A 60948-nucleotide genomic window follows, 5' to 3' on the forward strand; every position below is an offset into this window, starting at 1 on the left:
ATCAGCTTGCCACTCTGACGTCTGTCTGACGTAAAACAAAAAAAAAGCAACACTTTTCTTTCCATTGCTATAACTCTCGAACGTTCTATCTGTTTTTAATTCCGTCTGTATCCGTGTATTCTACGTGACGAGCCGAGCAAAATTAGACCCCGATTGCATATGCTTTCGATAAATTTTATTTTAAGAGCAATTCATACGGTGCTAGAAGATTTACCAAATGAGTTACTACCATATAACACTAAAGTTGCTACACAAAAAATATACCAAAGTTTTTATATAGTATGTTCATCGATTGTTATCATGTGAATATAATAAAATTGTTATAGGTTATTTACATAAAGGTACTAGCCCTATATTATATTATTTTAAGAGCAAATTACATGGATCGAGTTGATAGTGACACTTTATTTGAGCTTATATATTGCAAATTATTACAACAAGCATTGCATAAGCTGCCAACTGGGGATCAAATTATTATATATTGCAAAAGCTGAGAAATATGACCAGCCGCCGATCAGTGGCATTTATTAAAATATAGTAGCGACCAAAATGAGATAAGCTACAATTTAGGGGAGGGAAAATTGTTAGAGCAAGCATTGCATAAGATACCAACTAAGGAGAAGTTATTATACTGCCCATTGCAGGAGCTGAGAAAATCACTAGTTGCCAAGTGAGGGTGTTTAATAAAAAAAAAGAGTAGCGGCCCAAAACAAGACAAGCTACAACCTGGGAGGTAAATTATTAAAACAAGTATTGCATAAGCTGCCAACTAAGGGGCAAGTTATTATACAACACATTACAAAAGCCAGGATACATGACTTGCTGCCAACATGATTAGCAAGCTGCATGACCATCACAGCAAACTTCTGAGGGTCCAAAATACAGGTGGGACAGCAACATAAAAAGCTTTGTTTTGGATTGAAAAAGTAGGAAAGACCATAAGTGTTTGAACTACATGATAGATTTTGCTTGTCTTCATAGTCCCATGTTGCTTTTGGTAAATACATACGAACAAACAAGAGTCAATACTGCCAACATCCTTCACATACACAAAGGTATGACAAAAGAAACTTAAACATTATCAATGATAAGTTGCTACAATATCACACACGGATGCACATGTAGCTGGTCCAGTAGATTCTTAGGCAGTTGATATTTTCACTTCGATCTTTTCCATCACAAAGGGACTATGGACAAATGATCGGTGAAGAGATGAAGCCATTGCAAGTTTTTTTTTGCCTGGTACAAATAAATGGAAAAAAGAAACTGAAAACTAAAGTACATAAAATGAAAAACAAATAACTAAAACATAAAACTAAAACTAAAATTGACAACCAGAACATTGAACTGAAATTGACATGCTCAGAGATCCTTGTAATCAGGAGAGTTTTCTAGTACAGCTACTCACGGGACATCAATCTTTCTTGTACGACTAATGCGGTGCAAGCAAAGGCTATGGCAGACATCCCTGTCGTGTGTGATTTTCTAGATATTTTTCCCGATGATTTGCCCGGATTGCCCCCGGATCGAGACATGGAGTTCAAGATAGAGTTGCTACCCGGTACAGCGCCCATCTCTAGAAGGCCTTATAGGATGCCTCCCAATGAACTAGCTGAACTTAAGACTCAGTTAAATGAACTTCTAAAGAAAGGCCTTATCCGTCCTAGTTCGTCTCCGTGGGGGGTGTCCCAGCTATCTTTGTGAAGAAGAAGGATCAATCACTACGCATGTGTGTAGATTATAGGCCTTTGAATGCAGTCACAATCAAGAATAAGTACCCTCTGCCACTGCATAGATATCTTATTTGATTAGTTGTCTAAGGCAAAAGTCTTTTCCAAGATTGATTTGATATCTGGTTATCATCAAATCAAAATTCGGCCTGAGGATGTTCCAAAAACTGCATTCTCTACAAGATACGGTATGTATGAGTATCTTGTTATGTCTTTTGGATTGACCAGTGCCCCCGCACACTTCATGTATTTGATGAATTCGGTGTTTATGCCTGAGTTGGATAAATTTGTGGTGGTATTTATAGATGATATCTTGGTCTATTCTGAGAATGAAGAAGATCATGTTGAACATTTACGAGTGGTTCTCACTAGATTGCAGGGAACACAAGCTTTATGCAAAGTTCAGCAAGTGTGAATTTTAGGCTTCGTGAGGTACCTTTTCTCGAACACGTGTTGTCCGATGGTGGAATTATGGTGGATTCCCACCAAAGTGCAAGAAGTGTTGGACTAGGAAGGCTCCCATCTTGATGCACGAGGTTCGGAAGTTTTCTGTGATTGGCTAGCTATTATCGTCGCTTCATCCCAGGATTTCTCTAAAATAGCCAAGCCTATGACTCAGTTGCTGCAAAAAGACATAAGGTTTGTCTGGACTTCCGAGTGTGATGCTGGCTTTTCACACTCTGTGAACTCTTCTAACCTCGGCTCCAGTTTTGGCAGCAACCGGATATCGAGAAACCTTTTGATGTGTTCTGCGATGCATCAGGTACCGGTTTAGGAGGTGTTCTTATGTATGAGGGAAGAGTCATTGCTTATACCTCTCGCCTAACTTCGGAAGCATGAGGTGAACTATCCGACGCATGACTTAGAACTCGCTGTAGTTGTTCATGCTTTGAAGGCCTAGAGACATTATTTGCTTGGCAATGTGTGCAACATCTACACTGATCATAAAAGTCTTAAGTACATCTTCACTCAACCTGAGTTGAATATGCGTCAGAGAAGATGGCTCGAGTTGATCAAGGATTATAACCTCCAAGTGCACTAACATCCCTGGCAAGGCAAATGTCGTTGCAGATGCCTTAAGTAGGAAATCTCATTGCCACTCTTTGATTGAAAGTGGACTTCCATTTGTCAAACTCCTACATCCTACAGTCCTTCACAAGATCACTATCAGTTGTACTCTACAGAGTCGAATTATCGAGCTACAGAAGATGGATTCAGGTGTGTTCCACATCAAGCGCAAGATGAAAGAGCAAGAAAACAAGCATTTTCGGGTAGATGAGAATGACGTGTTATGGTTTAAGGATAGGTTAGTGGTTCCTAAAAGATAGAGAGCTTAGAAATCAAATCCTATCCGAAGCACATTCCTCGAAATTGTCTATTCATCCTGGTAGTAGCAAAATATATCATGATTTGAAGCCTCGCTTTTGGTGGACCAAAATGAAGAAAGAGATAGCCGCTTATGTGGCTAGGTGTGACACTTGTTGTCGAGTCAAAGCGGTGCACATAAAGCTAGATTGCTTCAGCCACTCTCTATTCTAGGTTGGAAATGGGAGGAGATAAGTATGGATTTTATTGTTGGACTCCCTACTACACAGAGGAATTTTAACTCCATTTGGGTGATTGTAGACCGTCTAACCAAGTCTGCACACTTCATTCCTAGTTCGCATAGATTTTCGTTCAACTGACTATGTGGAGTTGTACTTTAATCAGATAGTCCGACTTCATGGGATACCGCGCACTATTGTCTCTGATAGAGGACCATAGTTCACTACTCGCTTTTGGGAGCACTTACATGGATTATTAGGAACTAAGTTAGTAAGAAGCTCTGCCTATCATCCGCAAACCAATGGGCAAACTGAACGAGTGAATCAAATCTTAGAAGATATATTGAGAGTATGTGTCATCTCGACTAAGGGTTCATGGGAAAAGTGGTTGCCCCTAGCTGAATTCTCTTATAATAATAGTTATCAAGAGAGTATCAAGATGGACACCGTTTGAAGCTTTGTACTGGCCGGAAGTGTAGAACCCCGATGAATTGGGTTGAAGCCGATGAAAGGAGATATTATGGAATTGATTTTGTTCAAGAAGCTGAAGAACAAGTTCGTACTATCCAAACCCATATGGCCAGTAGCTCAAGCTAGGCAGAAAAGTTATGCTGATCGCCGTAGAAAACCTATTGAGTTCGAAGTTGGAGACTTCGTTTATCTGAAAGTCTCACCCATGAAGAGTGTCCAATGCTTTGGTGTGAAGCGAAAGCTTGCGCCGAGATATATCGGTCCGTTTGAAATCATTGGACAGAGTGGTAAAGTAGCATACAAGATCCAATTACCTCCTGAGATGAGTGCTATCTTCAATGTCTTTCACGTATCTCAATTGAAGAAATGTCTTCGCATCCCTGAAGAGAGAGTTCCACTGGGGATATTGAGTTAAAATCTGATTTGACCTTTGAAGAAAAGCCAGGTCCGAGTAATTGACACTCGTGAGCTGAGTGACTCAGAGTCGGGTGGTCAAGTTTTACAAGGTCATGTGGAGTAATCAGGGTAGTGAACTGCGATGCAACTGTGGAAAAGAGAAGATTATTTGAGGGACGGTTATAAGGAATTCTATCAACAATGGTACGCTTGTCAAATCTCAGGGACGAGATTTTTTTAAGGGGAGGAAGGCTGTAACACCTCAATGTGTTTCGCTTCCACATTTGCACTTGCATTTCATAAATATGAGCATCATTCATCCATTCATGAGTTTGGAATTGTCTGAAACATGCTTTTGAAACATTGCAACATATTGTTACATTCTATGTGTGCATTGTTTTAGGAAATGCATAGTGTGTAACACTCAAGTGCAACATGTGCAACACACTTTAGGGAAACATGGTTAGCTAGTACAATGCCACCAACTCCTGAAACACATGAAACATGGTTTTGAAACAGAAGTCACAAAGTCACTTGTTTGTCCTTGTTTCAGTATATGTGATGCTTGATTTTGGTGTGACCAATGTATGGTGTGGCTAATTATCCTCTTAAGCAACTTAGTTATACTTAGAATGTCATTAGGAACAATGTTCATGTTGATCATTTTGCCTAATTAGGTTTCCAAGTCATGGTTTGACTATTATGGACCCCTAGAGCTCATGAGTTTGACTATTTAAAAAGTGTAGCTTAGAGTGTTTGCATGTCTGAGCAACCTAAAGCAAAGTTGTAGCAAATTTTATAAGGAATAAACTTTGTTTAGGAGCCAAGTCATGAAAATATGCAGAACATGTTCAAATTGGGCCCACAAGCCAGAAATCGGTGTTGTTTCAACACTAGAAATTTTCTAAGTGTTGGAGCTGTTTTTCAGTTTCATGAAGGCGACTTTGAGCTTTGTAGATTGAAATCCATGGCGATTTAGCTCGAGCTCATGTTGAGTTAATTGGAGTACTCACTTAGCTCTATCATGTAGTTGAACTGGATTAGCATTTGGCCGAGCCGATTAGAAGTTATGCATCATTGAAAATCGCCTGTCAGTCGGCACAATTGGTAACTGAATCGGATTGTTGAATCGGCACAGTGGCCGACCGGACACAGACCGCTGCCGCCGCATGGCCGTGACTAGCCTAGCGTCGCTGGCTGTGGTCGATAGCAAGGAGGCCATGTCCGTCTGCCCTTCCGCTCACTCTCAGTCGCTCTCTCCCTCTCGCACGCGTCCGAGGCACTGAGAAAGCAACGCCGCCGTCGTCGCCATTGCTCCACCGAGCTCGTGCGCCACCGTAGCCCCGCCATTGCCTGAGCCTACATGCCAGAAGCTCCACCTTGCTTAGCTCCACCATCTCCGCCAACTTGCAGCGTCAAATGACCTTAGGTGAGGGCCTTCGGCCATTTCCGTCGCCGTCCGCCATGACCGGGTCTCGCCGGAGTCGGAGCTCACTGTGGCCGACCACCACCGGAGCCCTCTCACGTCCCTTTCTTCCTTCCCTTAGCTTCCTCGTGAGCCCTAGAAGCTTGTACCAAGCTTAGCTATGCCCTACATGGCCAAACCTCGCCGGAGCACCGTCGGATTCCGCCGCCGTCCACCATGCACGCCGCCGTCCTTGCTAGAGTTCGGTAGAGGTTGAGGGAAGAGCAGGGTTAGGTGCGATTCGTCGAGCAAGCGTGGGTCAACCGCCGCTCCCCGCCGGTGAGCAAGCGTGGGTCAACCGCCGCTCCCCTGCTCTACGGTCTCTGACCGGTGGGTACCGTTGACCCCGCGGGTCCCTGCGCATCAGTGAACCATGTTTAGGTTTTATTAATTTAAATGCAGATTTGAGGCTATTTTGTAAAATTTGTATCTAGAGTTTGGTAGCTCCAAATTGGGTGGTTCTAATTTTGTTAGGATCATAGTGAAGTGTAGTATTTAGGAAAAATATAACATGAACACTTGTAGTGGAATTTTTGGATGAATTAAATAGGAACTTGAAATGTGTTTTTAAATGCATGCAAACTTGTTTAAATTATATCTTGAGTTCCTGTGCTCCAAAAATTATGCAATTTCGTTGGTGAGCTATTCTTGCTTAGTAGAAGCTCTGGTAAAAATTTGAGAGTCATCGCATGTATGGTTTTGAGTTATAGATTTTCCTTTTATCATTGAATGATCCTTGTGTGAATTTTTGTAATTTATCTATGAATCCAATGACCATGAAATTTTGTGGGAAATGTCCTAGTACCTTAAGGATGCTAGGAAAAATATAAAATCTATTGCTTGACACTTTTCACTAGGGTTTCCTAATTATATCATTTTAAGCTTTTATGGCTTGTCATTTTTATGTAGGATGTTATACTTGCTCAAATGATGTGAAATTTTTATAGTAGTCTACTTGGGACATGTGGTACCTACTTAATTTTTGTAGATTAAATGGTGTAGTTCTCATATATGTTTATCATTTCTCTTAATTAATTAAATTAATTAAGAAAGGCGTTAAAAGAAATGAATCGGTGGTGAACACTTTACTTTCTGGTGTTCTTGTGATATGTGTGATAAGTAAGTAGAGTTGGTTTTGTCCAATTATTTGTTTGCAACATAAGTTAATAAATATTTCGTGGCATTATGTCTTTCTAGATAGTTCTCGGGACTTTACTAAGTTCCCCATGATACTTTGGTTTGCTGGGAATGTGGTGAATACAAAAGTTGTAGATAACTTATGTATCTAGCTCCTATCAAAATTTGGTGGCAATTGGCCTGGTAGTTTAGGAGCTACAGCTATTCAAAGTTAGATCACAGTTTTGCTTGCTCTCTGTCTTGTTGGACCTGATTATGTGGTTCTGTAAATTCAACCAGGTAAAAATTTGAATTATGCCTTGAGGTATGAAAATGAATTGTAGGAAATTTCATAATCTTTCCAAATTGTCTTGTTTCCTGTCATTTCGATTTATAGATCTCCAGTTTTGGTCAGTTTACTATACCGCTATATAAGTTCCTGTTTTTCTAAAATACGAATCATTGTGTGTGATCAGTTGTGATGTTCTTGTTGATTGTTTAGGTGCTAGCCTAACTTGAGAACATGCTTAGGTTCAGGTGCTAGGTCCTTAACTGAAGATGAGCAATTGTACATTAGATTGTATAAACTTGGTAAGTTAAAGTGATTTGAATAGAGCTTAAGTCGGAAAATGCGGACTGCGGTAAGCATGTGCATTCCCTGAGCATTTCTAACTTCGTTCATGTGCATCCATGATATTTATCTTGCACATACATGCAATAGGTGTGCCGGAGGGAGTGACACTGCTAGAATTCAAGGGAGCGAGCCAGGAGGAGGAGCCCAAGGTGTAGGAAATCGACGAAGCAGCCACCGAGGAGGAGTTGCCCGAGTGCCCTGACCACCAACCATCCGCTTTCCTGAAAGGCAAGTGTCGGTGTTTCGTACAAGCACCGGCAAGTAAATTTGTAGTAATGCGTGTTAGGCTCGGATGGTGCGCTAAAGGACATAAGATTTATACTGGTTCGGGCTGAATATCCCTACGTCCAGTTTGTTGCTGCTCGTGTTATTAGCACCGTGAATGGTTTGTAGTAGGGGATACAAATGATCGAGAGAGGGACAGGTCCCAAGTCTCTGATGGAAGGGTCGAAAGAAGGCCAAGAGCTTGGTAGCAACTTGACTGTATGTGTGTCTCGTGTTGTTTTTTCCGTCCTCCTATTTCGAGGAAGCACATCTCCTTTTATAGATGAAGGGGCTAGCTTTACAAGGGTGAGGGATTAGAATGCGTACTCTACCTAGTCTTGTGGCTCATGTCTACCTAGCCTAGTTTCTCATTCTGATGAGTGCGAAGGATGATAAGCGCCTACAACACTGTTGACGCCCCTGTAGAATGTCAGGATGTTTGCAGAATACTGCCCTACGTAGGAATGAGCTGCAGTACAGTGGTTTTGACTTATGAACCTTGCCCAGCCTTGCTCCGCACGCCTTCTAGCTCCTATGAGTCTCTGTTGGAGGGACACGAGGTTGGGATCCGAAGTAGCGCTGTGGGCAAGGTCCTTTGATTTGGTGGACCCGAGGGGTCAGGAAGCGGGCGCTGCTCCCTTGGCTCCACAACATGGTGATGGCAAGTCCGTCCTTCATGGAGATCGCAAACCTTTTTCTAGAGTGTTGTGGTTGTCATATATCTTCATCGGGTTCCGTGTCCCAGAGCTAAAGGCGGCGCCTACAACTCTACAGGGCGAGGAGCACGCTCTTGCAATACCTTTTGGGGTCTACGGCGCCAAGAAGGGTCTAAAGCACCCGTCTAGTCGTTCCCTGGCAGTACCTTTCCTATCGGGGCGCAGGGTATGGTCCTTGAAGCCACAGTTGACCCGAACATCTTATCTTGCTCTATGCCCATGATCATGAGGGAACGAAGGAGAAGTTATCAGGTAAGACAAAACCAGTCTTTGGATATCGAACAGGGCGAGGTTCGTCCTCGGTCGTTGGGCGAGACAGAGTCCAGTCCTTATCCCTTAGGTGTGACCGAGCCCACCCCCTGGGGGTCGGGTGAGGCAGAGTCTATCCCTCAACCATCAGGCGAGGCAGAGCTGTCCTAAAGGCATCGGGCGGATCAGAGGCCAGCCCTTAGCCCTCAGGCGAGGCAAGGCTGACCCAAAGGCATTGGGCGGAGGCAGAAACTAGCCCTTAGCCCTCGAGTGGGGTGGGGCTAGCCTAAAGGCGTCGGGCAAGACGGAACCAAACTTCTGTCATTCGGGCAAGGAACGTAGCGGTGCCCTTGTCTATCCTAAAGTTTTTAATGTTCGATGGTTATTGGTTCCACCTCCTGGGGTACCCTAGTATTAGGTCCCCGACAGTAGCCCCTGAGCCTCCAGGTGATTTGGATAGAATCACCAGGGGGGTGTTCTCAATTTCATCAGAGTTACTTTGCCGAAAGGTGCGTGTGAGTGCACCCGATGGGTGTAGCCCCCGAGCCCTCGGGTGATTCGAGTAGGGTCGCCCGAGGGGTTGTATCGGACCCTTTGCGAGTAAGGCTGAAGGACTTAGTTTTTCATCAACTGGATATTTTTTCATGGGGGTCGTGGTATCCCGTTCACGGGGATCTCATTCAGGGCTGACCTAACTGGGGCTTGACCGTGGACCGAGATCCCGGTAATACTTGCGTCCTTGATTTCAGATCATTCGCGGACCCATCCTCAGTTGGGTCAGCCGCCGAGCTTCTGGGCCCTAGGTGGGCCAAAGAGGAAAAAGTCTTCGTGCCCTATGTTTCCCAGGTGGGTAGAGAGTCCAGATTTGCCTAGGGAAGGCGAACCGTCCATCATGATTTTTGGTGGGAGAGGATAGGGACTGCGGGCGCGTGTCCTGCGACGTGACATGGCGGTGCGCGTGGCAGGCCCGGAGATTGAGGCGGACGGTTGCCATTCTCGCATCTATCGCCCCTATAAAACCACAGGGTTCACCCCCAAGGTTCCGTATTTCGCTCCCTTGCCTTTGTGTCTGAAACATCCGCCGCCAATCGCCCTAGCCTCCTGCGCCCGCACCGCCACCGTTGACCGGCGTGCGTCCGTGTTGTGGCCGCCATCACACTTGCGCCTGCCCTGTAGCCACCATCGAGCTCACGCCCACCTTCTCCCCAATCGCTTTAATGGAGTTGTGGGGCAGATCTAGCATCACCTCTCGGCGTTTGGAGGGCCTCGTCTACTGTGGCCTTCTCCGTCCATTGTCCGCCATCTAGGAGTGGCCGCTACCTAGTGACGAGGGTGAGCCAGCGCTGCTCGAAGGGTATGTCATATCTTTCGCCATCTTCCTTGAGCGGGGATTTGCGGTACCCACGTATAGATTCCTTCGGGGGCTGCTAGATTATTATGAGGTGGAGCTGCAGCATCTAACTCCCAACGAGGTTCAACATATGGCGGCATTTGTTGCCCTATGCGAGGGTTTCCTGGGGATCGATCCTCATTTTGATCTGTGGTGGTATTTCTTTACTGTTAGTTTGTCGAAGAGGAAGATTGGGGGGAAGGATGTGAGCGTACCGATGGGATGTGCCAGCATTCATCTGCACCATACCCGGTCGGGGTGCTACCCATTCATGCATCTAGCAACCTCTAATAAGGGATGGCACTCATAGTGGTTTTATGTCAGGGATGATGTGAGTGCCACCCTGCCGAGGTACACCGGGCGCCTTATTGAAGAGGCTCCGAAGTCGTGGGCTTGGGGCGTCCAGTTCAAAGACAAGAAACACCTTTCTGACCTTCTCTCTGCCCTCCAAGTCCTGAAGGAACGGGGCATAAAGGGGGCAGGGATTATCGGTGCCTATCATGCGAGGAGGGTGGCTCCGCTGATGGCGCACGCGCTTCCCTTGCATCGGATGATGCCCGGGATGTCGTTCGAGGGGACAGTGCTTGTTGATGAGGCGCTCCCTTTCTCAGAAGTGGCGTAGCGCATTAAGGAGGCAACGGAGCTGACAAAGGTTTCCATAGGCGACGTCCTCAACATTGTGTATCCGATGCCCGGACATCCCCTAATGCAGCCAGAGCCTGGGTTCTTCGAATTCGTAAGCCTTCTTCTCCCGTGCTCTTTCTTTTTCCTGAATTTCTATTTTTTTTATACTCACTTTTGTGACGTTGGAACCAGCCGAGGGGGCTAGTCTTCAAAGATAGTCTAGTTCCGCTGCTAAAGGACAAGGTTGTGGCGGCGGCAAATCGACTCATGGTCGAGCGGGACAAGAATGCAAGGGAGCAGATGAAGAAGAAGAAATGACTGAAGCAGGAAGCACGGGATCGGGGAGAGGACGTGAGCAGTGATGATGATGATGATGACGACGAGGTAGCCATCGATGTGGATTGGGGCATTCTAGAGGATAAGGACACGCTGACAAGTGCCCACCCATCCGTGCAGGGACCCTTCCCGTTCCATGCGGAGGGAAGTGAGTCGGTGAGGTTGGTGGAGGCCAGAGAGTCCATCGCTTTGCATGGCGTTCCGGTCGAGGATCGGTGGATGGGGGAAGGTGGGCCTACTACCGCCGACCCTGAGGTGATGGTGGAGGAGAGTGGCACTGGTGCCACGCCCCATGAGATGGTGGAGGGGAGCGGCTCTGGTGCCGCACCCCATGAGGTAAGGGAGATGAGTCCCCCTGCCGCAGAGCAGGGGGTAGGCTCGAAACGGTCCTGTCCAGACAAGTCGGGGTAGGGATCTGGGGATCGGTCCCCAAAATGCTTCCGCTGGCTGAAGGCGTTAGTGTAAGCCACTGGTTCCCCTGTTTCCATCCTTTTTCCCTTTCTATTTTGATCTAATGGCTTTTACCTTTGTGTAGGTTCTTGCGGACAGGCCACTCCCTAGGGCTAGCACCCAAGAAGAGCCTCACCATTCAGGTGGGACGAATGGCGCTACCCGGTGTCGCCCCTGTTTCGGGCAGGAGTGGTGCCAATGTTGGAGCCATGTTGGCCGATCCGACAGCGCCTATGGTGGCGCCTGCGCCCTCGGTGGTTGCTGAGAAGGCAGCATCTTCCGTGGCGGGTGTGGTACAGCCAGCCAAGGGTCTGGTATTGCCGATGGAGGTGGTACCTAAGGGCGTAGTGCAGTCCGTGCCGCCGGAGACCCGAGTGGAAGTGGTCGTGGCCGCACCAAGCCCGGCGGGGCTGAATGTTGCTGTGATGGCGTCCGAGGGGGTGGCGCAGTCGATGCCATCGGTGACCCAGGCCGTGGCAGACAAGGTGGGCCGGATGGAGGCGAACATGGCCGGAGGGTCATCGGGCGTGGTGGTGGTGCCGCATAGGATCAGGAGGGAGCCACCCTCGGCCCCTTTGTCGGGAGGCAGCCGCTCCCCCGTGCGGGGGGAGCCACCGCTCCAGTGGATGGCCGCCTAGGATCCGACGTCGGCTCTTTTCTTGCTCGATGGTCATGCCAAGAGCATGGAGCGGGAGGGTCTTGACGTTGGGATCTCGACCATGCTGGATGCCCTAGACCAGGCCAGAGGAGCCCTGCGTGAGATCGTTATTCCTACTACATAGGTATTCGCTTGGTTTTCTTCTTTCTTCGCTTGTTTTTGTGTTTCTGATACCAGTCTTCTTCTTCTTCAGATTCTCGTTGCTCATAGTCGAAATAAATCCCAATTCCTCCGTGAGCGGAAGGCGGAGTGGGATCGCCTTTCCGAGGAGGCCCGGCTGTGAGCAGATATGGCCATGCAGCTTGCTATTGCCTAGGAGCAGGAGACCGAGGCGCGTCGGGACACGGAGGAAATCCATGGGATGTTCGTAGACCTATCGGCGAGGGTAAAGCTGGAAGAGGAAGAGGCCGCCAGGATTCTAAAGGAGCAGGACGAGCTACTCGAGAAGGATGCCCAGGCCAGTAAGCGGGCTATCGAGGTCCTAAAGGAGCTAGAGATGGAGCAGGATCTCAGGCAGAAGGCCGAAAGTAGGGCCGCGGACCTTCTGCAGAAGGTGGATGAGGATGTCGAGGTGGTCCGCACCCTCTAGGCGGATCTTGGTGATGCAGTGAGCTGAAGGTTGAGCGCTGAGAACATCTCTCTCAAGCTGGAAAGGAGCTTGCCCATGTGCGAAGAACCCTTCAGGCTGAGAGCGACGAGCATGATCTTCTACAAGCTGCGGTTGGGGTGGTCCTTGATGCCCTGAAGGTGGTGGAACCGGTGGAGACCAGCCCACTCACGGCTCATGCCGCAGGTATCATGGCGTGGGTGGGCCAACTTAAGGAAGATGCCTTTCGTGCCACGATCACCCAAGCCTTTGCTATTGCCCATTCTCATTATGATCGGGAGATCAATTTGAAGGTGATGAGTCAAGGCTTTGCGCCTGTTTATGAAGATCCTGAGCTGGACGAGATGGAGAAGGCGGTGGCACCTCTTGCGTGGGACCTGGCAGACAGATTGAAAGAAGTTGTTCTCCCTTCATAGAAGTAGTTAGTCGAATGAACAAGATTTATATGTAATATGTGAACAAGTGTTAGTACTTTTGAGTCTAGAAGCAATTTCATGATTTTGCTTCGTAATTTTGTTTTGTTAGATTTGACCTTCTGCTCGTGGCCGTCTGGTCATTTGGTTTTTGCGGTCTTATCAATCTGTTCCCCGAATCTTACCGTTGGTCTTGATGCGAGGAGGGAATCTGATGTAATGATTGTTTTGAAAAGAGGAAGGGAGGTAGCCATACCTTTACCAGGCCCCGAGTGAGATCCGACCCCTTAGGGTTGCTGGGGTCGGGTGTTACTGCAGACCGGAGGGATGGTGTGCCCGATGAGCTTGCCAACGGGGATGTTGAGACAGAATCTTGCTCTGTGGTTTTGTGACGGGGTTGGCAAAGTCCTTGGATGGCGTTCCACCATTCCCCGCCCTGCCTTCCAATAGAATTCCCTAAATGGGGACTCTATGGGCTCGGCAAAGGGGGCCTTTGAACCTCTGTCCCTGAATCGAACGGCTTGAGCCCTTGAGCCCTCTTAGGGTCTGATAGGGGTCGGCCATGTTTCGTGTGTTACCCTATCCTTGATTTTTGTAATCAGAGGGGCTGAGTAGATGACACTTGCCTCGATGGCTCAAGTATCGCACTCAATGAGCTCGCTAACGGGTACGTTCATGTGGAATCTAGGTCCATCATTTGCTGATGGGGTCGGTAGAGCCCTCTGGTGGCATTCCACAACTTCTTAACCCGCCTCCCGGCAGATGCCCGAGCCGTTTGATAGGCTTAGGCGGCCCAATGGCCTCTCCTCGATGAAGATTCTATGGGTTTAGCTCAGGGTTAGAATCGAACGAGAAAAGGTTGAGACGTCCCTGTCCGCTTCTGAGCGGGGTCGGGCAGGGCCGCTGGGGCTTGTTTCAGTTATTTCTCCCTGGCTCTGTTCGGCACGAGGCGGCCTTGAGCCCTTCATGGGCCAGCCTTTGAACCTTGGCCTGCTGTCACCTATATCGAATGAGGCGACGGCCGTTTCGTGACGCGACACGAAGCGTTGGGATGCAATGTTTTGCATATGTAATGTTTGAATGTGTAATTTAATCGAAATAAAGGCAGGGTCGGTAATGTTACCTTGGTGGCATGAGTGACAGAAAAGATCCTACCAGATGTGTTCGTGCAGGGTTCGGGCCCTGATGTTTGCGACGAGGTTGGAGTAACCTGCATAAGAATCGCTATTCTTTATTTTTTGTATCTCGGTGGCGGTCCGAGCCGTTCGATTGACTTGGGTGACCTGACAGCTTCTCCTTTTAGGGGAAATTCTATAGGTAGGCCCCTCTGAACCCTTCTTGAGAAGGCAGATGTCGAAGCTGGAGATGCGGGGGGCGTTGAGTATGATTATTCTAGTGAACAGAAACACTGTAGCTATCGAGGCATAGGGTCTGCTAGTTCGTCCAGTTTTACTCAAAGTTCTATGCCCATATTCCGTGCCCCTGGTTTCAAGCGTATGGAGGGGTCGGGTGAGGAGGATGTCTAGACTAGTAGACACCCTTGGTAGCCCCCTAGTGATGTTCGTGTCCCCACCGTTTAACGAGGTCGGAAGCTCGGTAATGAATTTTAACGTGTAAAGTAGAAGGCAGAGATGCTTATCTTTCTTTGGACGTTCGTTCATCGTTTCTCCTAGGCCACATGGTCGACCCAGGAGATTCATTGGGCTCCCCTTCATAGAAGTCCTATCGTCGGATCGTTTTGTGGTCCTGCATGGGGAGGCGAAGGGTTGTCTGCCCATGTGGGCGCCTTAATTGCCGTGTCCGGAGCGGGTCAGTGGCGGGCCATACCCAGGCAGTGTCCCATTTGACCGAGGGATGCCTCGTCGACCGGGGCGCATCCCCTCAGGTGTCTATCAGCATTGATTTTGTATTTAAGGAGGGGAAGGGAGAGAGTTTTTTGTCCAACCTTTCGCCTTTCCTTAGCTACAACGCCTCCTCTTTAAATAGGGAGGGGGAGGGGAGTTCTCATCCCACCTCTTCTTCTACCTCAGAGCCGCTACCTCTCGTTCTTCTTCCTTTCCGCCGAATGTGTCTGTGCGTCGTGACGGTTCCTGAGTGAGGAAGGGTAATGCCAGAGAGAGAGAAAACTCACAAATCCGCTTGTGAATCTAGAGCGTGATGTTGAGCTAGAGTTCATCCAACGTAGATGAGATGGTGCGTGCCGCCCTTGCTGAGGAGTCGCTGCTGCCGAAGGAGAAGGAGCGCTGGTGGGCGCCGTACGTCGTCGAGTTTGCCATCGTTTGCTGTGTTCCTCCTTTGGCGAGAAGGGCTTCCTGCCCTGACGCCATGGTTAGGGTTGTGGTTGACGACGATGGCGTAGTCCCTAGACGCCCCGGTGGAGGCGTCACTGTCGGGGTTGTGGCCGACGATGATGGTGTAGTCCCCAGTGGAGGGGCACCACCGTCAGTGGTGTGGTGCTCGACGTTGCAGATGACGGCGCCTTCGAGGATCCCGCGAAGTGGTGAGACATTGCCGATGGAGAGCGTGGCGCGGCGGTCATAGTAGATGAACTGGCTCGTGTACATGCCCCGGGCGTTGCCGATGGAGAGCGTGGCGCGACAACCGCATCAGTTCTTGTAGTAAAGCTAGGCAGAGACTGTAATTGAATAATTTTGTGGGGAAGCCCCCAAGTAAACAGTCCTCTGAATTTACAAGTATATTAGTCCTTTTTGTAATGAAATCACTTTGTAAGTGGCAAATTTGTGCAAAAAATGAACAAATTTTCATCTTTTGCTTATGGCAAGCAGTTTTTTTAACTTTCTCTTTTTTGTAGAAGCGGTTTTAGTGCCCTCCGACCCTTATCACGGTCTAAGTCGTAAGAAACTAGGAACGCGGGTGAACTAATTATGATTGCGCTGGTGAGCAAAGAGGTTGCAGCCGCTAGGGCATGGGTCTCCCGTAGTCCTACCAGTTGTATTCAGAATTTGTTCCCGAAATCTTAGCCCTTAGGACTTGTTTATGAAAAGAATGGAAAACTTAGAAAATGTTTGCAAATATAACACAGGAAGTTTTTTGCAAGCGCACTTGTATCATTCATGTCACTTGTATCATTCATGTCAGCCCCCGAGTGAGGTCTGACCCCTTGCGATTTGCAAGGGTCGGAAGACACTAAGGATCGAGGTTTTGTAATGACAAAAATTGATAAGGAAGAGTATGCGCTTATTTAAGGGTAAAAATGACGTAGCTGCTCAATGTTCCAGGCGTTGGTGAAGACCTCGCCGTTGATGGTTTTCAACCTGTAGGTGCCCGGGCGAAGTACTTCTGCGACGACGTAGGGCCCCTCCTAGGGCGGTGAGAGTTTGTGGCGATCCTTGTTGCTCTACACAAGGCGAATGACGAGGTCCTTGATGTTGAAGGCTCAACCTCATACCTGTCGGCTATGGTACCATCGCAACGCCTGCTGGTACTTAGCTGAATGGAGGAGGGCGATGTCGCAGGCTTCATCTAGTTGGTCCATGGCGTCTTGGTGAGATGCCTTGGCCCCTTGTTCATTGTATGCTCTGATTCTTGGTGCTCCATAGTCGAGGTCTGTTGGGAGAACGGCCTCGAAACCATAGACCATGAAGAAAGGTGTGTAGCTGGTGGCCCAGCTAGGAGTTGTCCTTAGGCTCTAGAGCATGGCCAGGAGCTCAGTGAGCCAGCGCACGCTGAACTTGTTCAACAGGTTGAAAATTCTAGGCTTGAGGCCTTGAAGGAGCATGCCGTTTGCGTGCTTGACCTGCCCGTTCATCCGGGGGTGTGCGATGGCTGCCTAATCGATCCGGATGTGTTGTTCATCGTAGAATCGAACAAATTTCCTATCGGTGAACTGCATGCCGTTGTCTGTGATGATGGAGTTTGGTACTCCAAAGCGATGGATGATGTCGAGGAAGAATAGTACAGCTTGCTCAGATTTGATCGTGGAGATTGGTCGAGCTTCAATCCATTTTATAAACTTGTCTATCATGACAAGTAGGTGGGTGAAGCCCCCGGGCGCCTTTTTGAGTGGCCCAACCAGGTCGAGCCCCTAGACCACGAAGGACCACATGATGGGGATCATCTGGAGTGCCTGGGCTGGGAGGTGAGTCTACCGAGCATAGTACTGATACCCTTCGCAGGTGCGTACAATTTGCTCGGCATTGGATACTGCTGTGGGCCAGTAGAAGCCTTGTCAGAATGCATTCCCAACTAAGGTCCTTGGTGCGGCATGATGACCGCAGACTCCACCGTGGATATCGCTTAGCAGAAGTTTTCCCTGTTCGCTAGGGATACAAAGTTGCAGAATCCCGATGTGACTCTATTTGTAGAGTTTGCCCTCTACAAGAACGAAGGACTTGGCGCGTCGTGCTAGCCGTCGGGCTTCCGTCTTGTCTGCTGGTAGTATGTTGTGGAGGAGGTAGTCGAGGTAAAGCATTCTCTAGTCGTCGGGAGGGTCGAACTCTGCTTTTGGGGCCTCTTCAAGCTCCATAACCTTGGGGTCGAGTGGAGAAGTTGGCGGATCAGCCCCTAGGGTCGGACTAGATGGGCCATCGTCAGCTTGTTCCGACCCCACATAGCGTACCAAGGGTTTGTGTTGATCGCTGGAAAAGATGCCTGCCAGGACTGGCTCTTGGCCGGACGCTGCTTTCGCGAGCGTGTCGGCTGCTTCGTTGAGGCGCCTTGGGATGTGATTGAGTTCGAGGCCGTCGAATCTATCCTCCAGCCATCGGACTTCTTAATAGTATGCCTCCATCTTGGCGTCGTGGTAGCATGACTCCTTCATGACCTGGTTGATGACCAGCTAGGAGTCGCCCCTGACATCGAGGCATCAGATGCCCAGCTCGATGGTGATTCGTAGGCCGTTGATGAGCGCTTCGTATTCTGCAGTATTGTTTGATGAGGGGAAATGGAGCCAAACCATGTACCTCATGTGGACCCCAAGGAGAGATACAAAAACTAGTCCTGCTCCGGTGCCCTTCTTCATCAGCGATCCATTGAAGTACAATGTCTAGTACTCTTGATCGACGACTACTGGTGGCATCTGGACCTTGGTCCACTCCGTGATGAAGTCAGCCAGTACCTGAGATTTGATCGCTGTTCGGGGGGGGGGGGGGCATAAGAAATGCCCTAATCCATCAGCTCAAGTGCCCACTTTGCGGTTCTTCCCGTAGCGTCATGGCTATGGACGACCTCACCGAGGGGGAACGATGTCACTATTGTCACAGGGTGTGACTCGAAGTAGTGGCGTAGCTTCCTCTTGGTGATGAGGACGGTGTAGAGGAGTTTTTGGATTTAGGAGTAGCGGGCTTTAGAGTCGGATAACACCTCACTGATGAAATATATAGGGCGCTACACCCTAAAGGTGTGCCCCTCTTCCTCTCGCTCTACCACTAAGGCAGAGCTGACCACTTGGGTGGTGGCCGATATATACAGTAGGAGGGATTCTCCGTTGCATGGAGGAACTAGGACTAGAGGTTTAGTTAAAAATTGCTTAACCATGTCAAGCGCCTCCTGAGCCTCGGCTGTCCACTCCAAGTGGTCAGATTTCTTTAGGAGTCAATAAAGGGGGAGTCCTTGTTCACCGAGGCGTGAAATGAATCGGCTGAGGGCAGCAAGGCACCATATGATCTGCTGAACCCCCTTTATGTTTTGGATCGGGCCCATCCTTGTGATGGCTGATATCTTCTCTGGGTTGGCTTCGATGCCGTGCTTGGAGACGATGAAGCCAAGCAGCATGCCCCTCGGGACCCCGAAAATGCATTTTTCAGGATTGAGTTTGATGCCATTTGCCCGGAGTTTCACAAAGGTTTGTTCAAGGTCGGTGACAAGGTGGTCAACTCGCTTGGACTTGACTACGATGTCATCGACATAGGCCTCAATGGTTCGCCTGATGAGGTCTCCGAAGCAATTGAGCATACAGCACTGGTAAGTTGCCCTAGCATTCTTCAGACCAAATGGCATTGAAATGTAGCAAAATGATCCGAAGGGGGTGATAAAAGATGTCATGAGCTGGTCGGACTCTTTCATTGCAATTTGGTGGTAGCCAGAGTATGCGTCAAGGAAGCAAAGGGTTTCGCACCCTGAGGTGGAATCAACTATTTGGTCTATTCGTGGCAGAGGAAACGAATCCTTTGGACACGCCTTGTTGAGGCCTGTGTAATCGACACACATTCTCCATTTCCCGCTCTTTTTTCGCACAAGAATGGGATTTGCTAACCACTCTGGGTGGTATACTTTCTTAATGAATCCTACAGCCAACAGTTTGGCTAGCTCCTCACCGATGGCCTTGCGTTTCTCCTCGTCGAAGCGGCGCAAGCGTTGCTTCACCAGCTTGGAGCCCGGGTGAATTTTTAAGGTATGCTCGGCGACCTCCCTCGGGATGCCCAGCATATCCGAGGGTTTCCACGCAAAGATGTCTTTATTATCGCGGAGGAAGTCGACGAGTGCACTTTCCTATTCGGAGGAGAGCGCGGTCCTGATATAGACTTTTTTGCCCTTGGAGTTGCTGGGGTCCAAGAGGACCTCCTTGGGCCCTTCCACCGATTCGAACAACCCGGACGACCTCTTCGCGCCAGGTGCCTCTTCAACGACCTTCTCCCTGAGGGTGGCGAGCTCTTCGGAGGCGATGACTACGGATGCATGCTGGAAGGAGGTGCCGATGGTGATGACCTCGCGGGGGCCCGACATCTTCAGCTTAAGGTACATATAATTGGGGACGGCCATGAACTTCGCGTAGCATGGTCATCCTAGGATGGCGTGGAAAGTCCTGAGAACCCCACTACATTGAAGGTGAGGGTCTCAGTCCAATAATTGGACCGATCCTCAAAAGTGATGGGCAGATCGATCTACCCTAGTGGCACGGCTTGCCTACCAGGCATGACGCCATGGAAAGGCGCTCGGATGGGATGGAGGTTCATTCGGTCGATGCCCATCTTGTCGAGCGTCTTGGCATACATGATGTTGAGGCCGCTGCCTCCGTCCATCAGTACTTTCGTGAGCCACTTTGGACCGACGATCGGATCGACGATAAGCGGGTACCTTCCTAGGTGTGGGACAGCATCTGGATGGTCGGTCCGGTTGAAGGTTATGGCGGATTCCTACCACCAGAGGAAGGCAGGCATGGTCGGTCCAGCTATATAGACTTCGCGGTGCGCGACCTTCTGGTGGCGCTTGGAGTCATAGGCCGTTGATCCTTCGAAGATCATGAGGGCGTCGGTCGGTGTTGGGAAGGCGTCATCCTTCTCCTCTGTGTCGTCTATGGTGGGAACAGGTTCCTTCCCCTGCTCCCCTTTGTTAAGGCCCCCGGACAAGTATTTGCGTATGAGGCCGCAATCCTTGTATAGATGCTTGGCCAGAAGGTGTGGTTTGGGCATGGCCCCTCGAGCATTTTCTCGAAGTGGTTTGGACAGCCCTCCGTGGGCTTCTGGCCACCTTTGTGGTCGGCAGCGGCCACGAGCGAGTTGTCGCGCCGTTGCTTCTTATTTTTCCTTTTGGCGGGACGGTTGGAGGCGCCTTTGCCGGCGTCCTCGTCCCGCCTCGTCTTTCCGTCGAAGCGATCAAAGATGGCTCCGACCACCTCCTCTCTAGAGGCGTGACTAGTGGCGATGTCTAGGAGTTCCTTGGTAGTTCGTAGGCCCCTACGCCCTAGCTTGTGGACTAGGGATTCGCAGGTTGTCCCAGATAGGAAGGCTCCTATCACGTCGGCATCGACGACGTTAGGGAGCTCGTTGCACTGTCGAGAGAAGCACCGGATGTACCCACGGAGGGTTTCATCGGCCTTCTGGCGGCAGTTCTTGAGGTCCCATGGGTTTCTAGGGCATTTGTATGTGCCCTAGAAGTTGCCCACGAAGATCTCCGTCAGATTCGCCCAACTTTGAATGGCGTTGGACGGTAGGTGCTCCAGCCATGCTCGCATCGAATCGGCCAAGAACAGCGGGAGATTGTGAATAATGAAATCGTCATCACTCGCACCACTAGCCTGACATGCAAGCCGATAGTCTTCGAGCCAAAGCTCGTGATTTGTTTCGCCTGAATATTTAGGGATGTTGGTAGGCGGTCGATACCTTAGGGGGAACGCAGTGTTGAGGATGTGTCGGCCGAAGGCCTAAGGACCTAGCAGGCCGGGGCTCGGGCTTCGGTCCTTGTTGCTGTCATAGCGTCCGCCACGTCGAGGATGGTAGCCGCGGCGTGCTGCTTCTCCATCATCGCCGTGGACGCATTTCCGAGCATCGATGATGTTGCGTACGTCGCGGTCATGGCTAAGGCGTTGATGCACTGGGACGGCAGAGGGCTACCTACCGCCTGGTGGTGTTTGGTGAATGGACGCGTCCTTGGTGGGATGCATTGAGGACGTGTGCTGGCAGGTGTCGGGTTCGCGTCGTTGAGACAACGAACTTTCCGCCTGTTGCGCCACTGCACGCTCGAGCAACATGCGAATTTCTTAGCAGGCGCGGCGATCCTCGGACGTCGCGGCCTCCAGAAGGCCATGCAGTAAGGCGGTTGCTGTGGCGATGTTTTGGCTTGCTTGGGCAAAGTGAGGAAGGGTCCCATCATCGGTGAGGATCCTTTGGTGTACGGTGCGGGCCATGGTGCGCGCGCGCCCCCCGTCTCTGCGACGTTCAATCTCGCGATTGATGTCCACGTACTCCCAAACGAGCCCTTGCCTGGCCTCATCAATCTCTTGCTGACAGGCCCTCAGCTGCTCCATCCTTAGGCGAGATGGGGTTATCGTCTCTTCCCCAGATCTGCCATCAAGGTTGTTTATCAAGGTAACCTCTTCCCCGAAGACACTTTCGACGTGCCCCTCGGGGGTCTGCGCCATGAAGCATTCCCAGGAAGGGTGGTGGCTCCCCCTACTAGAGTCAGAGCTGGAGAACGATCCTGGCTCCTCATTGAGGAGCCCGTAGAGAGTCTTCATATCATGCTCAATCGCCCCCACGAACTCGATGTCCATGGTGACTGAACCATACATAGTGCCAGAAGGTGGCCAGCGGTCGCCGCAGTGTTGCGGAGACCAAATGGAAACGCTATCGAGGTGCTCTGTATGGGGCGTTCCGGAAATAGGGCGACGTTGCACGAGGCCTCCCTGGATGACTGGGGTCCAAGGGAGTTGCCCGGTGGGCCCTCAAGCCTCAGATGGCTGAGGTTGATGGAAGGGAGAGACTGGGCGGCCATGTGAGTCAGCGCCAGTTCTCCTCCTAGTGTGACGATGAAATCTAGGTCGCCAAAACACACATGTGCGCCCGGGGCCCAGCTGATTGCGTGGGTGGCCATCCGAGGCCTGATTTGGAACACGCAAGCCCCTACCTGGCGCGCCAACTGTCGGTGTTTTATATAAGCACCGGCAAGTAAATTTGTAGTAATGCGCATTAGGCTTGGATGGTGCGCTAAAGGACACAAGATTTATACTGGTTTGGGCTGAATATCCCTACGTCCAGTTTGTTGCTACTTGTGTTATTAGCACCGTGAATGGTTCGTAGTAGGGGATACAAACGATCGAGAGAGGGACATGTCCCAAGTCTCTGATGGAAGAGTCGAAAGGAGGCCAAGAGCTTGGTAGCAACTTGACTGTATGTGTGTCTCGTGTTGTTGTTTTTTCGTCCTCCTATTTGGAGGAAGCACATCCCCTTTTATAGATGAAGGGGCTGGCTTTACAAGGGTGAGGGCTTAGAATGCGTACTCTACCTAGTCTTGTGGCTCACGTCTACCTAGCCTGGTTTCTCATTCTGATGAGTGCGAAGGATGATAAGCGCCTACAACACTGTTGACGCCCCTGTAGAATGTCAGGATGTTTGCAGAATACTGCCCTGCATAGGATATGGGCTGTAGTACAGTGGTTTTGACTTATGAACCTTGCCCAGCCTTGCTCCGCACGCCTTCTGGCTCCTATGAGTCTCTGTTGGAGGGACGTGGGGTCGGGGTCCGTAGTAGCGCTGTGGGCAAGGTCCTTTGATTTGGTGGACCCGAGGGGTTGGGAAGCAGGCGCCGCTCCCTTGGGTCCATAACGTGGTGACAGCAAGTCCGTCCTTCATGGAGATCGCAAACCTTTTTCTGGAGTGTTGTGGTTGTCGTATATCTTCGTCGGGTTCCGTGTCCTAGAGCTAAAGGCGGCGCCTACAACACTACAGGGCGAGGAGCACGCTTCTGCAATACCTTTTGGGCTCTACAGCGCCTGGAAGGGTCTAAAGCACCCATCTAGTCATTCCATGGTAGTACCTTTCCTGCCGGGGCGTAGGGTTTGGTTCTTGAAGCCACGGTTGACCCGAACATCTTGTCTTGCTCTATGCCCATGATCATGAGGGAATGAAGAAGTTATCAGGTAAGACGAAACCAGTCTTTGGATATCGAACGGGGCAAGGTTCGTCCTTGGTCGTTGGGCGAGACAGAGTCCAGTCCTTATCCCTTGGGCGTGACTGAGCCTACCCCCTGGTGGTCGGGCGAGGCGGAGTCTATCCCTCAACCCTCGGGCAAGGCGGAGCTGTCCCGAAGGCATTGGGTGGATCGGAGGCCAGCCCTTAGCCCTCAGGTGAGGCAAGGCTGACCCAAAGGCGTCGGGCGAAGGCGAAGACTAGCCCTTAGCCCTCGGGTGGGGCAGGGCTAGCCTAAAGGTGTCGGGCGAGATGGAACCAAACTTCTGTCATTCGGGCAAGGAACGTAGCGGTGCCCTTGTCCATCCTGAAGTTTTTAACGTTTGATGGTTATTGGTTCCACCTCCTAGGGTACCCTAGTATTAGGTCCCCGATAGCAAGCCCCGGAGCATATTAAGTCTCCTATGTTTTTACAAACCTCTTGAGTATCTCTTATTGTTGATGATGCATTAAGTATAGGAATTGGTTGGAACCAATTGTTGTATTATATATTCATCCTTGTCCAGATATCGTACTTGAATCCTATTTAAGTTCAGGAATGGGTTAAATGCTTAGCCATGCTTAGTGCGGTAGAAGTCAGGTGATTTCTTGTCACCTGCGAGCTTTAGGATGAGGTGGATCACGATTGGCTATATTTGCTATCGTGGAAAAGAACTATGTTAATAATGAATTAAGACCGGGCGGAGTCTTGTGTAGGTTTGGACATAGTGATTCTGTCTGTGTTGTTTAAGGACTGATACGCTGTATGTCCTTATGTTATGTTGAACGTAGCCTAACATTTAGCTGGCCGAATAACTCGTTCCGATCGTGAAGCCTAGTAGCTCGATTCAGGCCGGAGGGGTCGCAATCTGGATGGAAGTAAGGATATACGGAGAGCCATTAGCGTAAGCCCAAGGGCGAGTTAAGTCACCGAGCACTCATGGTAGAGTGGTTCTCTGATTTTGTGGCACTGATCGGACTCACGACTCCTAAATTGTACTAAAGGTGACTTATTTGTGACCCTGACGGGGGGAAGCAAGGTTTGTGTTAGGAATACCCCTCTAGCTGGATAGGAATCGATTTGAATCACCGTCTCTCTCGGATAGTGAGAACTTGACTGAGCAGCGGCAACATAGATTTAATTAATTTAACGATATGGTTAAATGGATGATGATGATAATGTTGCCACAATTTATACCTGCTATGGTTATTAATGTTTGCATCTTAATCAAATGATTGCTTAGTATAGGTGCTAATATAGATGACAGGTTAATGGCTAAAAGTCACTGTTAGTTCAGGTTAAGAGGTGATCATTATTACTTATGCTGTTCCGCAAAAAGAAAGTGTCAGCTAGATCCACAAAATTAAGCTATGCATGATTCTTGGTGTCGTTTGTTTTGGTTTCCGATGGGTAAGTCTAGCTGAGTACATTCTCGTACTCAGAGTTTATTCTCTCTTGTTGCAGATGACCTATATCAGGGCTTCTGTAAGTATTGTCTCCACCCGGCGGGTGACAAAGACTAGATCATGGGCATGATCTCTGTTTCTCTTATTCGAATGCTTTTGCGGGTTGTGATCAGCAAACCAGTATTTGTATTTGAACTCGGGTGTGTAAGTTAAACTATTTGCTTCCGCGTACTTTACAACACTTGTTTTGTAATAACATGACTCTGAGGTGATGTAATCTATTTGCAAACCGTCTGTGAAATATTGTAACGTATGATATGTTATGTTGAATTACTGTGATCTTGGTTCTATGTAAGTTGGTTTGAAATCCTTCGAGGTTTTAGTTGACTACCGGGTTTATATGGGCTCAAGTGCGAGAATTTGATCATTTAGGCGATTGTTTTTGTACTTGTGCTCTTATAAATTGGTCGGTTCTATGACAGCAACATCGGAGGTGGAGCAGCACGGACGAAGGCAGAGCGCCGGCATGGCCGCGGTGCGCGGACCATGAAGGAGGCGCTCGGAAGAGGCAACGCCGTGACTTGCGCGCGCGGGGGGTGCGCCTAGGGAGGCGGCGAGGGCGCCGACACGTGGGCACGGGAGGAGTAGCGCAGCAGCGAGGGAGTGGGGTGGAAAATAGGAGGCGGACCATGGCTCCAGTGCGAGACCAAGGAGCTTGCGCGCGGGGAGTAGGCCAAGGCGACGCAGGTGTCGTGGAGCTGCGGCGTGCGGACTAGCGCCCGGCCACGGGCACACACGCTCCTGCAGGACGCCGGGCAATGGCGCAGCAGGTGCGATGTAAAGCGGCGTGGTGCTACGGCCGAGAAAAAGGCAGAGGCAAGGGGACAGAGCGAGCAGTGACTCGACAAATCACCATTAAGGTGCTCCCGGACAAGGTCGTGAGAAAGCAGACGAACGTGGCCTACTACGCGTCCAGTATAGCAGCAGTATCCAGCAGAGACAGACAACAGCTCAGCCTTGGCGTGCACAAGAAGGAGCGTAGGGAGAGGGAGCAGTGAGGCATGGACACGGCAGAGCCACGTGCTCTCATAAAATTTTGGACACGATATACGCGAGGGAGAGAAGACAGGGGCGCAGACAAACGGACGCGTCGGGGTGCAGAGCCACGACGAAAGACGAGATGATGCATAATTGCAAAGCAAGGCGAGTACGCTGAAGCCGCGCCAGGAAAGAGTAAATGAAGACTGCTAAGCTGCTGCGCTATCTCAGGTCTGTAACGTGTTTTACACCAACCACGTAAATTTATGGAGCGGCCAGACGGACAGTTGTTGCGGGTATGTTACCAACTTATCGTAGGGACTAAAACGAGTCTATACTTAAAAACATGTCACTAGACCGAGGCTATAAATATATATATATCGTCCTATTTATTAATGGATTTTATTTCATTTATAAAAGTTGATTTTCCTACTTAATCTAATAGAACAAACCGTTCGCTATCTATCGGCTAGAATTATCATTCAACATTCCTGAATATCTTTACGCTCTGAGTAATTTGACTTGGACGTTCATTTGAGTCCATAAAACTAAGTCACACATGATTCACTTATCACGTCAAGTACGTTTTAAATCAAAAATCTAAGAAACTCGTTTCAAAAATTTTACTTAGGTCTAAATTGCGGTGCTAAACAAGATCGTAACACCAGAGGTGTTACATCTTCGAGGAGGCACGGTTGCGCGGAGAGGTGATGGCATAGATCGCCGCCGCCCAGCAGAGGTGGCCGAGCTGACTCCCCTCGTCGAGGAGGCGGCCAATCTTCGATCACGGGTGGCCGAGGCCTGCCAGGACGCTGACCAGGCCGAGCAGGCGTTCGAGGCCCTGGTGGCAAGGTCATGGAGGGACGATGAAGAAGCCGCCAGGGTGAGGAAGGAGCGGGATGAGCTGCTTCAAAAGGATGCCGAGACCCGCCAACGGATCCTCGACCTCTTGGGCAAGGTTGAAAGGGAGAGGGAGCTGAAGCTAGGGGCCAAGGAGAAACTCACGACCTTGGTGGAGAAGGCGAGCCTGGATGCCGCAACGATCGAGCGGCTGCACAAGGAGTGGGACGAGCTAATCCAGACCACAGAGAGGCTCCGCTCGTAGCGCGACGCGGCTCATGAGGAGCACGATCAAGCTTTCCGAGAGCGCGACCAAGCCTGTCAAGAGCACGACGATGCGTAGTAGAAGGTCAGCTCCCTCTAGTCCGAGCTCAAAAGGGAGACGAAGCGGAAGCTGGAGGCCAAGAGCGTCTCTGCCGGGCTAGCGGTGGATCTCGCCGAGGTGAGAAGAAACCTTCAGGCGGAGAGTGACGAGCTCGGTATCCTGAGCACTGCCCTTGGAGTGGTCTGCGATGACCTTCAAGTGGTGCAGTCAGAGGGGACCAGCTCGCTCGCCGCCCGTGCTGTTGAGATCACGGCTTGGGTGCACCAGCTCGAGAGAGACGTCCCTTCACGTCGGCGTCAATCAGTCCTTCGTGATTGCTCGTCCCATTATGGAGACAACATCGATATGGAGATAATGAGCCACGGCTATGCGCCCGGCTATGAGGCCCGCGAGCTGGAGGAGATGGAATAGACGGTGGCTCCCCTTTCGCAGAACCTGGTGGGCAAGATTGAAGACATAGTACTCCCCTAGAGGGGCTAGTTAGTTAGATGAATTCGGCCCGTGGAGCCAATAGTTTTGTAATGAACAATTATTTTTTGTCGTTCTTAAACATTTGTCCTTTTCCAGCGGTGAAAAAGGAGTATGATGCGAACTTGTGAAGAACAAGTTTTTATTTCGTATGTAAAACGAGTAGGCGTAACCTAACCCCTTCCGTCGTTGATTCTGTTCAGCTCGAGCCGGTGAAAAAACTTTGATTACACTAGAGAGCTAAAGCGCCGTAGCCGCTGGGCTATAGGTCTTTTAGCAGTCCGCCCAGTTTTACTCATAGTTCGTTTCCACGACTCTTACCTTTCAGGCCTTAACGTAGGAAGAGGTCGGATGCGAGTTTCTGAGTGAGTGAGGCCCGACCCCTTGTCGTTTGCAAGGGTCGGGTGTCACTAAGAAACGAGGAAGCGGATTTTAAAACTAATAAGGAAGAGTACTTTTTATTTTAGAAACATGATTTCGCTGGTCTGAAACTTGGCTGAAACTGACTGAAAACACTGTTCCGACTGAATTGTTGTGAGAGAAAAATACTGTTTCGGCTAAAAAAAGAAACCGAACAAACCGAATATGGGATAAGCCAAACATGGCGTCATAAACTTGGAAAAGAGCTAAGGGTAAAAGTGGACTCCACACAACTCTTTCTAAACTTATTTTCAAAAATGATTTTTTTGGTCCAATCTCTTGTAAATTATTTTTAGATGAAAACTAGAGCAGGTGACTCCCCGCTGTTTTGATTAAAAACAATTTCCAGTTTTTAATACATATACATATACATATATTTTATATGACCATTAAAATATGTTACTAAAAAGGAGCATATATTGTTGATTTTTATAAATATATGATAAAATTCATGGCAATTAAACGGTTATGGTATCAATAAACCAGCCATGGTAATACAATAATAATAATGCAAAGGAGTTTGAAACTAGGGCGTTAAGATGTTATAGATCCAACAAGTTACATCAACTAATTGGATGTCAATCTAACCAGGTTCTCTTGTAACATGGAGTCTACTGACTGATATTACTGAGGAAGATCAGCACTACACCAGGAGGTATCATGCTAAGCATAATCAGTTTTTTGTTTTCAACTAAACAGCCAGCGACTTCTACACAGCTAGGGGAGGCCTATTAAAGGATTTCTTCATCCTCGGTGTGACTCAGTAGTCAGTACACAGGGCCTCCCGGTTGTCACCTTGACCACATAACATGGGCTGATGGATTTGGTAGCGACGATGGGGTCATACAATGTTGCCACTGGCCAAGGTTCTCGCCATTGAAACCCCCGGAAATTGCTTCGGGTGTTTCCTCGACATCCATAGAAGTTACTTCAGTCTCATCAGCCTCCATAGGTACTTCAAAAATCTGTGAGCTTTCTGGCTCAGCAGCAACCCAGTCAGATCTTATAGACACTTGTGGTGGTGTCCATGGAACTAAAGCCAAGCTGTTCCTACGCTCAGGGGATTCACTGTCCATCTCATGATAGTTCGCTTGATTGAAAGCATGGTCTGAAAAGTGAAAACAGCGAAGAAACTCATGAGTTGTTAAAATCCATAACACATATAATTGGAAAAATAGAAGCCAATGAAAAAGCTCAATAAAAAGATAGCAGAACCAAAGAAAATAAAAGGAACAAGATAATCGTTGGCAAGTAAATCATGTTAAAAATCATGACATGGGTCATATTCTGCACAGCAAAGAATGCAGCACAACTACAGCACTAAACAAAGGACACACCAAGCTATCACCCACGCAAATCACAATGTAAGTAGGTGATGTCATGGCTAAAACGTATCACCTCATGCCCCTAGGCCAACAGGCATTTATGCTTCCTGTTATATTCACCAACTAGCTGCATGTCACAACTAAATAGTAGAATCTTTGCTTCGCATATAACTTGCTTAAACTATCAAGAGATAGGTTTGGACATGTCATAGATATAGAAGTTAACAAAAAAATCTAAATAGGTTAGTTTATATTTGCACAAAGGGACACCCAAATACTTAGGTAATGACAAATACCTGTACCCATACAAGTTCTGGATATACAGTAGACACTTAGAAATCTAACGAAATGCAGGATCAAAATAGTAGAGTTTCATAGGAATAGTGAATTTAAATATAAATGACGACTAAAGAAGGTTGGTCACGATGTACTTACTCTTTAGACCACGTATCAAGTCTGAACTCACTATGAATGAAGAGCTTGAGATGCCAGGACCAAATGGTACGGGGTTATCTACTGGTTTGTATAAAACAAGTGCCAAGTCCTCACTAGGCACATGATGTGTTGTTAGACCTTCCATCATGTCTTCCACACTGGGTATGTCAACACCACTATTGATTTTCTCTCCCAGCATCTGGAATGACATGGAAGGAGCAGGTGGTGGTTCTTCCATAATTGGTGGGAGCCCGGGGTCCTATAAATAATAAGCAACATTTCGTTCAGAGAGGCATTACAGATGCAATAAGTATTCTGAATAAAGACTTCCAAGGAAAGTAAAACAACAAAATGACAGAATGCTTACTTATGCACAACAAGAAATGCAGTGCACCATGCATGATGAACCTTGCTTATCTATATGCAGTGGAAAATTGTGACATGTATATGGTTTTTCCTTCTTCACTTGAAGTGATCAAACAGAAAGCAGGGTGCTACTTTGCTAGACAACAGGGCTGTCACAGCAAATGCATAGAAACATATGGAGATGATGCCATAAGAACACCCTGCATATCATCATCGGATAAACCTCGCTACATTTCTACACCAAAGAAGAACTCCAATGGAAGCAACAACAACAAAATCTGGCAATAACAGCATGTAAACAAAACACGCATTCTCATAAACTAGGCTGACCTACGAAAGGGCTACTGATTTGCTGATTGCATACGCTCTTTGGAGAAAGACGTTTTCATTAACTTATTCAGTAGGAAGCTCCTGACAGAGCTGATACTGCTGAGTAAACTAATGGTAGTTAATCAGAAATAGGAAAACGGTACAGAAACTGGACACAGATCTGACAAAACATCTATTGAATCTATTATGCTGAATTGCGTGAAGACGCTTTAATCAAATAGCCACTTATAAAGGCAGGTCATGGACATGACAGCAAGTATAGATAATATCAAGTGCAAGATAATACTTGAAGCAATATCTTCCATTTTTTTTCTTAAAAAAAGAATTTTACTGTATTTGCTAACATGTAACCGCTCCCAAATCCCAATAATCAACCACCCTAGTCAGGCGTCCACCAATCATCACTAATTAAAGGATGAATTCGCAGGCATAGTAGCAGCACAAGATTAGGGCAAAATATTGCGCCAGCAAACCAGATAGGAGCCCCAAATTAATAGAAGCCTAAAAAAAGCCCAAACAGCTCACCAACTCACCAATCTGCGGCTCTTGGCAGCGGGGCCGGAGAGGGAGAAGTCGGAGAGGCCATCCACCACCTGCTCCAGTTCCTTCCTCTTCCCCGCGAACCCCACCATCTTCTCGCCCGAAACGAGAAGGCCCCACCCCCGCGCCGCCAAATCCGGCCACGAACTCTGCAGATTCGGAGATTCCCACAGAACCCCGCTCCGGTCGAGCGAGTGCTGGCTGCTGCTTCCGCTGTCCCCGCCGCGGCTCGCGAGGGCGGCCGGTCGGGGGGTTTGATTCCTTCGCGCGCCGCGGCAGGGGATACTCCTTGGGCGGGGAGGGTTTTCGCGCTTCCGAGTTCGCACGCGCTCCGCTTGTGTTGTGTGTTCGGTGCGGCCGTGCGGGGGGTTCTGCTTCTGCTTGTTTGGTAAAGCTTGCTTGCGCTGGAAGGAAGATGGTTCCAGAAAGGCAAAATTAGGTCATGGACACTTAAAAAAAAAAAGATAGATTTTGCTGTAACGCATAAAAAAAAAACTTGTCTTTGTTCGAGCACATTGAAACTCTTTGATAACTGAGTCACGGACACTACACCTCTTATTATAATCGTTTTTAATAGAAAGGTACGCCTGCCTATTCTCTTGTTTCCTGCTGCCCCGCCCTGCTCCCTCTGTGACTTCCTCGCTGCGCCGCTCCTGCTGCTGCCCCGCCCTGCTCCCTCCGTGACTTCCTCGCTGCGCCGCTCCTGCTGCTGCCCCGCCCTGCTCCCTCCGTGCGGCCGTCTCCTGCTCCCTCCGTCCGGCCGTTTCCTGCTGCTGCCCCGCCCTGCTCCAGGCGCACGGCCGCGTCCTTCGCCAGTGCCCCGAGGCCGGGCCTGTTCCTTCCTGGGCGGCGGTCACGGCGGCGGCGCCCGCTCGTGGCAGGAGATGGAGGAACCTCCTCCATGATTCTTCAACGACATTTTCCCAAAGAACCACGTCGATCTATCATGGGTTCCCGACAGGTAAGATTCTTACGATTTTCCCCTAGGGTTAGGCTAACTGTAGGCTCGATTTTGCAAAGTAAATCGTACCCTTGTTCATCCCATTTATCTTTGTGCCCCTGTATATGTAGGATGGATCCTGTCGATACGGGACCCATGGGGTTTCCCACGGAGAAGAGAGAAGAAGACCTAGTCCAACTAGGATTCTCTACATGTAATCCTACTAGAACTAGTTGGATTAAATCCTACTAGGATCTCTATTTTGTAACCGACTAGGACTCCCGCCTCTCCTAGACTATATAAAGGAGGGCAGGGGACCCTAGATCAGGAGCGACAGACATAACCACAACATACCTCGCAACACAACAAATAGCGCAGGGCGCAATATACTATCCACACCAGACTGGACGTAGGGCGCCGTGACTTTCCGGCGTGCCGAACCAGTATAAATCGTTGTCTCCCTGCGTTTACCATCGAGTTCCTGCAAACGCCGATACCCCTCCGAACAAATCACCGTCCCGGGTACCCCATGACGGGTTGCCGGTGGTAAAACATCGACAGCTGACGCGCCAGGTAGGGGACCTCGGCGCTTTGCGTTCGAGAGCTCAGTGGACCTCAAAATCAAGATTCGTTGCAGCACTCGTCGGCCCTGGTCGACAACTCGCCGTTCTCACGGTCATCATCAGCGTTGTTCGTGGTAATTCGGATTATCACAACAACGATAATCTCCTAGGGAACGCGATGTCTCGTCACGTCTCTCGACTAGCAACAGGACGCCAGAAGTCATGCGGGATGACGACGACCCTATCCTGCTCGAGTTCTAGGCCTCAGCGGCAGTACCGAACAGTATCCGTGCAACCGTCGCCTCCGCGGGTCCAGAGTCTCTGCACAGCACGCCGCAGTCCATCCGAGTCCAATGCATCTCTTAGAAAGCTAGATTTGGATCGGCCAGCATCAACTACGGCAAGAAGTCCTGGCGCTATCCACTTGGATACGAACTCTACTCGGATACGACATGCAAGATAATTCCAAAAATCAACGTATTCATGAAGCTCGAGTGCATGCATATGGGCATCAGGCATACACATACCATTAAGGCATGTCAGATGACGCAAACAAGCTAGCAATCGAAGCTATTTGCATGCACATATGCACCGGATCGTACAAGCAACTGTCTCACACCGCCGAGTTCAACTATTGGATGGTGCCTGACTCTAATAACCGACTAGTTGGCTGCGGTGACCGACTACTCCGCTACTCCGACTACTCTGCTGCGCCGACTACCCCTGTTCCACTACGGCTCCGCATACCTGTTCGATTGCATCAAGCCGTCCAAGCTGTCCGTCTGCTGTTCAGGCTATCCGGCTACTTTAAGATTGTCCGACTACATCGGCGACTACATCAACTCCGTCCGAGTGCACGAGGTTTCGGGTACTCGATGATGGCTTCTGGGTACTTGACGACGGCTTTCCGGGTACTCAGCGATACGTTTCGGATGCTCGACGAGCCAATCAGCTGGCTGATTTACTTCACCAACATCGGCTACTACGACGCGCCGATCACAACTCGGCCATGAACCAAGCTAAGTGACGCTTTTAATTTTTAAAATACATTTCGGATATTATTCGTATGCCTCTGTGGCCATATCACCTCCCCTTAACGGCTGTTAATTTACTCGGATAGTAAGCCTTAATTCGTGAAGCTTGTTTTCTCGATTGGATGGTCACGTTAATGAACCTCTGAACCATACGGATGGTCACGTCAAAGAACCTCTGAACCATACGGGTGGTCACGTCAATGAACCTCTGAACCATACGCGAGATTCAAGTGCTTAAACGTAACAGGCTACTACCCAGAAAATTAACCGACCTAGCAAGGGAAGACACAAAAAATCATCATGCGAGCAAACATAGTGCTCTAGGTCTTCTCTTAACGGTCGCCGAATTCCTTAGGTAGAACACGTCTTAATCCGTGAAGCTTGTCTACTCGCATGGACGGTCACGAACCAAGTGCCTGGCTCACATGGTCACGTCATGAACCTCTGAACCATACGCCAGAGATTCAAGTGCTTAAACGTAACAGGACACTACCTGAGGAATTTGCATGGCCTAGCAAGAGCAAGACGCAAAAAGTTTATATGCATTTCATAATGCAGGGGCTCGCCCCTGATTGATTATTCAAATATGGGACATGCTCCCCACTTCATATCCGGAATGTCATTTACAACATATTTTTATGTTTAACATGCAGGGGAGCTACATCGGTACCATGAGATTAGGAAAACACGCTCCTGAGAGCTAGTCCAGAAACAACCCAGATTGATCAGAAAACAACCCGGATGAGGTACATACAAATTCAGAAAGAACCTAGACGAAGCGCAAACAACCCCGAAGAGGTGCTGCAAGTACCAAGACAAATTCAGAAAGAACCCGGATTGATCAGAAAACAACCCGGATGAGGTACATACAAGTTCAGAAAGAACCTGGACGAAGCGCAAACAACCCCGAAGAGGTGCTGCAAGTACCAAGACAAATTCAGAAAGAACCCGGATTGATCAGAAAACAACCCGGATGAGGTACATACAAGTTTAAAAAGGACCTGGACGAAGTGCAAACAACCTGGAAGAGGTGCGGCAAGAACCAAGACAAGATCAGAAAGAACCCGGATGAATCAAAAATAACCTGGAAGAACATTTCAGAAAGAACCCGGATTGATAAAAAAAACAACCCGGATGAGGTACATACAAATTCAGAAAGAACCTGGACGAAGTGCAAACAACCTGGAAGTGGGACATCAAGAACCAGAGAAGTCTAGAAACGACCTCGTTGAATAAAAAACAACTCGAAAGAGCATCACGGCTTAGTCAAAACACTAAGCTCGGGGGCTCGGCATTCGCTTCAACTACGCTCAGGGGCTCGAATTCAAGGATGAAAGACCAAGAATACAAGTACTCAAGACTACAACAAAAACAACACATCAAGACCCTTCATCCGATTTCTATTCTAAAGAAAAGTACTCGGAGAAGGCTCGGGGGCTGCGGGATACATAACCCCAAAAATTTTTTTGAAGACAAGAATCTGGACCCTCCAACTTTTGCAAGCAAAAGCAAGAGGCTCGGGGGCTACACTCAGTGAGTGCAATTTTTACGAAAAATTGCACCCACCGAAAAAGAACTCGGAGCAACCAAAAAGACTAAAGGGACCCTCTGGCTTCTTGTCCCAACAAGAGGCTCGGAGGCTATACTCACTGAGTGCACTTTTATCCAAAAGTGCACATCAGCCGAAGAAAAGACAAAGAAGACCATCTCAAGGTTTCACTTCAAGAAGAACCTCGAACGGATTTACAACAACTCAACGAAGACCAAGAAGAACAAGAAGGCTTCCGAAGCTCATCCATGAGATGCTCGGGGGCTTGTCGATACGGGACCCATGGGGTTTCCCACGGAGAAGAGAGAAGAAGACCTAGTCCAACTAGGATTCCCTACATGTAATCCTACTAGAACTAGTTGGATTAAATCCTACTAAGATCTCTACTTTGTAACCGACTAGGACTCCTGCCTCTTCTAGACTATATAAAGGAGGATAGGGGACCCTAGATCAGGAGCGACAGACATAACCACAACATACCTCGCAACACAACAAATAGTGCAGGGCGCAATATACTATCCACACCAGACTGGACGTAGAGCGCCGTGACTTTCCGGCGTGCCGAACCAGTATAAATCGTTGTCTCCCTGCATTTACCATCGAGTTCCTACAAACGTCGATACCCCTCTGAACAAATCACCGTCCCGGGTACCCCGTGACGGGTTGCCGGTGGTAAAACATCGACAGATCCCAATTCGTCCTACAGGCTTACTGTTCGAGTAGGCGCTTATGTCAAATTAACTGATGATGATGGTTGCAAATATTGCAAGGCATGTAACATTCCAAAGATTTTAGACAGGGATAGCACAAACTGGAATGATTTGCTTCTTGAATTTGCTACAGAAATTAAGCTAGGCTCAAAACAAAAACTGCGTGTCACCTATTGGGATAATATGAGTCGTAGCTATAGAGAAATTGATTCTAACCAGAAATTGCTTCATGCAATTGACATGTATTGGGATATAAGGAGGCTTTCCGTGCAAGTGCGTGTTATAAGAAAAGACGACGAGGATCACATACATGATATTGGCCGGCTGGAGAGCATGCCTTGTGTTTTGCAGGGAAGCACTGATGCCCCAGCCAACCAAACTATTGCACAACCTTCACTTGAAACTGACTCATCTCTTGTAGAGCCACCAATTCAGCAAATTACTGAAGTGGCTTGGGTGGATGTTGACGTAGAGTACGTTGGTCTGAATGATGAGGATCCAATTTCTGATTTATTAGAGCCTGAACCAGATAGTGATGTAGACTATGCTGGTTTGGAGGATGAATTAGTTGTTGAGGATGCATGGGGTTGTAAGTCAATTATCCATGCAACTGACTTGGAGAATCCAAAAATAGAAGTTGGTGTAACTTTTGGGGATGGTGATACTTTCAAGAAAGCTATTAGGCAATATGCAATAAAAGGTGAATATGAAATTGTAGCTCCCTATTCTGAGGCAACAAGGTATAGAGGCTATTGCAAAGCTGAACGGTGCAGGTGGCGTATACATGCTTCACAATTGCAGGATGGAAGGACTTGGGAGGTACTTGTTCTTTTTCCAGATTTTTTATACTAATTTTTTTACTGTATGTTTGTATTGAATTTAATTTTTGCTTGTTTCAGATAAAGAAGATGCCTTATGAACACACTTGTCAAAGCACAGGAAAAGTTGAGAAGAACTGCATGGCAACAAATCAGTGGGTCAAGGATCGGGTTCTGGATTGGCTTGCAAAGGACAATAAAATTGGGCCTAAAGAATTAAAGAAAAGGCTAGAGGAGCAGTATCATCTGAAGTTGTCATACTAGGTAGTTTGGGATGAAAGAAATAAGGCTTTGGAGCAACTCAAAGGGAAGTGGGATGATAGTTTTGAGTGTATTTTCAGTTTCAAGGCAGAGGTGGAGAAGACCAATCCTGGCAGTTTGGTAGACATTGAATATGAGAAAGTTGGGAAGAAGATGAGGTTCACTAGAATGTTTGTTGCATTGAAGTCTTGTGTGGATGGATTTCTAAATGGCTGCAGGCCTTTTCTTGGTGTGGACTCCACTCATTTGACTGGGAAATGGAAGGGTCAACTTGCATCTGCTACTGCTATTGATGGAAACAATTGGATGTTTCCAGTGTGTCATGGTGTGTTTGGATCAGAGACAACTGACAATTGGGAATGGTTTTTAGCAGACTTCATCAAGCTATTGGATCACCTCTAGGGCTAGTGATATCAACTGACGCAGGCAAAGGAATTGATTCAGCTGTTACTAAAGTCTTCAAGAATTGGGTTGAGCATAGAGAGTGCATGAGACACTTAGTTGCAAACTTCCAAAAGCGATTTTAGGGTGAAGTCTTTGAGAAGCACTTGTGGCCAGCATGTAGAGCTTATCAAAGACACAGGTTTGAAGAGCACTACAATCTAATGTATGAAGCATGTCCTGAAGCCATGAAGTGGATACATAATACTCATAAGCACCTTTGGACACGACACTTGTTCTCTGAAGCAAGCAAGTGTGACTATGTCACAAATAACATTGCTGAAACATTCAACAGCTGGGTTACAGATGAGAAATCCCTTCATGTAGTTGATCTTATGGATAGGATAAGACAGATGGAAATGGACAAAATGTTCTTGAGAAGAAAAATTGCAAGAAAGCTTGAAGGCAAGATCCTACCTAAAGTCATGAAGGTACTCAATACAAGAAGCAGGGGGCTCAAATATGTGTGGAGGTATTCACACAAAGATGGTGGTACTGAGACTGAAATTTTAGGTGAAGTTGAAGGTGTTATAAGGGATCTAGTTCATTGGAGGCATACTGTTGATCTTAAAGAGAGGACATGCACATGTAGGCTCTGGCAAGTTACTGGTCTACCATGTTCACACGCCCTCTGTATTATCACCTCATTTCGAGGTTATAATATAGAAGACTATGTTCATGAGTACTATTCTGTGGCAAAGTTCAAGAAAGCCTATGAAAAGTCTGTGAAGCCAATGACAAATAGGAAACAATGGCCTAAGATGGACCCTAGATTCAAATTGTGGCCTCCAATTCTGAAAAGGGCAGCCGGTAGACCAAGGGAGAGAAGGTACAAATCAGTTGCAGAAGGTGGCACTGGAAAGAGATCCACAAGATGCAAAAGGTGCAGACAGCTTAGCCACATGGAAAAAACATGCAATGAATATGTTTATGAATCTGATGCACCACCACCTGCCCCTCCAAAGCCAAAAAGAAAGAGAGCCAAGAAAAATGTCACAGTAGTGCCATCTAGTAGTGCTACTAATCCAATACAGGAACAACCATCACTTGATGAACCATTGTAAGCTTTCAACTCAAACTTGAAACATATCTTACATAGCAGACCACTAACATGCATATCTAAACAATTTACAGTGCTACACCACCAAGAACTATCACTTCTGTTTCTACACCAAGCCCTATGACAAGAAGGTACAAATGCAACTTCCAAAATTTTACCATATTGTATTACTTCTTACTGGATTTGACTTTTTCTCTCCATTTAGTATGTAAGGAGGTTGCTGCAGCAAAATCCATCTACACCAACTAGAGCTATCACTCCTGTGCAAACACCTAGCCCTATGACAAGGAGGTATAAGTCCTCCAATTATGTTTTCCTGGTTGTTATCTTTCTTTAAAATAATTGTTGATATGCTTCTATATCCATTTCAACCGAAAAAGGTTGCTGGAATTTGAAGGCTCCATAGAGCCTGTTGCATGTGAAGCACTATCTCCAGTAGCCTTCATGGAGAAGGGAAAGGCAAAGAAGTTGAAGGTTGTCAGGTCTAAGAAAGAGTAGGGAGTGCCGGATCAGTAGCATGTATGGTTTTGGTAGCATCAAGATAGCCAAATGTGGCTCGAATCTATGATTTTCTTTTGCTAAACCTGCTAAATCATTCCCCTTTGTTAAACCATGTCATTAGGGTCTATACTGTAGCCAAATGTGTCTGAACCTGCTATTTGTATTCGTGTACTGCTTGCTGAATGGTGAAGAACATACTATCATCATGTCCTTTTATCTATCAGAAATGTTCATTTGAAGGAGCAGGGGTATACTTGTCTTTTATAAATGTATTGATAACAGTTTGATGAGGATATGTTATAATATGTGTTATAGTGTCTAGCACCCAATTGTCATAGAGTTTTAGTGTGTTTGGGCAAAGACATGTTTTTTTAGTGTGTTGTGGCAAAGACCACCTTTTCTTAGTGTCCAACACCTAATTATGCCTTCCAGAAAAACGCGGTGGCCTTGGCCCTTGAGCCCTTGGTCGCTTGCAGGTGGGGTCGGATTTGCCTCCCTGTTTTGAGGGATGGCTCGGTGGCAAAATCACGGAGTAGTGCAGTACTGACGTTTCACCGTACACAAATTGACAACTTTGATTGATCTGATCTGACTTTGCTGCCTGATCGGTCCGGGTGGCTGCGTAGATTATTTACTGCTAACTAATTTAATATGAAAAAAAATATTATTTTAATTTATAATCCACGACGAACAAGCAAACATACTTTAAAATTTAGTTATTTTAATTGAAAACATTAAAATTGTGATTCCTTAAAAACGTCATCTAAAGATGGCTCAATTTAGTTATTTATCATAGAATTTATTTGGCGGAAGGTTATTTTTTCTGTTTTTTTATCAAACACATACGTATTCGTGAAATGTCAACTTTGCCTTTCTAATGAAAACTATAGAATTCTAAAGTCAAACTGAGCGGCCTTTGCAGGGAGCAACTTTGTTTAGTACCAGGAGAAAGCAACAGCATGTTTGTTTGGCTGTGGCTTGTCGTAAACGATCGTAAATTTTCAGCTAGAATAATATTTTTCTCTCACACAAACCAGCCAACAGTACTTCTTCACGAATCAGCAACGATACAAACCAGCCAACCGAACAGACCTAATATAAGGTACAAGAAGAAAATGAGCGCATCAACATATTTCCGTACCTACTCGTGTTGCTAATAGCTAGCAACTGCTCTCTTCAATTCAGATTATAATATATTTTGTCTTTTTTCTCGTAGATATATATTGTGTCTAAATACATATTAAACAATATATCTAGAAAAAATAACAACCTGACAAATAATTTGAAACGGAGGGGCAGGAATTAGTAAGACTGTCTGCTACAAGAAACCTATATAGGTACCTAAATTCAAAATAGGTAGCAAGAGATCTAAAATCAGTCTCCAACGTAGTACCTATGCGGGAGATCTATTTTAGGTTGTCTGAAAGGCACAACCCAAATATGAGCATCCTCTCTCCTGAAAACCCATTTACAGAAAGGATTTGTTTTTTGGTCTTGTTATTGGTGAAGATGACGAATATATATTGAACCTTCTGCCTGGAGCGCTATCTAAAGGACGAATATGTCTTATATTTTGGATGTTATTATTGGAGATAGCCTAAGGGTGAATAAAAAATGCCACCTGACACTAGGTGTACTACGCTCTGTACACCTGGTTGGAGGTCACTAGGAGATGCTAATCTAGGCCTGGTTTAGTTCGGCGGAATTGGCGCGGCTAAAATCACTGTAGACTACTGTAGCGCGTTGTAGCATTTCGTTTGTATTCGGTAATAATTGTCCGATCGTTGACTAACTAGGCTCAAAATGTTCGTCTCACAAAGTACAACCAAACTGTGCAATTAATTTTTGATTTCGTCAACATTTAGTACTCCATGTATGTACCGCAAATTTGATGTGATGAAGAATCTTCTTTTTACGTAGTGTCGAAGTTGGAAATTTGGAATGAACTAAACACACCCCTGGACTAGCAATGCTAGTTTTAAGGATGCAGGCCATAAGGTTCTATAACGAGGAAAAATTATTCGGATGGCATGTCAGTGTCTACTTTTTTTCCAAATAGCATGATAGGATTATCATTTAAATAACTAATTTCATGTATATTAGTACATGCAATATTAGTGTACTTTGGTTTTTTTTACTGTAAGGCCTACTTTCCACACCAATGAACTAATGATGATCTTCGGCCTGTTCGTTTGGCTGTGGCTTATCATAAACGATCGTAAATTTTCAGCCGGAACAGTATTTTTCTCTCACACAAACCAACCAGCAGTACTTCTTCACGAACCAGCAACGATACGAACCAGCCAACCAAACAGGCTGCTTATAGATATTACAATATTGAATTGTATGTTCTACCCAACCTAACTCAATTACTAAGAGCATCTCCAGTAATACAACCCAAATCACACTGCCTACGTGTTTATTTGATAGCCACCCATTTTCATACAAATTTCGCTTCCAACTCCAGCGTAAAACAGACTACCCAAACTAATCCTAGCAGAGAATGACACGCGGGTCCCATACGTCGTCCTCTTGTTCTTCTTCTCGCCATGGATGGAGCTGGAGGTGGCTGGAGATGTGACAGGGCAGGCCGCCCACGCCGTCGGGGCAGGCCACGGCGCCACTGGGGAGGGCCACGCTGTGCTGCAGCCGCCAGGAGACGGAGGAGAGCCGCTCCGCGGAGATCCGGTCGGGAATTGTCGGGAGGAGGAGGGGCGTCCGCCGGGGAGGTCCGCCGCATCCTCGCCGCTGCGGCGGAGGGTAGCCGCTGCCTGCGCTGGGAGCCGTGGCGGAGGCGAGCCACACCAGCACTAGGAGCCGCGACAGGGAAGGGGCGTCCGCCAGAGGTCGCACCGGGGGAGGGCCGTTCGCCGGAGGTCGCGCCGGGGGGAGGGGCGTCCCAGGCGGCCTTGGGCGGGGCGGCGAGGTCGTGGAAGGCCGCCGTCGGGGTGTTCTCGCGAGCGGCGTCGGACAGGCAGCGGCGTCAGTCACAGCTGCAGGGGTAGAAAAGAGAGCGAGAAAATTTTGGGTAGCCACCTTGGCCCAACAGGAATGGGTAGTGGAGAGGGGAATTTGCGGGGGTCTAGTAGGTAGTCTGCTGGAGTGAATTTTTTATCATCCACTACCCAAACTGGAGATAGGTAGTAGGATAGGTAGTGTTCTGGACATCTCCTTGTGTCTTTTGATAAATATCGGTAAGGGATTTTCAAGCGAGCAATCCAATTGTTTAAGTTAATGTTTTCTGGTAGGAGTCACTTCATTTGATTTAGTTGCCTAGTTCTCAGGTTCTGTGAAACAAATAGTTCAGACTTGAGAACTGAGGCAGCACCATATATTAGTTGATGCTATGGGATCAAAGGTATGTAACTCTTAGGGTCACCTTATTTAAGATAAAAAAATTGCAGGAGTGTTTTAGTTTATCTTTAGAGGGGGTGGGGTGCGGATCCATAACTCAAGAAGGATGGAGCCCTGAAAGGCTTGAAAATATATAGTAAGAATAAAACTCTTGGATGTGTATACTTGCTACATTGTGTATTTCCTTTTTAATATTGCTTTTTTTTTGTTATAAACTTATAATTGGGCTACCTGTTGGCGCTTTCTCTGGTATTAACTTGACAAATACTTTGGAAAACAGGGCTGCGTCCGGGTATGAAGCTCCAAAGGCTTTGCAGAACTTTTCATTGGAAACAGGGTTTCAAGTTTCTGGTGACGTCATTCTCCTAGCTTTACTTGTTCTATATTGCATTTAATTTATATTCTTACAATCTTACTGTTTGCCTTTTTTTTCCCAGGGGAATCTAGATCTATTTCTTTGTGGAGACTTAACTACTATGAGTGGGCAATGCAAATTTTTGAGCAACACTCCATGAGCGAGGGGGCGTGCCAATTTGCTCTTGCTGCTCTTGAACTAGTTGAAATCATTGACGGGTTAGATAATGGAATTGAAGCTGAGGGCCTTCCAGAGACCGCAGCAATGATTAAAGGACGATTATGGGCTAATGTATTCAAATACAGCTTGGATCTGAAACACTTTCGAGATGCATATTGCGCGATCGTCTCAAACCCGGATGATGATAGCAAATACATTTGTTTGAGGCGTTTCATCATAGTTCTTTGTGATCTTGGGGAGACAAAGGTTTGTCATATTAAGTTGCTTATTTGCATTATTCTTTACATCTTTTTTCCCCCGATTTGTCCATGGGCATCTTTAGTGTTTTGAGGTGGACCATAGTGCCTAGGCAGCAATAAGTTGATTGGCAGGCACGTGATTTTGTAAGTATTATAGCTAGTGATCATGACACATGTTTACAGCCATACATAGGTACCATAAGACTTCTATCTTGGTCGTTGACATGATCTACCACATTTTATTTTATTCTACTTTTTTGGTATTCTTACATTGGGGAAAAGGGGGTTCATGCAGTGTGGGATGTTGTCCAACGGGTTTCTGCTAAATTTTGTTAGAGAAAATCTACAAGTGTGCAATGTGTTAGCTATTTGATTATTTTCTTTTCGATTGTATAAGCAAGGTATGTTAACAGATCAAACTGGCTCCTCTAACTACTATTATTACCAAAAAATCATTACTTGGATGCTTTTGTTGTGTTTGAGCCTTTTTTTTTCTTGTCTTCCTTTTATTGTATGAAAGGCATGTTGGCCAGTCTAGCAGCCTTTCCCCTAAACATTGTTAGTTAAAATCGTTTTCTGTATGCAGGACATATTGACCAATCTAGCAGGCTTTCCTCTAAACATCATTAATTAGAAGTCATATAAATCAAATTTTGTCTGTGTTTGTGTTATCCAGTTGTTTTCCTCATCATTTTATGCAAGGGATACTCACTATTAGATTGGAGCTTAAATTTGCCTCTTATTCACGGAAATAGGTTCTTTGCAATGGAGAGATTCCATTCACTAACTTGGTAGAGAAAGTGGAGCAAGAGCTCTTCTGGAAGGTTCGCCATTTTCAGCATAGTCCAATCTTTGTGTCTTCCTTTCTTCCATGCCGATCTTATTTTTGTTTTTGCAGGCTGAACGCTCGGATCTGTCGTCTAGACCAAATCTCTATAAGGTTCTTTATTCATTTGAAGCACATAGGAACAAATGGAGGAAAGCAGCTGCATACATGTACAGGTACTATATTAGATTGAATAGAGAAGGTAATGCAGGTGGCAGCCACCAACTTCCTCACGTGTTGCAAGAGAGGTTGCACGCTTATCTGCTGCTATCAACGCATTGTAGCTTGTTGATCCCTCATTTGCATGGCTCAACTCTATTTGTGAAGCTGATGATCAAATTTCTCCAAGTAAAAGACCTCGGAATCTTTTGATGGAGAACTGTATGTTTTGTCAGACTTTCAATTGCTGTTTGATTTGTCTCATTGCACAGCAACATGCTTGGTTTAACTTTTGTTCTCTATTCCAGCGGCTTTTGGCACAGATTCTGAGCTTTCTAGATTGCAATTTTGTGTTGACATTGAAATCCTTGAAAAAGAATACATATTAACAGAAGCACAGTATATGCTCAGCACTCTGAAATCAATATTTGATTTTTCAGGTATCTCCAAAACTAATCATAGGACTTTATTGCTTGAATTTATGGAGATCAATATCTTAATTAACAATCTTTAATATTAAACACTGAAATCCGTTTTTGTGTGACTGCAGAAAGCCAATCAATTGAGTCCCTGATGGATATTCTTATAAATGAGAAATTGTATGACTTGGCCTTCACAATTGTGCTCAAATTTTGGAAGGAGTCAGGAATGAAAAAGTACTTTGCATTTACTTGTTTCTTTTCCTTTTTTTGCCTGTAGCGCTGTCTTAATGGATTGCTGTTTGTCATGTTCTCTTCTGTGTCTATGATTCAATCTGACTATCTATTGTTTCAATTGTTCTGTTGTAGGCAATTGGAGTGTGTCTTTTCAGTCATTGCTCAGCAATGCTGCCCGAACAGAGCAGACAACAAATCAAGGTATGTTGACTGGCCCCTCTAATTGCACATATGGGCAGATTATTGTGCTGACAAATAATAGTGTTAACTAATGACGTGAGATGTAACCTAATTACAGGAGAAGTTTGACTGACAGTCAACAAGTGCCACTCCTGCCTTCTTCTGAGAATGATGCATGGGAGATCAACAATAAGAGTATTCCTGTGACCCAACAACTGCAGGGGAGCAACCACTGGGAAACCCTTGAACTATATTTGGTATGTCTTTATTTGAATGGTCTTCTTTTATTACTTTTCTCTAAGTTGGGGATCTCTATCCCCGGAGTACTGTGTTGAACTATATTCCCTCCTTTTCTTTTTGTAAGGCTTGATTTGACCTGGTGCTGTCTCCAAAGTCACACTTCGACCGTTAATATCTCATATATTATAATGTTCATAACTATGGATTTGATGTCATATGGAAGTGTTTTCAAATATGAATCCAATAATACCAAATCTGTGTGGTATCATTTGCAAATTCTTAGATTAAGTGTCCGTAAAAAATTAACAAGTTCAAATCTTGGGTTGCGCTAAGGAGTTGTTTTGTTGGCATTTGGCTGGGGCCAGAGGCGTATCCTTCCTCTTTGCTCTTGGCCCTCCCATGGGTGAGATCCTTTTTAGTTTTCCCGTGTGTGGGTGTTTGTATTTGGGCTTTTGCTCCTTTCTTCTTAATATAATGATACACAGCTCTTCTCTGTGTTCGAGAAAAAAAATCTTGGGTTGCGTGTGCCCCTTGCAAAAAGAAAAGGAGCGAGTACTTTGTTACTGTTGACCTCATGGGTCAGTCAGTCAGTAGCAGCATATACATATGAAAATTTACTATTCTTTTATGGTGCTGCATCTATAGGAACCAGTGCTAACCTTTTAGGTCCTTCCTAAGGGTGAGATCCTTTTTAGTTTTCTGTTCTTGGGGTGTGTTGGTGTTTGTATTTGGGCTTTTGCCCCTCCTTTCCTCTTAATATAATGATACACAGCTCACCTCCGTGTTCAAGAAAAAAAAACCCGGGTTGCGTGTCCCCTTGCAAAAAGAAAAGGAGCGAGTACTTTGCTACTGTTGACCTCGTGGGACAGTCAGTGAGCAGTGGCATATACATATGAAAATTGACTATTCTTTTATTGTACTGCTTCTATAGGAACCAGTGCTAACCTTTTGGGTCCTTCCAACTATCTGTAGTGTTTTGCAATCAACAAATTTTTTCCATCTTTATCTGATTAGTGGTCTAGCTCGCTCTCGCCCATTCCTCGACGCCGGCCAACAGGACGGCGTCCCAGCCTCGTTGCCCATTCCTCCCACTTCCCACGATTACTTCCTGCGCAACCTTAGCAACTCCAACAGGTGGGGTTGGGGTGGGGCGGGGGGGGGGGGGGGGGGGATTTCATATATATATATTAGTCAAGGTACAACTTGGAGTACAAGTTGCATGTTGTACATGTGCTAGACTTTAGTTATGCCTTTTCTGCGCCTTATGGCCTGTTTGGATTTTAGAGTTTTGAGACAAATACCATGGTTTCTAAAAACACCATAGTATCAAAACTTTGAGGCCCTGTTTGGATACAAAGTTTTTCTAGAGTTTTAGATTAATACCATGGTTTTTTAAAATACCTAGGTATCTAAAAGAAAGAAGGTGTTTGGATGTAATTAATTTGGAGTTTTAGAAACTACGGTATTGATAAAACCATAGTTTTTTTGGAGTCTAAAAAACTCAGTCCCAACCCTCTTTATTTTTGACAGAGCTTGGCATGCGCGACGCGCGTCCACCCTCCGCGGCGTTTGGACATTGCTTTCTATTCTATATATAGATATTCAGATAGAGTTGTGATAGTTTGCATGCGAGGTTTTGTACGTAGAGATACATGCTATTTTTTAGCAGCAAAGACAACCAACTAGTCTCAAAAGCAACGTATTGTTGTGTAGCCAAACACGTCATGGCTTTTTTTAAACAGAGAAACACTGGTTTCTAAATATTATGGTATTACAAGCCTACGTTTTTTAAAACTGTGGTTTCGCAATGCTACAGTTTTAGGAAACAACAAAACCCAAACGGAGCCTGAAGTGCTTGGATACCACAAACTATGACGTTTTCTAAACTGTAGTTTCTTAGATACCATGGTATTTTTGGACTTTTTAAACATCCACTTTTTTTAAAACAGAGCTATGTCTGGCGTGCTCTCCATGCTCTTGCTGCAGAAGTGAGGTGCTTGACAAGCTAATTACACAGCTATCAACTCAAGCCGAGTCTTTAGGAAAAAAGATCAAACAGCTACATGACTTTTATTAAAAAAAATAAAGAATAGAGCAAACAAAAAAAAATACATGTTTAATCTCCCATACATAAAGTATTATAACTTCTACAGTTCTACACATCTCAATGTTGTATGTAGTGTTACATGTAAAAGCTAAGTACAATAGAAATGTAAGCATATATATATGTGGGTTCTGGTTTATTAATTATATGGTACATTCTACTTAGCTTGATAAATATACGATTAAAACGCGAAGCACTGCGCTACATACTGCAATAGCCAAACAAATTGTGGTTCCTAAAAAACTGTAGAAAACCATGGTTTTGACAAACTGTGTTTTCACACAAAACTGTAGTTGTAGGATACTTTAATATCCAAACAAGCACTTAATGTACTGTGTGTTTGATATTTTCTGTGTTCCCAACAACGAAACAGTATCTGTATTTTGCGTTGTCAATACTTTTATTCCTGTTTTTGCAGGATAAATACAAAGATCTGCATCCTAGGTTGCCAGTCATTGTTGCTGAGACGCTTCTTTATACTGATCCCGAGATTGAGCTACCACTTTGGTTGGTTCAGATGTTCAAGGTGGGTTTATGATAAATAGTGTCTGTGGCTAATTATATATTTTTGTATAATAGTGCTGATCGACCTCTGGTTTGGCTGCTACCCTTTGCTTTTTTTGAGACTAACAATGCAGGGAACAAGATCTCGTGGGGCATGTCTGGGAAAGAGGCAGATCCTGCCGCCTTATTCAGACTATACATAAACTACGGACGCCATGCAGAAGCCACCAACTTGCTGGTGGAGTATTTAGAGCCGTTCGCATCATCGGTAATGGATCGACAGACTGAAATATCCAAATGCAAGATCTTTACAATCTTAACATATAAATCCCTGGGAACCATTTGCAGAGGCCAGCGGACCTTCTCCACCGCAAGAAGATGTCCGCCGCTTGGTTCCCGTACACGGCAGTGGAGAGGCTGTGGTGCCAACTGGGTGACATGCAACGCGCCGGCCACAGCGTGGATCAGTGCGACCGGCTCAAGAAGCTGCTGCATGGAGCCCTGATGAGCCACCTGCAGCAGGTTGGTAGTGCCATATATGAATGCAAACTCCACTATGTTGCACGTGTCGGTGCTGATTGCGTTCTTCTTGTTCTACGTTTGCAGGTCGTGGTCGACTCGGGGGACGTGCTGTCGTCAGTTGGAGATGGGCAGGGGATGGAGGGCCTGAGCAACTGAAGTCCTGAAGATCGTGTTGGTGTTGGTATGTGTACATGTTGTAGAGAACGATGTGCCACCACTGAATCCTGTACGTAATTGTTTGTATGGTTAGCCTGTGTCTCATATAGAATTATTAGAAGAAAAACAAAGATGCATAGATGGCTCTATTGTAACGTGAACATGGAATCATCGCTGATAACGGGTTCACCTCCCACATGTAGAAGTAGAAGATGGATTGACGCCTCCATTACAGCACTGGTATTGTGTCGATTCTGGGTGTCTGTAGCTTGTGAATTGTGATGGTTGTTTTGGAAATATGACAAACGAAGCAATAGGGTGTCGCCAATTGGAGCCGCCTCGATTTTGTTGTACTGGCGACATGAGAACTTGAGAAGAAAAAGAAAGCAGGAATATTATTGCTAAATAAAGGCTCCAATTGGCGTCAAGGCACAACATTAATTGCCCGGCTCCTCCTTCCAATCGACGGCATATCAAGCGCGGGCTTCCATGCAGTAGTTGCATGAAGTCCGGAACCTTTGTTTCCTGAGCTTCTGTTTGGAGTAGCAGCAATCTGATTGTTACTTGATCTTGTCTCAGAGACGAGCTGATGATGATGCAGTACGTATAACGCAACTGCGGTAGAATCGAACCTGCCGTCCGCCGTCCTTCGTCAGCATGCATGTACATGGAAGCTCCAGAGTGCGAAAAGGTCATGTGGGCGGGCTTCCGTTAACAAGAACCACGGTGCACGTAGACACGCATGGACCATGGAATAGAGTGCCGAGCTGCACGTACAAGGGAGAAGCTAGGAACGGCGCGAGCAACGTACGTGTCGCGCCGCAGCCGCAGGTTACTTGGGCGTAGACTGGTGAGAGGTCGGAAAACCACGCGGCCGCCGGGGCCGAGCTAGGGCGGATTACGGATATGCACGGGCAGGGAGGAACCATCCCCGAGCTCGACACGGTGCAGCAGCTAGCCCCGAATGGATATATATGTACCATAGTCCATAGGCCTTAGGCGTTGAAGAGTTGCAATCGAAAAAGGATATTATCCAAAAGCATTTAGTAAAATTTGACCAGTGGATCTGGCCGGATATACAAGAAACCAGCAAGGTCTATCAACTACTATATGTATGGCCAATATTGAACGAGAGGGCAGTCACCCAATGACCAACAACATATACCAATAATTTGTTCATCGACAACGACGCCTCTTGTAGTCTCCTTTAAATAATCGCCTCGCCCTCGTAGAACCTCCACTCCACAGCTAGCTAGCACTTCTCGCTCCTAGCTGACTACACGTCGGCGCGCGGCGGTGGCTGCCTGCATATGTACCGTTAGAGTCGTATTACTACTATTATTAATATATTTATTATGTTGCCAATCCTGATCTCTTGATGATGCCAGGGTGGTCGTATATCTACACGTCTCTGGCTAGCAGCAGCAGCATGTGGAGGCTGAAGGTGGGGCAGGGCGACGACAGCCCGTGGCTGCGGTCGACGAACGGCTTCGTTGGGCGGGCGGTGTGGGAGTTCGACCCCGACCACGGCACGCCGGAGGAGCGCGCCGACGTGGAGAGGGTCCGCCGCGAGTTCTCCGACCATCGCTTCCAGAGGAGGGAGTCCGCCGACCTCCTCATGCGCATGCAGGTCTCTCTCTCTCTCTCTCTCTCTCTCTCTCTCTCTCTCTCTCGACACACACACGGAGTGAGCGAGAGATTTATTTTGGTGAACCGTTTTCAAACAGCTTCACTGCTGAAACTTTTTAAAACATGCTCTCACAAAAGATTGCTGTGAGTTGAAGCTAAAAATATCTTCTTCCAGCTTCAACTGGTTCAGTGAGGCCCTACATGGGATTTGTGAGAGGATGTTTTAAGAAGTTTTACATATACAACATCTCTGTCAAACGGTTCACCAAAATAACTTTTAGTTCATCGATATAGCTGATAGTAGAGATGAAGTAAAAAAAGTTGTTTTTTTTTTGAATTACACAATAACGTATACTCATGCCTATGAACATGAGCACGCAACCCTTCTTCTATGAGCATTTTCGAAGACTGGGCTGACAAAGTCATTACAGACGCCTCGTTGTCGACTGAATGGTGACCAGTACTCTTTTTTTTTATCGGGAGGCTCTCTAGCCTCCGGTGCGCGGAAAACGTACATTACCATCGAACGTGCACGTGTGCGTGTACCCTACTTTTTCTGAAAAAAAAATATCTCAAAAATAGGTGAAAATAGGTGCAACACCAGGAAACCCTGGTGTCCCACTGAACTGTGCTACCACTGGACCATAGGCCTCGTAACCACTGGGCTACAGTTTTTTTTATAGCAGAAACCGTTACGCTACGTGTCCTTTTGCAAAGAAAAAAAAATGGTAAACGTTGGCCCATTCGTTTTCGTGGATTATCAAGAGCCGGATGGTGCCGATGGGCCCTGTGGAACACGTTACTGGATTCATGGGCCTACGGAATAGCTAAAACGGAGCTGGGCTTCAGCCGACGTGAGGATGCATCACCGGCGGGAGAGGCCGAGGCGAAGGTCTGGGGCGCAAGCCTCACTGGCGAGGGCGTCCGCGGCGGCGGGAGCTTCCGAGGTTTTCATCATCCCTGGCGGATGACGAGAGTGTGACTGTGTGTGCGTGGCCAGGAAGTTGAAGCACCAGGTTTTCATCCCTAACATTTGCGGGGTTTTTTTTGGTTTATTTCGTCTTAAGGACCAACTCGTTCCTCATCGATGTTCCTCACCAATTATCTGATCTGCTGATACTCATTTTTTTAAAAAATAAATTTGTTCTTAGATTACGTCAAACGTTTAATCAAAATCGATCCTTTCGTTGCAGTGCGCAAAACAGAACAGATACCAACGTCATCTGCCACGCATCAAGATTGAGGAGGATGACCAAGTCACTGAAGAAATTGTATTGAACTCCTTGAGGCGGGCCATGGATCAGTTCTCTTCACTGCAAGCGAGTGATGGGCACTGGCCTGGTGATTTCAGCGGGGTCATGTTCATCATGCCTTGTTTGGTGCGCATTATATCTGGACAAAACGCCATTACCTCTTTTTCTTCTTTCTTTTCCTTGCTTAGGCCCCGTTCAGTTGCCAAAAAATTTTGCATAGTAACTGTCACATCAAATCTTGCGGCACATGCATGGAGTACTAAATGTAGACGAAAAAAAAAACTAATTACACAGTTGGTCGAGAAATCGCGAGACGAAACTTTTGAACCTAATTAGTCCATAATTAGACACTAATTACCAAATACAAACGAAATGCTACAGTGAGCCAAAATCCAAAATTTTTTGGATCTAAACGCACCCTTAGTTCTGCACTGATATGGATATATAAAACATACTTTCACGTTCATATGCAGATATTTGCCCTGTATGTCACTGGATCACTGAATGTTGTCATATCACCAGAACATCGGCATGAGATATGCCGCTACATCTACAACCATCAGGCATGACATAATTCTCTTGGATTATCTCTCGTTAAGGCCTTGTTGGGGACAAGGTCAATTTGCACCAAATTGTTTGCTTTTTTATGTATAATAAGGCATTAGTTTTAATTTACTCATAAATAAATAATAAATAATTTGTAGAACGACGATGGTGGATGGAGTACGGTTGTCCGGTGCTCTAGCAGCATGTTTGGCACATGCTTAAACTACATCACCCTGAGGCTTCTCGGCGAGGAGCCATACGGCAACAACGGTGCATTGGCTAAAGGGCGTGCTTGGATTCTATCCCATGGTGGTGCAACATTCATTCCCCAGTGGGGAAAGATATGGCTTTCGGTACTCTTTGCGATCCATACATGTGTACAACACGGTTCTCATCCATAACATCTGATTCTCTATAGCAGTGTCATTGACACTACCTCTTCTTTTGTATCAATTGATTGAAGGTACTTGGAGTGTTCGATTGGTCAGGAAATAATCCAATTTTCCCTGAACTATGGATCGCTCCTCAGTTTCTTCCATTTCATCCAAGTATATATTCCTTCTATGAAATTGTGTCATTATTACAACTTCCGGCACGTTATATATTGGATGCGCGTGGATCTGTTGAAATAAGTTTGCTATATCTGCCAACCATGTCCTTTTCAGGGAAATTCTGGTGCCTAACCCGTATGGTATATCTGCCAATGGCTTATCTTTATGGCAAGAAATTCATCGGACCGATTACACCAACTGTACTGGCATTAAGAGAGGAGATCTATGACACTCCCTATGGCAAGATTGACTGGAGCAATGCTCGTAATAAATGTGCAAAGGTGGTTGCCACATCCCTTGTGGCTCTACAGTTCATTATCCTCAAAACTTTCTTTGTCGGCCTAATTACTTAACGTGTAAAATAAGTACAAATTATTTGGGCTCCACGAACCACCTCGATTATACCTGAGTATTATGAATATGGGCAGGATACTATTAGGATCTTTGGTTATGGAATCAATTTGTGGTCTTTATTGGATTGTCCTAGCTCAGCCAACTCCATGTCAATAGTCAGCATACTATTAGGTGGTTATCTGGATTAGGCCTAGGGTTGTAACTTGTCTGTATTTTTGGATAGTTGTCCAGTGTAAGTGTAACTAGACTCATTCCAGGAGAGAGGTGCGGTGGTCTGCAATAGACAACTACTTTAGTGTGTGCAGGCCTAACTTCCAAACACCGATATGGATATCCTCCCTCCCTCTGCAATTGTTGTAGCTAAACAATAGAGCCACCTACCGGTTTATTTCTGTTTATATTTGTCGAACCATCAGGCTGTAAGAAAACCTTGGATTTCTCTTCTCGCAATAATGGACTAATTACTAAGAGGATCTCTTTTCTTAAGTCTATTTTTAACTTTTTTTTAAAAAAATTCTTTTTGGCATTTCAGGAGGACCTCATCTGTCCACGTACACTGTTGCAGAATGTTGTTTGGACTTCACTTTACAGGTGTGTAGAACCAGTGTTGAGCAGTTGGCCTGTCAACAAGCTGAGGGAGAGAGCTCTGGGAAGCCTCATGGAGCATATCCATTATGAAGATGAGAACTCACAATACCTATGCGTATGTACTGTGAACAAGGTAAATATCCGCAAAAGTTGATGTCTCATTACTGGCACTTTAGTTGGCCAGACTTCTGTTCTGTTCTTGTATTCTTATTATGAATTCTTGTGCTTTATGATTTAGTATATGCACTGTCTAATGGTTCTTGTTAATTATCATGTGGATCATGAACTTCTGATTGGTGCATGTTAATATTGGTTACTTTGTTATTTATAGGCTCTAAACATGATCTGCTGCTGGGTAGAAGATCCAAATTCAGATGCATTCAAGCTTCACCTTGCAAGGATAGCAGATTTCTTGTGGCTTTCAGAGGATGGCATGAAGGCACAGGTATGTAATCATTTAATATTGCAATAGAAGTGTCTTGGTACGATTGCAAGTATGTTGGACATATTGATGAATACGCATCAAGTAAATTTTCTCATAGGATGTAACCATAATTTGTAAGCATGGCTGTGTGTTACCATTGTAGGTATATGATGGCTGCCAGAGCTGGGAGACATCATTCACAATTCAAGCATTTTGCGCTACAGATCTTGTCAACGAGTATGGTCCAACTATGCAGAGAGCCTATGAGTTCATAAAAAATTCACAGGTTTGTTTTGTTTATCTTCAAGTCATGGCAACTTATAATTTACCATCACGGGCAATGATGAAACACAACATGCATGTGTACATGAAGGTTCTGAGGAACCATCCTGGTGACCAAAGTTACTGGCATCGGCATAGATCGAAGGGTTCATGGACACTTTCATCTGCAGACAATGGATGGGCTATACCTGACACTACAGGAGAAGCACTTAAGGTTATTCCATCTTTGTTTAGTTTTTCTTTTGCCTCAATGTATATGAGTAAAAGTACTTTTTTTCCTCGAACTAGAAGGAGAGTTGTCCGCCATTATATTAAGAAGAAACGAAACTAAGGTCACTAAGTACCATATTAATTAATGTAGAGTGTCTGCTTGATATGTTGTTCATTCCCATGCCTTTTCATTTCCTCTATTCTAAAGCAATTTCACGTGATTGTTTCCAGGCTCTACTGTTGCTGTCAAAGATCTCAAACAAAAACAACCTTGTTGGGGATCCGATAGAAAGAGAAAGGCTGCATGGTGCTATTGATTGCCTTCTATCTTTTGTGGTATGAATTCTCTAAACTTCAGTCATCTGATGTGATGTCATCATTTGTTTCGTACCCTAGAAAATTGCAACACAAAACTTGCCATAAACAGTGCTACTATATGCCATGGAAATAAAAAATGTTGCACTTTGTGCTGGCTGATACAAAATAAATCTATTACACCATGCTTATGGGGATGATATGATGAAATATAGTGTGTATGTGAATAATTGTCTTAAGGAACCAAGTTTCTACATGTGGCTATGAATCGGAAACCTTCTTATACAATTTGCACAAGTTTTTCTCAGCTTTCAAATTTCAATCTATAGACCTTGAAATTTTAGCTATAACAATACCATGCTTGCTTTGCCTCGATCCTTTTTAAAATATGTTTGTGTCGGCATTGTTTTAAGCCGTGGAGATCATTTCAAAATGGCTAATCATTCTATGTTGTAGAACAAAGATGGTTCCATTTCTACATATGAGTGCAAAAGAACTTCTTCTTGGATAGAGGTATGTTTCTAGAAGCTGGAGCTCTTATATGCTCTTGTTACTTCCCATTAGGAAGATGCAATTCCTATTAAGTAATCTTAAATTTTAATTTCAGTACATCTTACTGTTTATACACTCCACTGTATTGACACTTTTTTCTGTTAATTAACTAGATTCTAAGTCCTTGTGAGAGTTTCCGAAACATAGGTGTTGATTATCGTAAGTGATGCATGCAAATGGCATATTGTTTAGCAGAAGATCCTTCTTACAAAATTTCATTTCAGATAATGAAATAAATTCATGTTGCATTATGAATTGGCAGCTACCCAGAATGCACTTCCTCAGTGCTCCAAGCTCTGATACTGTTCCAAGAATTATATCCTGGTTGCCGCACAAAAGAGATAGAAACATCTATCAGAAATGCAGCAACATTTATTGAGAGCAGACAACAAGAAGACGGTTCATGGTTTTTCCTAAAGCACCATTAACCCAGAGAATTTCTACGCCAGCAGATGATAACACAAATAGTTGTTTTGCAGGTTAGGTACTTGGGGTGTATGTTTCACCTATGCAGCCTTCTTTTCAATTAAAGGTTTAGTTGCATTTGGAAGATCGTACGAGAACAGCTCTTCCATACGGAAAGCATGCCACTTCATATTGTCAAAGCAGCTCAGTACTGGTGGATGGGGAGAAAGCCATATCTCTAGTGAAACTCAGGTATTTTGTTTCCTTCTTCTCTAGATCATTTTAGTCCAACTTTGCCTACTAGTGATAATTGATGAGGGCACACAATTTTTTTTGTTGAATCCTTGTTGAACATACTAGTAATAAATTGACACACATTATACTTATGGTGAATCTAGCTATTTAGCATGGCTTTAAATCATCAGATATTATTGATTCTATGCTCATTTAATTTCCTCTCACTATGAGTTGCTCCATTAATACAACCACAACAACACAAAGCCTTTAGTCTCAAGTCCTTAGCAGGTCATGACGGGCACAATATTTAATGCAATGTGAAAAAAAAAATATTTCTTTAGTATCTAAAGTATTTGCATTCATCTTTGAACTTATCTCCCCCTTTAATCCTAAATAGGTTTATGTAAATATCGAAGGTGACCATGCTCACGCTGTGAATACTGCTTGGGCAATGCTCACTTTAATTTATGCTGGACAGGTACAGTTCATTTATTCTTTTATTTTACATATTGACAAGAACGTACAATTTATCAATCTATTGACATCTCGCTTTTCTAATACAAGATTGACCGAGATCCAACACCATTGCATCGTGCTGCAAAAGAATTGATCAATATGCAGTTGGAGACAGGAGAGTTTCCACAGCAAGTAAGTTCCATTCTATTTTTTATGATAGTAATACATTGTATTGACAAATGAACTTGTTATGTTTCTCTTAACTTGTCTTGAAAATTGTTGGAACATATTGTTGATGAACACAAAAAAAAAAACTATCATATGGCTTGGCATATTAGTATTGAAATAATGAGGCACCCTTTTTTGTCACATTTGGATATGTGAATGAACAATATACTGGGTGACTAGAATATGTAACCGCATGATGTAATTCTTAATACATTCCCCAAATAAGGTTGTGTTTGGTAGAGATCCATATTCTCTTAGAAACATTTTGGATTCAAGTCTCTTTTTAGAAACTTTTCTTCTAGTGAATCAGAATTGCTTTATCAAATCGTTTTGCTAGTTGGCCAGATCTGATTCTTGAAGAGTCGCAAAAATCATTGGTTTACATGAAAAAATAATAAAAATATATGTAAGTTGTACAAAAACGGTAATTTTTTATGGGCGAGAAACAAATCAAGAGCAAGCAATTTTAATTGGTTGCATAAGGCACCCGCTTTTGAAAATGCGCCATAACATGACACTCAAGGCATTATTATGTCTAAACTCAAGTTCATGAATCTAACATGCTTTATTTGGTGCACGGTGGACATTTGAGAGAACCTATTTAGATATTTAGGGGATGCATAATTGCACGCCATATTTTGGCATTGCTTATGTGGTGTTTGATTATCAAAGGTCAAGGTGGTTTTGTTGACTGCACTTGCATTTCTATGATAGGAGCACGTCGGATGCTTCAACTGCTCTCTTTTCTTCAATTACCCCAACTACCGCAACGCGTTCCCCATCTGGGCTCTGGGTGAGTATCGTCGTGGATTTCGTGCAATGAAGAGAAACAAGTCCATATGAACATAAACAATATCGTATAGCATGGTGAAAAAAAAAGGTTGCATCTGTGAGAAGCAAAAAAGAGATTTACTTTCATGTAGATGTGTATCACATGTATGCAGTGTTGGATGTTGTGAGGATGTAAATCTAGCATGATGTATACTGTAATAATACCTATATACAATAACCAGAGTTTGCCTTTTCTTTTATCCGTACAAATTGTATGCTTTGTCAGTAAGTTTCCTCATCATCTTTTCCCATGGATTCCTAGGAAAACAGGTTCAATACAGGTAATTAAAACCTGCTCATTGCACATTAGTGAATATTCTTGGCAGGTACTTCATCAGGCACTTCTCAAAGCAATTTACTGATGTCCTGGATGCTGAGGACGCCGTTGTCATCGACGTCTTCATATCCAGATGCAAAACCAAGACCTTGCTTCATAAGCTTGGGTGTGAGCGATTGTACACAGTTAAGGAGCTCCTTGGCGCTGTAACCAAGCACGTTGGGGGAGAAGAAGTGGTGGGCGCCAACCTTGATCGAGGCAAGGCTATAGTCGCCACCATTGACGGCGAGGGCTCTTCTTTGTGCCGTGATCGACAGAGGGGCAAGGAGCAGCGTGGCCTCGACTTCATTGGGCCCGAACTCCCCGGCAAGCAACACACCAAGCCCCCGCGGGGCACTTTGAGAAGCACCTAAGTTCGCTTTTTGTGACGTCTATACACCATCGAGCGGTCCCCTCATACCTCAAGTGGTCGGAGTCCGCCATCATGTTCAGATCACCCCGATCATGTGCCACAACTAGGCCGGTGGTAGTCACTCATCGTCGACCCTGTTGTCATGGGAAAGGGCATGTCGAAGGTGCTCATGGATAGAGGGAGCAAAGTCAACATCCTCTACATCGACACCCTTGATGCTGTGGGCATTCCACGCTCATGTATTAGCCCCCATGTGGGGCCCTTCCATGGGGTCATGTTGGGCAAGCATGCAGTTCCTCTCGAGAAAATTGACCTGGTGGCGAACTTCCCAGGGGCGTACCATGCCATCTTAGGGCTCTTTTGGAAGCAAGGGGAGCAAAACCCAGGGATGGAAAACCCTCCACTAAGAACTAGAATGATAATTAGAATAATATCCCCATAGATTAGACACCCAGGAAAAGTTTGGGATGCAGGAGGGATTAGAGTTTCCAAATTAGGTCGTAGGATAGCCGTGCTACGTGAAATTCATTACACCTACGTCAAACTGAAGATGTCGGACCCAAATGACATCATCATGGTAAGACGGGGGCATTGGAGAGCCACCACGCTATCATATCATTGGGGTGAACAACAAGGGCCTAGCCGTGCAACTGCTGTCAGAGCACGTGAGCGAGGCTGCAAAGGCGACGGCCTCGCCATCCAGCTTTCCAGTATGTGAGCAAGAATGGCTTGGCGTCGTCGGCCTCCTACCCTTCCCTTAAAGGGAATGGACGATGGTACATGCCAGGCCAGCGCCACGCCGCGCACGGACCTAATCATGAGAGGGGCGGTTAGCTTCGGTCAGGCCCGTCGTCGTCTCCATCGCCATCGGAGACCACAACACAACAAAGATTTCACAGACTACGAAGGTGGCGTGTACGTACCGGGACAAGTGCAGCGGAACTATTGAGAACGATCACGAGCTGTTACACGTCGGTTACGACTACAACTACTACATTCTCAAGAATTCCTCTATAGCTACACAAAAGAAGATATATTCTCTTTAGAAACCCAGAATTTGAATAGGAGCGTAGCTAGACGAAAGAAGGTATATTTTCTTTAGAAACCCAAATTTGAATGGGAGCACATGCCCCCGCTCCTTATGTACTAGGTTCTCTGGACACGTTCGATGCATATTTTTTATTACGAACAAGATTTGGTGACGGGGGATCGGATAGTGTCCAAAACGAGAGCATGCATCTCCCTTTCGTTCCCAGTTACTCCCTCAATTGTGTGTGTGTGTCTATATATATATATATATATATATATATATATATATATATATATATATATATATATATATATATATATATATATATAGGGAGAGGCTATTCGGTAGCCGGCTACAGAATAAGTTATTCTGTAGCCACCTCCATTTACCATAATTTTATATACTAATTTACGATAATGTCAATATATATTTACTATAGTTGGGTTACTATAACATACGGGGATATTTACCATAACGTTATAGTAAACCACTTAGTAAGGAGTTACTATAATCTCATAAATTAACATAGTAATTATCGTAACTCAAAGTGGCTATAGAATAAGTTATTTTGTAGCCAGCTACAGAGTAGTAGTTCTCTCTCTCTCTCTCTCTCTCTCTATATATATATATATATATATATATATATATATATATATATATATATATATATATATATGACAACTTTTTATATAGTCCAGCTCGCATACATTAGAAATTCAAAATTGATGGCCACTTTCCTTTGCTTACACATCACCAGTGCATCGGGCCAAGTTGCATGTCAATCCTCATTCGCGCGTGTTCGCTAGTTGATTTTTGGGCTGGTTTGGACTGGTCGATGCTGACTTGTTATGAGAGAAAAACACTGTTGACTGGTTGAATAAGCCTGGCTGAAACCAACAAGCGAACAGGACGATTAGCCGTACGCAGCAGTCAAAATTGTTAGGTTTAATCCCATGGTTGCAAAAGAAAATCAGAAGGGTCACATGGTGGCGGGGGAGCCAGTTAACGTCTCAGAGGTCACATGGGTTGTGTGTGACATGGAGCGTTGGACTCGGGGTCTGGAGAACGTCTTCCGGAGATCACACAGGGTTGTGATTTGAAGAGTTGGGACCGATGTGTGACGGAGTGGGGGGAGGCGATTGTTATGTTTAGCCTCACATCGGTAATTGGTGGTGGAGAAGCACCACATACAAGGCGCTGGCTCATGGGAGCAGTTCTCACCTATCACGATAGTCTTTTGGGTTGAGTTAGGCTCAAGACCTTAGTATGTTGTGGGCTCAGGTCGACTTAGGCCCGAGGGGCGCTGGCTCATGGGTATAGCGAACTGGACCGGATTCCACAATAATTTTAAATAAGGATATACATATCCTATGATAACTCGATAAGATTACCTCAGAAGAAAAGAACAAACAATAGAGTACGTTGACATCCATAGATATAAATATCCATGCAGCCCGAAGCACGACGGTACGGCACGAAGCCCACTTTTTTAGCCCGACACGAGCACGGCCCGGCCCGGTACAGCAGACCGGGCCTGGGCCGTACCACAGGCCTATTGTCGGGGACCAATACTAGGGTACCCGAAGAGGAGGAGCTAATGACCATCAACGTTGATTCATCCGCGCGATCAAGAGCGCGACTACACCGCTTGTCGGGTCCCGTCTCGTTCGGCCACGCTTGTCGGGTCCCGTCTTGTCCGGCCACCGAGACCATGGGCCCTGCCTCGTCTGACCCTCGAGGGTTGGCTTCGCCTCGGTGGGCGTTGCGGCCGCAGGTCCCGTCTCGCCCGACCCCCAAGGGTTGGCTCTGCCTCGCCCGACGTCCAAGGGCTGGCTCTGCCTCGCCAGACGTCTGAGGGGTGGTTCCGCCTTGCCCGATGTCTGAGGGCTGGTTCTGCCTCCCCCGACGTCTAAGGGCTGGCTCCACCTCACTCGACGTCTGAGGGCTAGCTCCGCCTTGCTCGACCCTCGAGGGATGGCTCTGCCTCGCCCGACATCTGAGGGCTAGCTCCGCTTCGCCCGACCCCCAAGGGATGGCTCCATCTCGCCCGACGTCTGAGGACTGGCTCCGCCTTGTCCGATGTCTGAGGACCGGCTCCGCCTCGCCCGACGTCTAC

General features: G+C 46.1%; 4 protein-coding genes and 1 pseudogene across 13 annotated transcripts; 4 read left to right on the plus strand and 1 right to left on the minus strand.

Moving 5' to 3' along the window:
• Positions 1-28420: 28420 nt before the first annotated feature.
• Positions 28421-31330, minus strand: LOC136475672 (uncharacterized). The gene is made up of 3 exons (XM_066473255.1): positions 30894-31330; positions 29665-29923; positions 28421-29012 (listed from the first exon to the last, which is right to left on the minus strand). The coding sequence occupies exons 1-3, from the start codon at positions 30990-30992 to the stop codon at positions 28696-28698; spliced, it is 675 nt and encodes a 224-aa protein (XP_066329352.1). The 5' UTR covers positions 30993-31330; the 3' UTR covers positions 28421-28695.
• Positions 31331-35879: 4549 nt separating this feature from the next.
• Positions 35880-37302, plus strand: LOC136468536 (uncharacterized; annotated as a pseudogene).
• A 102-nt stretch (positions 37303-37404) lies between these two features.
• Positions 37405-38774, plus strand: LOC136468537 (uncharacterized). The gene is made up of 2 exons (XM_066467072.1): positions 37405-38276; positions 38657-38774. The coding sequence occupies exons 1-2, from the start codon at positions 37405-37407 to the stop codon at positions 38772-38774; spliced, it is 990 nt and encodes a 329-aa protein (XP_066323169.1).
• A 2395-nt stretch (positions 38775-41169) lies between these two features.
• LOC136475669 (nuclear pore complex protein NUP160-like) lies at positions 41170-48489 on the plus strand. 6 transcript variants are annotated; one of them, XM_066473251.1, is made up of 15 exons: positions 41170-41971; positions 42182-42267; positions 42412-42482; positions 42569-42912; positions 43661-43729; positions 43804-43907; positions 44016-44112; positions 44199-44330; positions 44441-44546; positions 44679-44747; positions 44845-44983; positions 47489-47596; positions 47696-47842; positions 47923-48096; positions 48181-48489. In XM_066473251.1, exons 6-15 carry the CDS (start codon positions 43878-43880, stop codon positions 48250-48252), a joined length of 1074 nt encoding a protein of 357 aa, XP_066329348.1. In that variant the 5' UTR covers positions 41170-41971; positions 42182-42267; positions 42412-42482; positions 42569-42912; positions 43661-43729; positions 43804-43877; the 3' UTR covers positions 48253-48489. The 6 variants fall into 6 exon arrangements, with proteins under 6 accessions (XP_066329348.1, XP_066329346.1, XP_066329349.1 ...); XM_066473249.1 differs by having other exon boundaries at positions 41170-42267; XM_066473252.1 differs by lacking the exon at positions 42182-42267.
• Positions 48490-49432: 943 nt separating this feature from the next.
• Positions 49433-57307, plus strand: LOC136475673 (achilleol B synthase-like). 5 transcript variants are annotated; one of them, XM_066473260.1, is made up of 18 exons: positions 49512-49882; positions 51075-51260; positions 51608-51697; positions 51839-52033; positions 52144-52228; positions 52346-52512; positions 53118-53306; positions 53505-53618; positions 53761-53883; positions 53971-54093; positions 54321-54425; positions 54861-54917; positions 55070-55119; positions 55219-55362; positions 55436-55613; positions 55996-56076; positions 56163-56246; positions 56997-57307. In XM_066473260.1, the coding sequence occupies exons 1-18, from the start codon at positions 49631-49633 to the stop codon at positions 57123-57125; spliced, it is 2352 nt and encodes a 783-aa protein (XP_066329357.1). In that variant the 5' UTR covers positions 49512-49630; the 3' UTR covers positions 57126-57307. The 5 variants fall into 5 exon arrangements, 4 of the variants coding, with proteins under 4 accessions (XP_066329355.1, XP_066329356.1, XP_066329357.1 ...); XM_066473258.1 differs by lacking the exons at positions 55996-56076; positions 56163-56246; positions 56997-57307 and having other exon boundaries at positions 49433-49569; positions 49641-49882; positions 55070-55115; positions 55219-55573; XM_066473259.1 differs by lacking the exons at positions 55996-56076; positions 56163-56246; positions 56997-57307 and having other exon boundaries at positions 49497-49564; positions 49641-49882; positions 55070-55115; positions 55219-55573.
• Positions 57308-60948: the final 3641 nt, after the last annotated feature.

Source organism: Miscanthus floridulus, chromosome 8, assembly GCF_019320115.1.
Source record: "Miscanthus floridulus cultivar M001 chromosome 8, ASM1932011v1, whole genome shotgun sequence".
In the NCBI taxonomy this organism is placed as follows: domain Eukaryota; kingdom Viridiplantae; phylum Streptophyta; class Magnoliopsida; order Poales; family Poaceae; genus Miscanthus; species Miscanthus floridulus.

Coding starts and splice junctions, on each gene's coding strand:
- LOC136475672 (XM_066473255.1), bottom strand. CDS start 30,992: ATGGTGGGGTTCGCGGGGAAGAGGAAGGAACTGGAGCAGGTGGTGGAT. Junction 29,924..30,893: donor CTGCCAAGAGCCGCAGATTG/GTGAGTTGGTGA, acceptor TATTATTTATAG/GACCCCGGGCTCCCACCAAT. Junction 29,013..29,664: donor CTTGATACGTGGTCTAAAGA/GTAAGTACATCG, acceptor TTCACTTTTCAG/ACCATGCTTTCAATCAAGCG.
- LOC136468537 (XM_066467072.1), top strand. CDS start 37,405: ATGAAGTGGATACATAATACTCATAAGCACCTTTGGACACGACACTTG. Junction 38,277..38,656: donor CCATCACTTGATGAACCATT/GTAAGCTTTCAA, acceptor CAACCGAAAAAG/GTTGCTGGAATTTGAAGGCT.
- LOC136475669 (XM_066473250.1), top strand. CDS start 43,878: ATGGAGGAAAGCAGCTGCATACATGTACAG. Junction 44,547..44,678: donor AAGGAGTCAGGAATGAAAAA/GTACTTTGCATT, acceptor GTTCTGTTGTAG/GCAATTGGAGTGTGTCTTTT. Junction 47,597..47,695: donor GGTTGGTTCAGATGTTCAAG/GTGGGTTTATGA, acceptor GCTTTTTTTGAG/ACTAACAATGCAGGGAACAA.
- LOC136475673 (XM_066473260.1), top strand. CDS start 49,631: ATGATGCCAGGGTGGTCGTATATCTACACGTCTCTGGCTAGCAGCAGC. Junction 52,034..52,143: donor GGGGAAAGATATGGCTTTCG/GTACTCTTTGCG, acceptor AATTGATTGAAG/GTACTTGGAGTGTTCGATTG. Junction 56,077..56,162: donor CTTTAATTTATGCTGGACAG/GTACAGTTCATT, acceptor TTCTAATACAAG/ATTGACCGAGATCCAACACC.